Below are 72,089 nucleotides of genomic sequence, written 5' to 3'. Positions count from 1 at the left end.
ATAGAGTTGACATATCCTTGTATAATTAGGAGAATCTCCTAATTGTTTACTATATCTATTTCCTTATAAAGCACTCATGTAAACTCCTATATATACTTCCTTATGGAGAAGAATACAATTAATCTAAAGTATTCAAACCATATTTATATTTTAGCATGATATCAAAGCAATCGATCCTAGGTTACACTAAACCCTCAAATCTTACACATCTCAAATCAAATACTCTTATCAAACTCCTTAAACACATACCTTTCAAAATAAATTCCTAAATTAAATTCATACATCGAAGTCCTCAAATCAAATTCCTCAAATTACTCAAATTCTCAAATCAACTCCTTAACTACAGACACACACTCATACCAAATCTTACTTCCGCTGCAATGACAGAACCCCCTACGATTTACTCCCTCCTTGCAGACTCACAGAAGCATGTGGTCACTCCTGCTGAACTAGCTACCCGAGCTCGTGCTTCTATCACCACCACCAAAGGTTCTGCTTTTCATACGTTCTCTCCAAAGCCCGCATGGATTATTGATTGGGGTGCTATGGATCACATGACATTTGATCTTGGTGAACTTATTAGTCGCAGATCAATCACTCGGTCGGTGGTGTCTAATGCTAATGGTACCCCCTCCCCTGTGGTTGGGGAGGGCTCTCTATCTCTCCCTAACTCCATACATCTGGATTCTGTATTGTTTGTTTCCTCTTTGGACCACAACTTGTAGTCTATTGCACAACTTACTACTACTTTGTAGTGTACGGTAACCTTTTGACTGAATCATTATGTTTTTCAGGACATCCTCATGGGAAAGACGATTGGTTGTGGGACTAGGCGGGGGAAACTCTACTACTTGGACTGGGCACCGGATAGTGAGACCAAGGTTGGTCTAGCTTTCATAACTAGTGGAGCTAGTTCTGAGAGACAGAGAGACAAAGTTTGGTTATGGCACAAACGTTTTGGGCATGCCTCGTTCAGTTATTTGAAGAAGTTGTTTCCATCATTATTTTCCAGTTTTAATGTTTCCAGCTTCCAGTGTGATACGTGTGAATTGGCTAAGAGTCATCATGTTCCGTTCCCCTTAAGTACAAATAAAAGTTTGGTTTCCTTCTCCCTTATTTATTTTGATGTTTGGGGGCCTGCTCAAATCGCTACTCCGGCTAGAGCTCGATGGTTTGTCAATTTCATTGATTACTGCACCCGAATGACCTGGGTTTCCCTTACCGAAAGGGAAGTTCGTTTAACGTTTCATCAGTTCCATAAAATGGTGGCGACTTAGTTTCATGCTCAAATACAGGTTCTCTATTCTGACAATGGCGGAGAATTTCTTAATCATGATCTCAAACAATACTTACAAGATCATGGCATCGTCACTCTGATACCATGCTAAAATATCACTACTAAAAAAAGGCTCAAAATCAGTCCATTTTGCTTCCTTTAGGTACTTAAAACAGTCCCTATTGTGGTATTAGGGACTTCCATATCAGTGTCTTTTAAAGGGGGCCTCTATTGTTAATATCACACGGATTGTAAATCTCTGTGACTTTTATTTGGAACGGGTCCCACATTCCTAACAACCAAATACGCGTACATCTATTCTAGTACATCCACGCCTAATATACTAACCTAGGTACTAATGCTTATCAGTCCCTTCAAAAATAGAAATATATTATATTATTTTCATACATTTATATTTATTTGATGTTTTATTATATTATATCTAATCTATCCGTGCCTATAAAACATATATATTTTTTAAAAGTTTTAACATTAATAACCCATCACTACTACAAAAAATGAAATAGACGACGGGGATCCACCGTCGTTGTAATGCTTTGAAAACCGTCGTTAAATCGACCGCCATCTTTTTGGGTGTCAAACTACGACGGCTTTTCACCGTCGTTGTTTATCTGTAAAGACGACGGTTTTTAAAGAAAATCGTCGTTGTTTAGAGGTAAAGATCGTTAATTATAGGAGGAAATACGACGGTTTTATTAAAACCGTCGTGGATTGTAGGTTAAGATGACGGTTTTTTATGAAAACCGTCATGGATTGTAGGTTAAGACGACAGTTGTTTTATAAAAACCGTCGTTAATTATCTATAAAGCCAATGGTTGGTTTATAAAAACCGTCGTTAATTATCTGTAAAGACCATGATTTATTATGAAAACCGTCGTCTAATAAGTTTCCAAACTGCTACATTTTAGTTCTTTTTTATTTCATATGATGCTATACAATGATTTTAACTGGAAAACCAACCATAATGATTTATTAATGAATATATACACTCAAAAATAGTTTCTTTCATAAAACAATAGTTATTACATAGTTAACCAATCTTTATTCTACAACAAACATAATTCCTACCAATTAAGTGGTACAATCTTTTCCTAACAAGACCTACGTACTCCTAATCCAAGCCTTCCTCATCCAAACATACAAATGATGCACAACTGAAGTCTCCTCCATCATCCCTGTAAATAAATCAAAATGACAGAGAGAGAAAAAAAAAGCTAAGATTATAAATATATAAAATTAGGTGGAAGAGAAATTTTACCATTGGACCATATTTCCATAGAAAATTTGTAAAATGAGCATAAAAAAGATCATCGAGAACCTGCAAAAGGAAAAATATATAAGTAAAATGATGGTGAAAAGAGAAGGTAACAAATTTTCAACAACAAAAAAACATACGACTCACAATAGAAAACCTGCAAAAGAAAAAGTTATAAATCTGCAAGCTTCTTTCTCATCTCCTGAGAACCAAATCAGAAAATCTAAAAAGAAACCAGAAATAAAAAAAATATATGTAAACAAACCAAACAAATCAAGAGAGACAGAAAATCTGAAATCAGGGAGACAAAGAACATACCAGAAACGCAAAGAGACTAATCCAGAATTCACTAGCAAGATATAGAAGGGTATTGAGAGATTAGGTAACTTTCAAATCGAACCTTTCATGAGGGTGTTTTAGAGAGCTCAGGAGAGTTTCAAGGAGGAAGAGATAAGGTTTTCAGAGACGGGGGAAAATCTGAAAATTTGTCGAGCGCGAATTCACTTAAGCGGCCTTTTTTTAGCGTGTTTTAAAAGACGACGCTTGTTAATGAGAGATAAGGTTTTCAAAGACGGGGTAAAATTTGAAAATTTGTCGAGCGCGAATTCACTTAAGCGGCCTTTTTTTAGCGTGTTTTAAAAGACGACGCTTTTTTTAAAAAAAAACTGTCGTCTTTACATATAATAGACGACCCTTTTAAAAAAATAACCGTCGTCTTTTACATATAATAGACGACCCTTTTTTAAAAAAAAAACCGTCATCTTTACATATAATAGACAACCCTTTTTTTTAAAAACCGTCATCTTTACTTATAATAGACGACAGTTCTTTCAAAAAAACCGTGTCTTTACAAAAAAAAGGCCACTTGATTTTTAAAAGACGACGCTTGTCACTAACAAGCGTTGTCTTTTAAAAATCAAGCAGCCTTTTTATTGTTTAGCGTGTTTTAAAAGACGACGCTTATTAGTGACAAACGTCGTCTTTTAAAAATAAATCTAACGCTAGTAGTGTATAAGATGATATATCATGACGGTTTTAAAAACACCGTCATCTTTTAAAACATAACGACAGTTTTAAGATGCACCGTCGTCTATTTTGTGTCGTGGTTTAACTATTTTGTAGTAGTATGTTCAATCCGTGCCTCAAGTATTCTTTTTTTTTTTTTTTGTGACAAAAATGTATTCATTGTTTTTTTTCATTTTCAATTAATTTAATTGGGTTTTCCATATTGCAAAGTAGTCAAATGACCCTTCAATTGGAGTGATACCGAGGACAACTAAGTGGAGGAGAATAAGGGTTGTCGAAAAGAGAGAATGAGGATTGAATTATACATACTTTTCTCTATTCAAATATCTTTCAATTCATCTTGACATTCCAAATGATATAAACTATGCATAAGTCATAACAATTTCTAAATTCACTACTCATATAAAGCAAAAGTTAATTGAGATACAGCTTTATGATAGTTACAAAATGATACAAAAGTCAGCCCATACATACAGACTCCCTAATTTCAACAAACATATGTGCATATCCTACTTCAACCATGCCCAATGCTAGCAAGTTGCAAAAGATAAATACCCATGAGCAACATATATACACAAAAATACATCTAAATCTATGCCATATGTACCAACCAAGTTCCATCAAAACTATTAATCCTAGTATTTTAAACGTCCCCACCTATTTCCATCCAAACCAAAAAATTCAGCAATTGTCAAACAAATATTTCTGACCATTAGTGTTAAGTCATGGGCTGGGTAACTGAAAATCTCATGTACCTGGTACTAGCACCTGATTTTGAGCCACATAAGTCTCCTCTGTCAACATTGCATTTGAGGTAACAATTGGTGGGGTGGTTTGAGGTTGCTTATAGCCTGCTTGTCTTGACAAAAGCTGCATCAAAGACTCTATAGTCAATGATGCCATCTCTACTCCTGTACCTTCGACAATACCCGCAAAGGGATTGGCGTTTCTCTCATTCAACAGAGCCTCAAATTCTTTGAATTTTTCCTCAACCCTTTTCTCCCTATGTTGCATTTATTGCTCCTTCATAGTTGTTTCCTCTTTCATTCGTTCCACCTTAGCACGTGCGTGTTCAACAATGATCCTTGCTTGTTCGGCAGCAACACGTTGTTCCTCGCATTGAGTTCTCAATGATTGAACTTCACTAGAAATCCCTTGCTTCTTATTAAGTATCCTCGGAACATGTCTCCATCTCATCCTATGCCAAAAACCCTAGCATCAAACATAAAGCTTGCATTGGATGCTAATGAGTAGTCACAAGAATTATTTGCTGATGTCCATTTACTTTTGCCTAATTTTTATAATAAGCATTACTATTAAACAATTACTTCCCAAATATTAATCTTGGAAACTAAATTTACAAATTCTTTTGCCGCTTCATAATTAATTGGATTTGGAATAGGATCCTTCTTAGTGTAAATAAGCCTGAAAAATGTGCACAGGTCCAGTACTTCACAAGGGTGACTAAGTTGTTGCATTACATACAATCCATACATTATACACAACATGCATAAGTTGATATAATACTTTATTGGGGTTCATATTTCAACTAATGTTCTTGTAGATTTTGTAGTACTATATTTTTAACTTTACCATAGAGGACATGTTGCTTGTGTCCTAAATCCTAATGATATCCATGAAAAAATTAAATATTGATCACTGTAAACTATTGACCAACACTATTTCATAACATCTGCATCCCTATAAAGTTTCATGATAAACATATATTCAAAGTGCATATTAGTTAGTTTGGCTATAAAATATGAGCATTGAGAATAATAGAATCAAAATGTTTTGTGACCTGAAATTTCAATTCTACATGTGCAAATACAGAGCTGGGTGACATTCAATCAACTTGACTCAATTAAATTTTAAATAAAACAATTTGTAATGTCAAGTTCCAGCCATGGCCTCTAGTAGAGAGAAAATTGAGATATAATAGAGACAGAACATTTGAATTATATTTGTGAAAAATTTAGAGAGAGAAACACAAGTGAAAAGAAAAAAAAAAGGCAAAACTGAACAAGAATTTGACAAACTTCTTAAATTTGAGCTATTATTTCTTAAATACACGCATTTCATTAACATGTACTGTATTGCACACTTCTCGACTGCAGTTATGTCAATTCGAACCCTGGCATAGCAGACAAGCTCTACTAGAAAACACTAAATCCTTCTTTTAGTCAATCACTCACTGTATGCATAATGCAAATGATCACTACACAGAAGAACATCATATATAGGCTACGTGAATTAAGATAGTTGATTAGAGCAATGTGTTCATTCTCTTGTGACTAGATTTGAATCCCCTGTCCCTAATTAATTAGAGTAGTTTAGAACACGACATTATAAAAAAGTAAAAACAAAAATAGAACAAATGCATTTAATTCATTGGAACAGTATAGTTGGCATAACAGTAGCATTCGATTCCATTTAACACAGATTAAAGCACTTTGCTAGCATCATATTAGAACCTAAATTCTTTTTACATATACTACTCTTTTTTCTTTCTTTTTTTTTGGTCAAGTACATATTCTACTCCTATTATATCATATTTTGGGTTTTTTGACCCTGAAGGTATAACTTATATCCAACCAAATTGAAATAGGAAATTATTCTCAGTTTATACAGAAAAATTATAAACTTTTCATGGGATTGAAACATTTTTTTTCTTTATATGTTATATCTAACATCCGTATGACTCCAAGCTAACCTAATAACACCCTAAATGCATGTACTCAATTCATTATATACCGCTTCCCTTTCCAATCTTTAGGATCTCTTCAAATATCATAGATTGTCACTCTTTCCCTCAATCAATTGTCTCACTCTTTCACTCAGTCTCCAAGATAAAAAAAAAAAAAAAAGAACACTTACTTTGGGTGCCTGAGAGAAGCATCAAGATGACCCACCCAGAACTACGACTGCATTTCAAGTTTTCCGATGTTGATGTGGGAGTCTGATGCAGCAGTTCAAATCACCATTACAATCAGCGGAAATTTTGATTTATTACCAAGGAATATTATAACTCAAATATGGAAATAACCATGTGTAGAAGATCAATCGAGGGATACTGTAACTCAAATCTGGAAACAAAACAATAAATCAATCAATTTTTCTAAATAATTATAACAATATGAAAAATAGAGCCCCCAAAAGCAGAACACAAAAAAAAAAACAGAAAACCTAAAATCAATCTCGTTTGATTTACCAAATTTAATTGAACAAACCACACATATTCAAAACCCAATATCCCAATGCTTGAATTCAACTATTATTTTCATTGACACTAATAAATCAAACCATAATATGCCATCATACCTATAATTTCCACAAATGCAAAAATTAAAAAGAAGCTACACACACAAATGAAAAGTAACGATGAAATTGAGCATTGAAATTACATACTGATTCTATATTCTATAGTGGTATGTATAACGTGATTTCAATCCTCTCTTCAAGCAGCGAGAAGTCGATGGGTCTTCAAGTAGGAACAAGTCAGTGGGTCTTCAAAGACTGAGAAGAGGATGGGTTGGTGAAGATGAGCGAGGAAGGTTGAGACAGTCTCTAATACATTGAGGGATTTTGTCTTTGTTTTTTATATCCGTGCCTAATGGAAAATTAAGTACATTTGTTTTCCCAATATACGGCGGTATTGACGTCCATTCATTTAAATATATGGATGCTAATAACAATAGGGATTGTTTTGTGTCACTAGTATTGCAATAGGGACGTTTTTGTGTCCCTTGATGTTTATAGGGACGGTTTAATAAAAATCTGTGCCAAAAACTAGTTTTTACGGACTGTTTGTCTATTAGTCTCTAACAAAAGGGTTCTTATTGCCCAAATTTCTAGTAGTGTATGAAACTTATGAGAGAATATTGGTAGTGATAATTTTCTATGTATTATTCTCCTAGTAAGAGGTTGTATTTATAATACAATAAAGCCTTGTAAGTTAAGGAAAGTAATAACTCCTAATTCTATTTAGAGTAGGAAATCAGGAATTAAAGTAAATCAATTACATTTAATATAGGAATCATTGGCGTGTAAGGAAATTAAATGCTAGTCCACAAGTCACGCCAAGAATAGATAGCTCTGAGATTCGATGACCCAACAATAGGGTTGGTTAGCTGGAGGAGATAGATGAGGTTGAAAGAGAGGGAAAGGCACTGAGTCGAATGAAAGGGCCATATCAGTGGCCATGTACGACCATTGGGAGGGCCCAAAACGACCAGACAAATCTCAGAGGGGAAGCTTTGTAGTGGGAATGAAAGGTTCATATCAATGGGCCATCTATGACAACTGGAATGCCTAAAACGATTAGACAAAAGCATCGAATAGGTGAAGCTGTGTAGTGGGAGAAGAAGTGGTTGATCGTGGTCTAGAATCATCTTGAGTTTCTAAACAGAAAGTACATGGCTCCTTACATATAAATTAAAGCCGTCAGTCTGATATGTGTGCAGAAACTATGATTAGTTTTAATAAGAAGTTTTTTCATATGTGTGTCATTGCGATTTGTCTGTAAGGGGAAAGGACTCCTTAATTACGTGTGGGGAGCAAGCTGTTTGTGCAAAAATCCTCGTGGGAGAATATTCGCTTCTAGATCCTTCGCCCTTTGATCTTCCTTCTCTCTCTTCCTTGATTCCTATAAAAAGGTCCGGAGTAAATAGTGTTGTGAATTAATACTAACTCACTTCCCCTTAGGACCTTGTTGTTGATGAACTTTGTGACAAACTCAATGATGGATGAGTCTTACACACACACAGAAATTTAACCAAATAGAAATGACACAAGTGTTTATAGAGGTTCAGCAAAGTGCCTACTTCCTCTTTGGTGATCTCCTTGAGAACTTTTACTAATGAAGATAGGTTACAACTTTGGTTTACAAAGAAGGAAACCCCCTTAGAAATCTACCCTCACAATCTGTTTCTCTCTCACCCTTGCTCAACAACTTGATACACTTAGAGAACTCTCTTGCTCTCCCCTTGGTATTTTCTGAACTTACAAGTTTCCAGCTTCTATACAACTCTCTATAGTTTGCACAGACTTATGCACTTAACAACTTAATGTTCTCTTGCTTCCTCTTCCCTCTTATATAGGCCTTTGGACTCCAAGATAAGGTATCATTAAGTTCCGCACGTTCTTGCTTTAGTTACACAACTTTAGACACCTGTTCTTGGCAGCTCACAAAGCAAGTGAACAATGGATGATAGCTGCCATATATCTCTTGAACCAAGAGAGTATTCACTCATTGAAGCAAGTCATCAATTTGCCAAAGTGTTCTCCCCATCTTTCCAGCTGCTTGCCACCTTCTAATATCTCAGAATTGATCAGAAATACCCTTGCAAGTCGATAGAAAGTGATAGCACACAAAGGAAGACTTGAAAACGAGTAGAAACTGAAACAGCAACGTCGGGGCAACCGGTCGCCAGGAATATGCGACCGGTCGCTTTACATCAGAGTCTCCAGACTTCGATTTTCTTCTCTGAACCGACCGGTCGCTCATAACATGCGACCGGTCGCTTTGGCACAGAGTCAAACTTTGCAACCTGCTGGAAACCGACCGGTCGCTCATAACCTGCGACCGGTCGCTAGTCTTTATTTTTGTATCTTTTAATTGAGCCATTTTTCTCAACAATCTCCACCATGGCGAGCTTAAAAACTCCTTGTGGACATCATTGCTTTTCCAGGACATCTTTAATTTCTTGAGAACCGTCCGGATAACTCTCAAGAACTCCACCTCAATCTTTAGCATGGAACAAGATTGAGCAAGCCCAAACAATGCTTGAACTTTGCTGCTGTGACTGGCTTTGTTAGACAATCTGAAGGGTTCTCCGTTGTATGAACCTTCTTTATCATGACGTCTCCATCTTTCACCCAATCCCTTATCCGGTGGTATCGGACATCAATGTGCTTAGATCTTCCATGAAATACTTGATTCTTCACTAGGTAGATTGCACTTTGACTATCACTTTGTATCTCCACCAACTCTTGGGCTATCCCGAATTCCTTAGCCAATCTTTTCAGCCACACCGCTTCCTTCGAAGCTTCCGTGAGCGCCATATACTCCGCCTCTGTAGTAGACAAGGCACTAACCGATTGCAACACCGCTCTCCAGCTAATCGGTCCTCCACCACAAATGAAGACATATCCCGTGGTGGATCTCCTCTTGTCTAAATCCCCTGCATAGTCAGAATCAACATACCCTGACACACATGCATTACCTTGTTGTTTTTCAAACAATATTCCAAGCCTCCTAGAGCCCTTCAAGTACTTGAGAATCCACTTCGCTGCTGTCCAATGAAGTCTAACCGGATTCGCCATGTATCTTGACACCACACTTACGGCTTGAGCTAAGTCGGGGCGTGTGCAAACCATTGCATACATGAGACACCCTACCAAGCTTGCATATGGAACTTTGCTCATTTCTTCCTTCTCATCATCCGTAGAAGGACATTCCTGTGCACTTAATTTGAAATGCTCCGCCAAAGGAGTAGACACAGGCTTGCAATCCATCATATTGAATTTTTCAAGTACTTTGGAAATGTACTTACTTTGTGACAGCCATAGCTTGCCTGCGTTTCTGTCTCTCCTTATTTCCATTCCTAGGATCTTTTGTGCAGAGCCTAGATCCTTCATGTCAAACTCCTTTCCAAGCAATGTCTTTAATTCCTGGATTTTTGACATATCTCTACATGCAATTAGCATGTCATCAACATAAAGAAGTAAAAGGATGAAGTTACCATCCTTAAATGCATGACTATATACACAGCAATTTGATTCACATCTTCTATATCCAATCTTCATCATGAAAGTATCGAAGCACTTATTCCACTGCCTTGGAGATTGCTTCAGCCCGTATAAAGACTTCTTCAACCTACAAACCAGATTTTCCTTGCTTGCTTCAATGAACCCTTGAGGTTGGCTCATGTAGATGTCTTCCTCCAAGTCTCCATGGAGGAATGCAGTCTTCACATCCATTTGCTCCACCTCTATGTTCTCTTGAGCTACTATGGAGAGTAGCAGCCGTATAGAAGTATGTTTCACCACCGGTGAGAAGATTTCATCATAATCAACTCCCTCCTTTTGCAAGTATCCTTTGGCCACCAATCTAGCTTTGAACATGGTGGCTACCTTCTCATGCTTTTCTTCTTTCTTCCTAAACACCCATTTGCAGCCAATAACCTTGCGATTTTTGGGTTTAGGAACTAACTCCCAAACTGAGTTTCGGTGTAGAGATTCCATCTCTTGCATCATAGCTTCCATCCAACCTTCCCGCTCTTCATTCTCAACAGCTTCTTGGAACGTGGTTGGTTCTTCTTCACTTGCATTTAGGGCATAGTGAACTGAGTCCGTGTCCCATCCAAACCTTTGAGGTGGTTTGATGGTTCTCCTGGGCCTGGACCGAGCTATAGATAACGGCTCCACCTGATCTTGAGCCTATTCTTCTTCTTGAGTTTGTTGTTGATATTGCCCAGCTTCTTCCTCCTCTATGTCAGACTCCTCCTCCTACTGAACGTCTTCAGTTGGCTGTTTTTGTGAAGTCTTCCTTGACATCTTTTTGAGTGGAACTTCAATGGTTGTTTCTCTCCCAACAACATCCTCCTTTGCTTCTGAATTCTTGACTTTGTTCATAGGCATGGTCTTTTCATCAAACACAACATCTCTGCTGAGTATCTTTTTGTGGTTCACTGGATCCCATAGCTTGTAGCCCTTCACACCGCTCTCGAAGCCGATGAAAATACACTCAAGTGACTTAGGCTTCAACTTGGATCTTTCATCACTAGGAATAAGTGCAAATGCACTGCATCCAAACACTTTAAGATTAGTAAAATCTATTGACTTATTTGACCATACCTCCTCTGCACATTTGAACTCAAGATTTCTTGAAGGTGATCGGTTAACCAAATAGGCAGCGTGGTTAACTGACTCCGCCCAAAATGATTCGGGCAATCCTGCATGAATCCTCATACATCTCTCATGCTCCATGAGAGTTCTATTCATCCTTTCCGCAGCTCCATTTTGTTGGGGCGTCTTCTTCACGGTAAAGTGCCTCTTAATGCCTTCGTTTCTGCAAAACTCAAGGAATTCATTGCCATTATATTCACCACCATTGTCACTCCTTAGGATCTTGATCTTTCTTCCGGTTAGATTCTCCACTTCCGCCTTCCACACTTTGAATTTGGTGAAGACCTCAGATTTCTCCTTCATGAAGTAGACCCAAACCTTCCTGGAAAAATCATCCAAGAAAGTCACGAAATAGCGAGCTCCACCCTTTGATTTAACCGGTGATGGCCCCCATACATCCGAGTGAATATAATCTAGCACCCCTGTGCTTCCTTCTTCTTTGTCTCGCAGCTTGAAAGCTATCTTTGATTGCTTTCCCATGGTACAAAATTTGCAGAACTCCAGCTTGCAGCTTTGAACACCTTTCAACAACTTTCTGTTGTGTAGTTCCTGCATGCCCCTCTCACTCATGTGCCCTAGCCTCAAATGCCAAAGCTGAGTTTCATCCTCCGAGTCCTTGCTTGTGGACACAGCTGCTCCACCTGTTATTGTTGTACCACACAATCTATATAGACAATTAGGTTGAACTTCTCCCTTCATAACCACAAGTGAACCTTTTGAGATTATGATTTTCCCTCCATTAGCCTTAACAGAATAACCATTCTTATCAAGAGTTCCAAGGGAAATAAGATTCTTACGCAACTTTGGAATATGCCTTACCATTCCAAGCGTCCTAACCATCCCATCATGCATCTTTATCTTGATTGTACCGGTGCCTATGACTCTACAAACCGAGCCATTCCCCATCACAACTTCGCCACCTTCTTCTTTCTCATATGTGTCAAACCACTCCTTGTTTGAGCACATATGGTATGAGCACCCGGAATCCAAAATCCAATCGGAAGAGAAACACCTTGAAGAATTAGCATATGTATTAGTTTTAACATGGCCATTAACACATAAAAGCTCACCATCACTTTCCGTGACTTCTTCAGCTGTGTTTGCTGCATTCTTCCCTTTGTTCTTCTTTTCCTTCCATATGGGGCAATTTCTTTTCCAGTGCTCCTTTGACCCACACTCGAAACAACCTTCTTTCGCCTTGGATTTTGATCTTCCTTTGTTGCCTTTCTTGCCTTCACGCCTCTTTGAACGACCCCTCTCTTCGGTCTTAGCAAATAGACCTTCACCTTGAGAGTTTTCTCCAGAACGTTGAGCCATCCTATGGTGCGTCATGATGTCTTGCAGCACCGGCTCAAAATCCAGAGTGACCTTCCCGAACATAAGAGTGGTTCGGAAGTGTTTATAGGACGGAGGTAAGGATGTTAGCAACATAAGAGCCTTATCCTCCGTACTATAAATAACTTCCATTCTTTGCAAATCAGCAACACATCTATTGAAACTACTTAAATGTTCCATTAGATTACCTCCTTCTTCCATCATCAGATTTAGGAGTTCTTCCTTTAGGAAGAGCTTGTTGGACAACGACTTCCCTGCAAACATCTCTTCGAGCTTCTCCCATGTTTGCTTCGCTGTATCCTTCAACACTTTGATGAGCACATCATCGGAGAGGTAGTTTTCGATGGCTCCTCTGGCTAACTCGTCAAGTACACTCCACTCCTCATCTTTCATGTCTGCTGGCTTCTTTTCCTTGCCAACTAACACAACATGGAGATGTTGTTGTGTAAGAGCTGACCTCATCCTTCGTTGCCAAAGAGTGAAGTTCTCCTTGCCTGTGAAAGGCTTTAGCTCCACCTTCATGCTTGCTGCCTGTGGTTGCTTCACATGCTGTGAACTACTACCACTCTCAGCTTCTTGTTCACTTGTCATCTTCAACACACTAGCACTCCAAAAGAAGAACTAGCCCAGCTGCCAAAACACAGCTCTGATACCACTTGTTGTGAATTAATACTAACTCACTTCCCCTTAGGACCTTGTTGTTGATGAACTTTGTGACAAACTCAATGATGGATGAGTCTTACACACACACAGAAATTTAACCAAATAGAAATGACACAAGTGTTTATAGAGGTTCAGCAAAGTGCCTACTTCCTCTTTGGTGATCTCCTTGAGAACTTTTACTAATGAAGATAGGTTACAACTTTGGTTTACAAAGAAGGAAACCCCCTTAGAAATCTACCCTCACAATCTGTTTCTCTCTCACCCTTACTCAACAACTTGATACACTTAGAGAACTCTCTTGCTCTCCCCTTGGTATTTTCTGAACTTACAAGTTTCCAGCTTCTATACAACTCTCTATAGTTTGCACAGACTTATGCACTTAACAACTTAATGTTCTCTTGCTTCCTCTTCCCTCTTATATAGGCCTTTGGACTCCAAGATAAGGTATCATTAAGTTCCGCACGTTCTTTCTTTAGTTACACAACTTTAGACACCTGTTCTTGGCAGCTCACAAAGCAAGTGAACAATGGATGATAGCTGCCATATATCTCTTGAACCAAGAGAGTATTCACTCATTGAAGCAAGTCATCAATTTGCCAAAGTGTTCTCCCCATCTTTCCAGCTGCTTGCCACCTTCTAATATCTCAAAATTGATCAGAAATATCCTTGCAAGTCGATAGAAAGTGATAGCACACAAAAGAAGACTTGAAAACGCGTAGAAACTGAAACAGCAACGTCGGGGCGACCGGTCGCCAAGAATATGCGACCGGTCGCTTTACATCAGAGTCTCCAGACTTCGATTTTCTTCTCTGAACCGACCGGTCGCTCATAACATGCGACCGGTCGCTTTGGCACAGAGTCAAACTTTGCAACCTGCTGGAAACCGACCGGTCGCTCTTTTAATTGAGCCATTTTTCTCAACAAATAGACCACACCCGGGGGAGAGTGTTGGCCAAAGGCCCTCCGATGCCTAAGTTAGTTCGAGTGTTTGTAGGAAAACAATAGCTAACAAAAGGGTACGGAGATGTATGTATGGTGTGAACTGGGTGGCCAGAGCCGTGTGGAGAAAATATGGAGAGTGGAGAGTGGAGAGGGAGAGAGCTTCAGATATTTTTCTTGGGTTTTAGGAGTAGGTTTAGATGTACCTTTTATGATGAATGCAGTCATCTATTTATAGGAGCCTCGGGGGCTAGGGTTTCGTAGGGAATAAACTCTTATTAAGAGGAGTTTATTCTTTACCCAAATTGTAGAGATTGAGCCCATTAGGGATTTGATTGGGATCCAAATCTCCTAATTTGATGATGACTTTATCCCCTTATTAGGATAATATCCAAATTAATGATATTATCTTATTAAATAAAGATAATATCTTATAATTAAGATATTATCCCTATTAATTATTTGGCCAAATAAATTGGTTCAATTAATTAATTTAAGGGATAATCTTCTTTTCCACGTGGCGTGCTGTGATTGAAGACGAAAATATTTGCTCCCACAAAAGCAATATCCTTTCAACCGGGTGCAAACATTTATGTTTTCTGTTTTTTTCAGTCGAGTTTGAACATGGGCTCTGGGTATTCGTTTGGGTTGGTTTTAGTTTTACATCTCAACCACCAAATTCATATCACAGCTAATATTAGAACTCATTAATGAATCCGCACCATACTATTCCCCTAATAGAGAAGTGCGCCTCTATCAATAATTGACCTAAGTCATACCGAAACGTGATATCTCAGTATGTTGTGTTAGGATCGTTTTAGCAGTGCCAGAATGGGAAAACGCAAACTCAACCAACAATATGAACATAAAAATAAAGAACATTAGAAACCAAGGAATTTAATGTGGCCATGCCTACATCCACGGGGAACAATATAAAATTTTCTTCCACTATAACAATAATGGGTACACCAAGAACAATCCTACCAAGACAATGCCCAAGGCTTGATGTAAACAAACAGGGGGAGTACAAAACAAACACCACTATACTGTCACACACTCTTAACCTTACTCACACACACAAGGAGTGGTATACAATATCTCACCCTCACCCTCAACATGGAGTGGAACACCCTCACTCTCTACATGGAGTGGAAAGCCCTCACCCACCCTCTACTATCACTACTACAAAAAACGAAATAGACGACGGGGATTCACTGTCGTTGTGATGCTTTGAAAACCGTCGTCAAATCGACTACCATCTTTTGGAGTATCAAACTACAACGGCTTTCCACCGTCGTTGTTTATGTGTAAAGACGACGGTTTTTACTAAAACCGTCGTTGTTATTACTAAAGACGACCATTTTTTGTTAAAAACAGTCGTTATTTATGGGTAAAGACGACGGTTTATAAAAAAGGTCGTCATTTATGGGTAAAGACGACGGTTTTGTTTAAAACCGTCGTAATTTATGGGTAAATATGTCGATATTTTGTTACAAACCATCGTTGATTGTATATAAAGACAACGGTATTTTGTTGAAAACGGTTATTAATTATATGCATAGACGACAGTTTTTCCAATAAAACCATCGTTTTATTATCTTTAAATATGTCGTCTAATAAGTTCTCAACCTTTTACATTTTAGTTTTTTGTTTCCTATGATTCTATACAATGATTGTAACTAGAAAACCAATTATAATGCTTTATTAACGAATATATACACTCAAAAATTATTTCTTTCATAAAACTTGAAGATTGAAAAGTTATTACATAATCAACCAATCTTTATTCTATTACACACATACTTCCTACCAATAAATTAAAATAAAGGAGCTCACAAATTCTACTAATTTGATCTGAACTTTATCAATTTGTTCTTGGGTTGACATAGCTCTGCCTTCTTGCACATTTTCCAAGTTGTTGTATTCCCCTCCCCTGTAACAATATCAGCAACAGCAAGCCCTTCTACAAGACTTGCAAAATTAACATCAAACTCCACAAACACAATTCTTACTTCAGCAGTCATGTGTTGTTTTTGTCCATGCACATTGCGTCTTGTGTGAGCTGCTTTGAGAAAAGATAACTATAAACAAAGTATTCTTGAAAATAACAATAGGGATAAAAAGCAGAGCCAAAGTGAAGGGGTTTAACTGAACTACTTCAATTATCTATAATCAATACCTAAATCCAAACCTATAACCCATACCAACAGCAGCAATACTGAACTCAAAAACAAAGATTCCTTTAATTCTTTTAAAGAAACATACATGTATATGGTAACAGCCATTCTCTGTGGCCATTTCAGCCACTTCTTCTTTCTCCAATCTGCCAAACTAAAATGTATTAGAATTGCTTTGAGTATTTTAAATAACCCTTTTCTTGATGATCTGATAATTGCTTTTAGTTCGAGCTTTACCAGTGAGATGGTCCACCAAAGAGCCATTTGAGATGTTCTCAAGAACAATAAATACAGTGCTAGCTGTAGTTAGATGGTCCTGATAAGTGACAGTGCAGTGTCCAAGAAGGCTAACCAAATGCCTATGCCTCAGCTTTGACAAGGCTTCCATGCTCTAGTTCAAGTTTTGAGGCAACTGCTTCTACTTTAATTTCACACATTTCACTTGTACCGGTAAACCATCTCTGAGCCAGCCTTTGTAGACCTGTAATATAAATATTGCACATAAATAATGCTATCAAGTTGATGAACAATAATGTTGGCTCAATCAAATAATGCATTCAAAGCCAACAAACAGCACAAATTCAATGTTAATACCAGTCCTTGAGATCCTTCTCCCATCAAATTCGGGCATCAAAATTGTTTGTTGCATCATCAATTTCTTCCAATGTAAAGACGCGATATGGTGGGAGCCCAAGTGTTGGTAACCTCATCATCTGGGGCACACGCCCTGAAAAATCCAAATCAATATAATCAGCTTCAATGCTTCACGAACTAAAAACCATAAAGCATGCATCTATGTTTTCTGGTTTTTTTTTTTAGTCATTAAAATTACAGACTTTCAAAGGAATTAAGGAAACAAAGAGGGTCTTACTTGCATCGATGTTCGGCTTTGGGGAGCTTCGAACGGAAATTTTCTCAACCATGGATCTGTTAAATTTATCTTCTCTGTTCCTCTGCCCTGCCCTTTTGATAATGACCAAAATCAGCAACCCAATGACTACAGCCGCACACACAACACGAAGAGAATACATAGAGCCCAATGACTGCAGCCGCACACACAACACGAAGAGAATACATAGAGAGAGAGAGAGAGAGAGAGAGAGAGAGAGAGATAGAGAGAGAGAGAGAGAGAGAGAGAGAGAGAGAGAGAGAGAGAGAGAGTTTGGCTACCCATGAGAATCCCGGAGAGTCTGAGATCCATGGGAACTGAAGGATTCAAAATATCCACGCTACAAACAAAAAATCAAGAAAATTTGCATCGGATTTTTAGACAACAAATCAGAAGAAGCCTAAGCTAACTCCTAGAAAAGTAGCTTCGTACCTTTCTGGCCCACGAGGAAGAAGATCTAATCTAAAGCTTATGAAATGGAAGATGGGAATCTAGATGGGGGCTTAAAAATGGTCGCGATGAGGAAGGGTAGCTTCCATGGGCAGTGCGAGGGAGATGGCGAACGCGGCAAGCTCGGTGACCTGAACGGCTCGACGGAGATGGCGATCAAGGCAAGTTCGGTGGACGGCGCGAGGGAGATGTGCTTCATAGATGTGAGAAAGGGTTTTCTGAAAGGTCGTGATGTAGCATAGTGTTTGAGAGATCGTGGGTTTTCTGAAAAGCTCCGCGCTCGCGAACTTAAAAGTTAAATTTTGTTTAGCGCCTCCTAAAAACACGACGGTTCTAATAAGGTGTCATCGTAATTTTATAAATTAACCCAACGCATCAGCGTATTAGGTACCTTATCACGATCGACGGTATTATAACACTCGTCGTCTTTTAAAACACCACGGCAGTTTTTATATAAATAGTCGTCTATTGGGTGTCATATAGTTTAAACATAATTGTAGTAGTGTATGGAGTGGAAAACCTCCCACTCTCTCTCCTGGAGTGGTATGGCTCTGACGCGGCTAAGGTCCTCACTGGTGCACAACCCAGCACTCCAACACTCCTTTATATAGGAAAAAGGGAATGCTGATTTTATCTCCAAAAAATCAGCCAATACATATGCCGCTGACCATGCAGTGATGGCACCCAATAAAGACTGAAATATCATCCTCCACCAACCTGTTTCGGACAATAAACAACCATCAATAATTAACCATGATGTCCTTCTTTTTCCTTCTCCAATGCACCGACCTTTCCAAATTATCTACCTAGGCCTGGGCGCGGATCGGTTTGGAACGGTAGAAGGCTCTTCCATTAACCAAATCAAAGACTTCGGTAGACCACTTTCTCTTCCGTTAACCAAACTAAAGACTTCGGTAGACTTCGGATCTGTTAACCTAACATTCGGTTCGAAACAGATCGGTAGGCCGGTAGTACCGTAATAAAAATATACTAATAAAAATACAATTTATAATATTTTCACATGACATAAGTTCTTGAACAAATACCCAAATTATCAAATAACTTAGTTTTAAAGTTACAAACGAACATTAAAACTACATAATAAAATAGCAAATAACGTTACAAAACAATAAGAAATTAGTTTAAATGCTTAAAAGAACCAAAAATTGCAGCATAGAGGCCTAGTAATCTTCAATCCAAATCTGATTTGTGTACTGCACCCAAAGAACAACAAAGTTAAGAATAAATATCACGTACATGGTGATGAGCACATAATTATCACATTTTCTATCCTTAAATTATATTTGTTAGTAATTGTTTTTCTTACAATGTTAGTTAATTACGTGTGTTTTCACTTATATGCTTGCTTACTATTTTCTGCACCACTTTTTGATTTGTAATATTGCACTTTAATGTTTGTAGTGGGGAGCCAACCATGCATTGCAAGTGATGATAATTGAAGCAATCCAATTAATTGTGGCAGTCGACACTAGAGAAGAATTAAGGTGCAGCTTCCACAAGCCAAGAAGAATTATAAAATGAAGAATGTGGTTACAGCACAATAAAAGCCAATTGAATTGATTACATATGTTGATGTGTATTCCAATAAAAGAGATGAAATTGCATAAACAAAAGAAATTGGATGGGCTTGGCGGCAAGGTGGATGAACAAAATAAATGAAGAAATATTTGATTGGCTTTGTGGCAAGGTGGAGAAATTATTTATTCAAATGAAGTTAGAATTGTCCAGGAGGTGTTGCTCTCATTTTCCTATAAATAGGAAGCTCTACAAGCCTTCAAAGAACACACCAAGCTCACAATCTTCTCTTGAGCTCTCTCTCCTTCCTCCAATTCTTCTAGTTCTAAATTTCTGTTTTAGTTTTATTTTATGGGGAACTAACTCCCTAGCTAAGGCTAGGGGGAAAGCTTTTAATATGAGTGTGTAATTGTTATTAGTTTGATCCAAACTTAAGCTTTAATGTGAATTTGTAGTTTTTGTTCAAATGGAATTTGTAGTTTTCTTTTTAATTAATTGATGAATGTTTGATAATCTATTTCATGGGTTCAATCATGTTTTTCCCATTGTGTAGTAAAAACTTTCATGCTTTTAAAAGAGAAGAGAATTACTTAGATTAATAGAATTTTGATGAAGATTATTTTTTGATAGTTTGTTGCCAATGGTACAAGTTATGCTTAGAATACTTCTAAAGGAAATTAAAAAGAGCTTTAATTATTTTGAACAACTACAATGGAAAATATTTTGTGGATCAAATTATTAAGAGTTGCATGCTTATGTTAAAAGTGGAAACCCAATGCCTTAGTGTTTTAATCAATTGAATTTTCTTGAAAACAATTCTTGCATACATCTACTTGTCAATCATAATTGTTCTTTTTCAGCTCTGTTATCTTTACACCGCTCTCTGTGGATACGACACTCGGACTTCCGAGCTACACTACTATACGATACCTTCCCTTGGGTTTTGCAAAGTGGTGCGAACACATGGGCATTTATTTGAGATAAAGGAATGGCATATGTTGAAATATCCACAGCTTGTGCAGAGGTTGGTGTAGGAGTTGAACTTGCGTTTGACATAGGACTAGTAGATGAACTGAAGGTTTTTGCAATTTAAACACAAATTAATTAAATTAAATAAAAAGACATGAGTGATATTACATATAGCTCTCTGCAATTGAAACTAAAGATTAAAGCTATAAATGATTCATTCATTACAATATTTAAATACTAAGATTCCTTGTGCACATTTGAAAAGTCAACATATTTTCCAATTCATGTAGCTTTAATCATGCTGTACCAAAAAAGAAAGACGAGAAGTTGCAGGTCTCTGCAACTTTCATCTCCTTTTAGTTTTTCTCATTTTTTTTCTGCTGGGCTAAGAAAAAATAATACAAAAAATAAAAAGCAAAATACCTTGTGGAGAGATTGCTGAAGATCAGTGTGAAATGAGGCTGGGTCTTACAAAATGCTGAATTAACATACCTGCTTAGAGAGATGAGAGTGATGGTTGTGCGACTAAGCTAACAGAGAGAAGAGAAAGTTAAGATGTTTGGGGGTTAGAGGGCGGCTGGATGAAACAAAAAGATGGAAAGTTAATTTTAGGGTTAATGTAGGTAGTGTTTCAGTGTTTTGCAGTCTACAATAACTTAATATCCAGCCACTAATAAACAAAAATATATATATTAGTATTTAAATAATAAAATAATTATAAATATCGGATCGATACGGGTTTCCATCGGATTGGGGTTATTGTTCACCGTTAACCAAACCAAATGTTTCGATACGGATCGGATCGGAATAATTAAAATTAAAAAATAATTATTTAACCAAACCAAACCAAACTGTCACGACCCGACTCCCCTAGCACAATATTGTCCGCTTTGGGCCCCCCTCTCTGCCCTCACGGTTTTGTTTCTGGGAACTCACGAGCAACTTCCCAGTGGGTCACCCATCTTGGGATTGCTCTAGCCCCCAACTCGCTTAACTTCGGAGTTCCCATGACTCCGAAGCCAGTGAGCTCCCAAAAGGCCTCGTGCTAGGAAGAGAAGTGCACACACATTTAAAGCACTTCACCTTTCCCTCCCCGAGCGATGTGGGATTGCTCACCGTTCTTGTTTTCCCAAGACACGGGTCTTACAATCCACCCCCCTTTGGGCCCAGCGTCCTCACTGGCACCCTTCCGGTCGGGGTCCAGCTCTGATACCATTTGTCACGACCCGACTCCTCTAGCACGATATTGTCCGCTTTGGGCCCCCCTCTCTGCCCTCACGGTTTTGTTTTTGGGAGCTCACGACAACTTCCCAGTGGGTCACCCATCCTGGGATTGCTCTGGCCCCCAACTCGCTTAACTTCGTAGTTCCCATGACTCCGAAGCCAGTGAGCTCCCAAAAGGCCTCGTGCTGGATGGAGGTGGGCGTGTACATATAAGGCACATCACCCCCTCTCCGTTGGTCAATGTGAGATCTCACAATGGGTCTTACACAAACCGTCGGTACGCAGATAATTCGGATGAGATGCCCACCCCTATATCTACCACCATTACTTTATGTCTGTTTGTACCAAAAATCGTATTTTTGCCTAAAATGGAAGATAATGTTCCATGAACATCAAAATGGCCAAAATATGGCTAGATATGCATTGCTGTAGTCAGTTGGAGTGGGCCCAAACTTCAACTTCCAGCTCTCAAATCAAGTTTCATCCTTCATGCAAGTTGTTGTTCATCTCTATGTCTACTGCAACATATTCAAATTTGGGATCATTTGGATAAATGTGGGATCCTCGCGACATCAAACATCAGAAGCATACCAGCAACACCGAAAGCAAAAAATAGTGGCAATTCGGGCCTAATTATGGCCTAATTCGGGCCAGCTTCCAGTCCTCAAATGAACATTCGTTCTTCATGAAAGTTGTTCCTTTGGATGTCTACTACGACATATCCGAATTTGACATCATTTTCATAAGTATTGAATCTTCAGGGCATTAATCATGATTTCAGTTCGTGACAGCAGTCTGTGACGACCAGTCAGTTACAACCATGCTAAATCAGATTTTCTATTGCTCAAATGGAATTAAGTTCTTCATGAATGTTATTCCTACTTATGTGGAGAACAACATATCTGAAATTGGCAGCAACTGGATCAATCTAGCATTCCCAGTTTATTTTGAATCAAGGCATGTTCGAAGAAGAAATTTAGTAGCTGCTAATCAAGTTTCACTTCATCAATGGAGGGACTTCATCACAGGTGAGTTGATTCAAAGAAGAATAAAATAGTGATGGGGTGGATGGAAACATTTTAATATTCTTTGTGATGAAGAATATTAAAATAAAGCCAAAGCTTAACATACACGTGAAAAGGATGAAAGAAGAGAAGAAATAGTGCAAGTGGACTTAAAGAATAAATAAAGAAAGAAGTAGAGATGGTGATCATTATCTCTACATTTCTTTTTTCTTTTAGTCAGCTACTTTTGGCTGTCACTCACTAATCAATGGCAAGTGGACTAATACTTTGAATTTCTTTAAGTCTAATAGTGGCAACTTTTGTCATTTCTCATCAAAGCCTCTTAGCAACTTTTTTGGGTTTGCTTGTATTTTCAGCAACCCACTCACCAAAATCAATGGTAAGTGGGCACTCTAAATTGGATGCTTGTCCCAACACTCAACCGACCTCATTCTCTGTAAATTGAAGGAGAAATCATCATAAAAAAGAAAATGACTCTCTCTCCAAAAACCAAACGCAACGCCTCGAAAATATTCGAAAAAACTCAAGATCTTTTCAAACATGCTTACTTGATATTCAGATAACCAGTTGACAACTCATGCATTTATCTTTTGTTTCTCTGCCATCTTCACAGTATGATTTCTTTTGAATGATCAATTTGAATTTATGTATTACTCAAACTGTATAGAGAAATCTCCAGTCTTTCCTGTATTGTAATTGGTGTTTTGACTTAGTTAAATGGAGAAATCTATAACTCTTGTCTTTCTTTGCTATCAATCCAAATTAGATAAAGAGATCTTGAAGTTTGTCTTAGTTATTTTATCAAATATTAGCTATTTAACTGTTCTTATATATTCCTGTATAATAGTTTGCTTTCCCGCCTTTATATTATTCAAGCCTATTATTCGCACCCAAAACAGAGGTCTAGGCCCAAATAGGGCTCTATTAGTTCGAAAATAAGGGCTAGTTCAGGCCCGAATTATATCATTGGGCCCGAATTGATTAGAACCTTGACCCAATCTAGGGTCATTTCGGATTTAAGATAGGTTTTTGAACTCAAATAGGGCAACATTAACCACGACGCTGGTTTCCCTCTTGTTTGATCAGGTACTATTCGTATCTATCGAACTGACAACGCACAAATGAAAAAATATTGAAGTCCTCTTGATTGAGGCATAGAAAAGAACTTATCCAGGCCAGTACTCCCCTTGAAGCACAATGGCTTAAGCAGAAGTCCAAAACAAGCGCAAATATGACAAGTCAATATCCTACACTACATATACAAGATCAATTGGGCTGGTCTCATACCCAATAATGGCACGCTTACGCAATTCATGATCAGGACAAAAGGAACAAGTAGTTAGGGTCCAGCCTGAGCTCGCCTGTTCTTTTTTAACCTGGTCCAACTTTCAGTTTTGTTCTTTTAACTAACCTGGTCCAACTTTCAATTTTGTTCAGAAGTCTCCTTGCAGGCCAGACATCCAATCGGGGCATTTGTGTTGACCCGACGACCTTCCCACTCTCCAGAGCAGCTCGATCGAGAGTACAACAAAAAGAGTGTAGGCGTGAAAAGGGTCGACCAACAATGTCTTGCACCAGCCATCATTATGTTCGAACCCATTCCAACATTATTATTAACATTAAATAATTATATTTGACTCCATCATGGGATGGAATCCTATCCCAACATGTTGTCTTTGATTCTCTTCGAATTCCCAAAGTGGGTAATTCAGGTGGGGAGCTGCTGTGTGGGTCAGCTGTGGTGGTGGTGGAGGCGGAAACGATTCGTGATGCTTTGCAGGTGTGTGTAGTGTAGAGCAGTGTTTCAAACGTACTGAACTGGAATCCGATTCAAAAGGATAACTTGATTAAGCAAGGCATCTGATGCTATAAATCAAATAAAAAATAAAAAAGCAATAGCTGATTGCTATATATGGAATGGCAGAGCAAAGAAGCAATGATTGAGTTGAAAAATATAGAGATGGAGGAGATGGAGGAGGTTGAAAGAGTGGGAAAGGCACTGAAACGCACGCAAGGGCCATGTACGATAACTGGGAACGCCTAAAACGACACTACAGCGATAATCCGAGAGAAGTGCTTGTTCCATTAACGACGAACAACGACACTGTACTTCACGTCGTAGCCTTCACCGGACGCAAGGACGTGCTGGAGTTTTTGATTTCACTGATAAAAGAAGCTCGGCAGTGTTGTGTAGATTTAGCTCCACCAAAATGGATTAAGCTGCATCCTCAACTTGTGATACTCGCAAGTGCACGAACCGTTGGTAGTATAGCATATTTAAGTGCGAGGTCGATTCCACAGGGATTGGTGATTGAAGTATCCAATTTAGTTTCCCTACACAAAATAGAAACAAAAACAAAGAACATAAAACAAGGAAGAAAGAAATAAGTAACTCAAGCAAATAAGTTCCCAAGTTCAATTTAGATTAATGGATTGATTCTAGCTAAAGTATGATTAAGCCATGGTGTGTGGTCATAACCTTGTGTTCCTAATTCCCTAATTTGATCATTTGTTGTCTAACCTAAAATTAAGCATTAGGAACCCATTAAGCATAGAAGAACATTTTAAACAACCAAGTATGTATCTAATCCCTGTTGTCGAATGTCCATACATACTCTTCCTATTCATAGTTCAATTCGAATTAAAGCATGGTGTATACTCTTAATTCAAACCAAGATAGCTAACATGCAAGCCTAAATGGTGATCAATCATTCAAACTAGCATATTAACTTATAAGCATAATGAATAAGAACAAAAACCATAATTGAAACTTGGAAACTAATTCAACTTGAAAACTTAAGAAAAGAATTTACATAACAAAGAAAAATAAATTACAACTAAGAAGCAAAAGGAAAGTTAGAATTGAGAACTAGAAAGCAAAATTAAGAGAATTTGAGGGAGAGAAGGGAAGGGAGCTCTAGAGAAGTGTTTGAGAGCTCCCCCCCTTGGGGTGTGTTTACAAGCTTAGAGAACTTCCCTATTTATAGGCCTAGGGGAAGTGAAAATCTGAATTCAATATGGCTAATGCATACAAAACTTGTTTTATAAAATCTGAAATGGTTGATGCACTTGTATTAGAAAATCTAAATTGGGTGATGCACTTGTATTAGAAAATCTTGAATTGGTTGATGCACTTCACCAATAGATCCCACCAGCAGCCCTAGCTCATCTTCATGTCACCATGACCAAGCTTCCAACCAGAAATGATAGCTCATACCTAGCTCACCATGACCAAGCATCCAACCAGCACATGCTGAGGTCAGCATGACCAGCAACTTCAAGGGCTTACAACTTGGGCTTCTCTTAATTAAATTAGGACTTTAAGCACTCGATATTGAAGTTCAGAATGTCTTCTTTCCAGCCATATGTTATTTGGGCCAATCCAAGGTCGGAGGAAGAAGTTAAGGCCGAAACAAATTGCTAACTCATTTTTCGCGCTGATAAGATCCATCCTGAGCATGGTTCTGTGTTTGCTAGGTAACGGACTCCAGATTTATCCAATGGGGCTGAATTTTGGATATGTTATAGTACACACCAATTGGAACAACTTTCATGAAGAATGTGGCCTCATTCGAGCTATGTAGGTTGCTGAAACAAAGCTTGCAATATGACCTACGGAACTGGACTGGCAGGGGGCTGTAGCCAAAATGAGTTTGTCTTTTAAGCTCTTCATCCATTCATCCAAATTAGGCCTTAACATGCTTGAATTGCATGAATTATGCTCTCTTGCTCTATTTGCCTACAAAACACACAAAGGGAGGCAAATAACTTAGAAATCTAAGAAACTAAGCAAAAGAAGTAAGTAAATAGGGCATGTATATGCATGAAATTATGAGCTTAACAGGCAGCTACACCATGCGTTGACAGTGGAGAATGGTCAAGGCAACACCGCTCTGCATGAGGTGGCTGCGACCGGAAACCTGGAAGCAGGAATGCTATGGGTGGGGCTGGATAATAGAGTTAGGATCGAGCTTGCTAGACTAGATCTTCACCAAAACGGTGCGCGTGGTTCTGCTAGCTATAAACGTGTGGTAGAGATTCGGAACCAGTTAGGAGAAACCCCACTCTACAGGGCTGCTGGTTTCGGTCACACAAAGTTGGCCAAATATTTGGCTACCCAAGTGGGAGTGGACGATATAGAGTTGCACTTCCAAAGACATGTAGATCAAGTATCCATTCTTCATATCGCAGTCATTGGCCAACATTTTGGTCTCTCTCTTCAAAATGACAAATGCATTACTTTTTACTTTCATTATATATATATATGTATGTTATTCATGAAAAAAATGCATTACTCTCTATTTGTACTATATTTACTGATCATATTGTTATCACCCTTCTAATACTGATGGCAGCGGCGGAGCCACATAAGGACCAGAGGGGTCCTAGGCCCCTACTCAACTCTCTCTCTCTCTCTCTCTCTCTCTCTTCCAAGCCATTTTTACTCTCCTTTTCTTTCTCTCTCTCCCTCTCCCTCTCAGTGTAAATAATTTAATGTTGTGTGTGTACGAATTGAATAGATTATTGAAAGATGATAAAAGGGTTATATATACAATAATCAGAACTTGATGTGTAAAAGCTGTAATTTAAAGCTTATTTAATGTATTCTATAACAGGAATACACAAACTCACTACAGTAGCAGCAAAAGTTCCTAAGTCCACCATTTAAAGTCATATAAAGTGGATATTATACAAGTCACGATTCAACAAGCACCCCACAGCAGTTCGACATGCAATGCTCTTGGCAGTTTTTTAATGAATATAAAGAAATACCTACGGAAACTTAATAACCAAACAGGCACTTAATGAACGTAAAAATATCGTAAGCAATTGACAAGTAATGTCCTTGCCTCAGTGCTATAACATTACCTGTTCTTTCTCTTCAAAATGACAATTGCATTACTTTTTACTTTCATTATATATATATATATATGTATGTTATTCATGAAAAAAATGCATTACTCTCTATTTGTACTATATTTACTGATCATATTGTTATCACCCTTCTAATACTGATGGCAGCGGCGGAGCCACATAAGGACCAGAGGGGTCCTAGGCCCCTACTCAACTCTCTCTCTCTCTCTCTCTCTCTCTCTCTAACATTAATTTCTGACTCCGCCATTAACTGATGGGTCAGCAATATGGTCAGTAAAGTGGTACAAATATGTCCTCTTATATCATACATCAGTTAGTAAGATAAGATACTTAATAATGCTGTCAAACTATAAAAATGGATTATTTGAGTCTTGCTATAAGTTTGGCAAGTAAACATTTAGTCTATTATATTTGATTTTATTATTATTATTATTAACATGATTTTCCTTCAATGCAGAGACTGCTGTTTGGTTACAAAAAGAGTACCAAAATCTTGCAGAAAGAAGGGAAAGTAATGGATTCACAAGTCTTCAATTGCTAGCCCGAATGCCATCTGCCTTCCAAGGAAAATTTCGCAAAAGCAAATGGAAGATGCTCATTTATAAGTGTACGATCTACTCTATGCCATAATACGTATTAAAATATAACACATATGCTATGCTGCATTTGAATTTTTCGCACTCCAAAAGTGGGGACTGTATTTACCAATAACGTAGTCAGAAAATTTATTTGGGACGACTAGCTAAAGTTTTTTTTTCTAGTGATGAGATTCGACTTAGGCTTTCTTTTATCTGCAATCATGTTTCCTATTTTGTTAATTAGAATTTAGTTCAAAATACTATAAAATAATTTTAAGAGATCTTTATAAAATTTCAACTTCAACCATATACTCCCTAACTTAAGGAGACATAAATACTTTAATTATTATTTTTATTCAATTCTTGATTTCATCTCACCACTGCGGTGGCACTTGTTTTGTTAATAATATAAAGGGTTGTTCCAATATAGGCCCATACAAATACTATATCTTAGACTTATACCCACCTACTTTTAAATCTTTACTTAAAACTCAAATTTAAAATAGGTTGCCATGTAAGATAGATTTGTCCTAGTATTATTAACTAAATTACAATACATGTCATTTACCTTCATATTTATTTTCAAACATGTCATTAACTGTCTTAATTATAATTTATTCTTCCTATTAATAGCATATCAAACCCCTCATTTCTTTTGGTTGGCATTCCCTCTAACCCATCGACAATTTATAAAATATTTTGAACCCAAAAAAAAATCCCTAAATTATATATCCAATAAATAATGTACCTATAAAAATAATACATATATATATATATATATATATAGGTACATTTTTTACAAACAAAAGTAGGTAAATTACTTTTACAATATACCTACAAATGTGTATAGGCAAACTATTTACAGTAAGGCAAATTATTTTTACAATATACCTATCAATGTACCTATATTTTGCACGTTCAACAATTTACCTAGAGATATATGTAACTAAGAAAAATGTAGGTAAATTAATGTGCCTAAAACATAGGGATCAAGACCTATAAAGAGCAAGAACAAGTGTCTTTCTTAAATTTGAAATTAATTTCAAACCATAACAATTATTAAATTTGAAATTTTGATATAAATAAAAGGAAATAACTAACCAATCAATATGAAAATTAAAACAAAATATGAACAGGTAGTCGGACTTGGAAAAACATACCAAGTTTTAATTATATATTTCGTTTACAAAATATAACCAATCATAGTAAAAAAACATAATAGGTACATTGGAACAAAATCAATTTAAAAAACATACGACACTAATTACACACCAAGTTTTAATTATATGTAAAATAAATAGATAAAACTGACCCACAAAACGTTTGCAAAATTGAAACACCATTATGGCATTAAATAGCAAACAATTTGTTTAAAAAAAAAAAAAAAAGGTCAAAATGCAATTAGGGGTGTTTTAGGAATTCAAAAAATGTGACATTTAATAAGTTAAGCTTGAGTAGGTAATTTGCTTAGGTGAATCTTAGTCATCGAGTTTTACTTATAAAAATTGGGTTTAATTTATAGAAAAATAAAAGAATGGCTTGTAGGTAAGAAAAAATGAATTTGAAGGGACACCCCAAATTTAATTTATCCTAGTCACAACCACCTCTCTCTCTCTCTCTCTCTCTCTCTCTCTCTCCTGCTCCAACTCCATATTGGGTTGGATTAACTTCACCGATCCAATGCAAACCGTCAAAGTCGCTGCTAAGTTTGGGATTTAGGACAACCGAGTTGGTCAGTTCGGTTGGTGGCACCGTGCTGCATATATATTTTCGAAACTATAAATTTAGGACAAAATGTATCTACATATATATTCACAATATAAAAATAACGTAACGACAAATATATGTTAGAGTTAGAAAGTTAAATATAAAATAAAAATTCATTCCAATTTTCTGCAGCTGTTGTTTAATAGATTTGGATTATATTTGGAGGCATGCTGAAAAACTAATTACTATATATCTATCTTTCCCATTCAATATCTCTCTCATGAATATGCATGCATGATCATAATAACTAGAAGGATGGCCACGAATCCGTATGATGTACAAGGAAATGCAGAAGCAAAAATCACTATTGGAACTCACTCATTTGCTGGTCGAGAAGGACCATTCATGGGTGGAAAGTAAAAAAAAGATGGATGGGACAATTTCCCTGGTGCCGTCACAGGAAAAACATGATGCTATTCGCTTCGGCGGCTGCGACAGAGGAGAAGAAGAAGAGACCAGATCTATTCATAAGTATACCCCATTGCTTATGGCCACCAGCACCGGAATAGCACAAATTGTGGAAAAAGTGCTTCAGTTGCACCCTCAAGCGGCTGAGGCACACGACATTGATAATCAACAAAACATTCTGCACATCGCCATCAAGCACCGCCGGCTGGAGATCTTTAAGCTTGTATAAAAGAGTAAATCAATAACGTTAAGGATGGCTATGAAGAATGACCGTGATGGCAACACCATATTGCACCAAGCTGCATATATGAGATATTATTCTGCAAACACTCAACGAGTAGGTGGTCCTGCATTACAGTTGCAAGAAGAACTGCGTTGGATGGTGGTGAGTGAGTTACATACACTTTAATATAATTTTCAATTTATTTCATTAATTAATTGAATTCATCTACTAGGACATGCATGCATGCGTTTTCTTGATTCTATTACTATACTCTCATGCATGCGTGTCACTACACCAAAATTGACATACATGCATTTAAAATACAAATTTTATTAGTTCCCCATCCCCCAAATAAGAATAGGTAATGAAATTAATTATTAAATTCACTATGTAACTATTTTTTTTCTAGAAAAAACATCTATAAAATGTTTTAAATTACTGAAAATATATATATATATTAACAAGGTAACATCTTCCAACAGTGCAAAAAAGAAATTCCATTTTATATGGTATACTAGTGATTTACCCCTTGAACTTGTACCTAACTTTCGATTTGCCCTCTATCCTATTTTTTTAAGAAAATTAAGGATATGAACTTTTTATTTTGCCAATTTTTCCCCTACCATCTAAATCCTCGACATTTCATCCAATTTTCAGTTAAATCATTTAAAAAAATTATTTTTTTGAAAAAAATTGAAGAAAAAGAGTACCATCCTCCACCTCCATAGACCTTTCCCCCCACCTCCCCCTTATGTATTTTTCATCCCCCGAACCTAGCCCACCCTGCCTCTCCTCCAGATTTTTCTTCTCCTCTCATTCCCCATGACCACCACCCTCCACTCCCAGACGAACCCCCCACCCCACAGACCCCTCCTTTCACCTCCCCCTTTCTGTTTTTTAACCCCTGAGCCCAGCCCCCCTTGGGTTTTCTTCTCTTCCCATTCCCTGGAGAATCCCACCTCAGGAAATTGCACATCGGAGCAAGATTTGGAGCTTCTGGGCAACTACACCCTCTGCGACAAATTACCACAGAGAGAGAGAGAGAGAGAGAGAGAGAGTTTATTTCAATTTTCTGTTTTTTATTTTATATTTCAGTTTTTATTTATTTTTAACGTACAAAATGACCACTTTGCCCTCATATTTAACGGTAAATTGAATAAAATGTTGCAGATTTAGACAGTAGGGGGGAAATTGGCCCAAAAAAAGAAGTTCATATCCTTAATATATTTTCTAAAAAAAAAGGATATGGGCAAATATAAAGTTATGTACAAGTTCAAAGGGTAAATCACTAATATACCCCATTTTATATTGTTAATTAATGTATTAATCCTCAACAATTTTCCATTTGCGGCCAGCGTGTGGAAAAGATAATGCCACCTCACTACACCATGCACCACAACCATAAGGGTCTGACAGCGGAGGAGCTCTTCAATAGTGAGCATGCAAAGCTTCTTCAGTCGGCACAAGAATGGATGAAAGGGACTGCTCAGTCATGCTCGACCGTGGCGGCTCTGGTGGCCACCGTGGTCTATGCAGCCGCGTACACGGCTCCCGGGGGTTATGATTCGAACGGGCTTCCTCTTCTCCGGGATTCTGCTTTCTTTGTCACATTCGCCATTACCGACACTGTCTCGCTCATCAGCTCATTAGCTTCTTTGGTAACGTTTCTCTTTATCCTCACATCGCCATTTGAGTACCAAGACTTTTACCGTTCTCTTCCGTTCCGGCTACATTTAGGGTTCACCCTTCTGTTCTTCTCACTGGTAACCACCATACTCACCTTCACTGCTACTATTGTGCTATTGATTCATCTCCGAAAGAAATGGACAACGTCCCTCATTTACGTGGTTGCATTTATTCCTGTCCCTGTGCTTGGGCTCATGCAGCTTCCTTTGTATAAAGGATTTTATTCCCAAGGTTTGAAATACATTTTTAAGAAAATTAGAAAGATTAAATTTTCAATTTGCCCTGCAAGAGGAAGCTGATATGTATTCTTGGTTTGAGTTAGGCCTATTATTGAGTGATTATGTGTGAGCTACAGGTTGTAGCTTAAAAGGTCAATATATATAGCTCTGAGTTGGAGTTCTCTCTTCTTCTTCCTCTGCGTTTTTCCCTCCTTTTATGTATTGTTCAGAAGAACTTTACAGGCTTAAATAAAGTGTATGCCAAACAGTTTGTATGATGTTTTTATATGCAAAAAAATAAAATATTATTTTAGATATAAGATGTTAATTGTTTTTGCCTTCTGTGAAGAGAGCTAGCTACAAAGGAGGGAGAGCTGGGAGCTGTCCTGGAAACTACCTTGCTGTCACCAGCTAGTTCTTCTATTCTCTTTATTCTATCTATGTATTTCTTATTTTCTGTATTCATAGTTATGTCTAGCTAATCCATTTAGTTAGGGCTTAGGATGAAGCCCTAGTCATGAATATTCAATGTTATGGATGATTTCATAGTTAATTGATTTCCTTGCTTTCATTGCCAAGTTGTTAATCTCCAGCTTATTATGTGCTTGATGTATGTTTTCTTGGAGTAGCTAACTAGGATTTTATGCATCTAGCACAGGTTGGGAAGGGGTTTAGATTCACCAATTCTACTCTCCTTTCACAAGCAACACATGAATGGCCTAAGAATCTCTTTGTGGTGAATTTGAATGTGTGTATGGGAGTAATGGATGAAGTGAATGTGTCTGTCTTTGAATGTGGAATGGAAGTGGTATTTATAGGGAGAGGGGAGTGATAATTCTGAATTCAATATGGCTAATGCATACAACACTTGTATTTAGATAATCAGAATTGGTTGCTGCACTTCACCAATAAATCCCACCAGCAGCCATAGCTCATCTTCATGTCAGCATGACCAAGCATCCATCAGCTCATCCTCATGTCAGCATGATGTGTATTTTCATGGGCTCACGAATTGGGTTTTGCTGAATCAAATGATGACTTTAAGATGTCCATTTTGAAGTTCAGAATGTCACTGATCCAACCACACAAGTATTGGCCCAATCCAAGATCGGATGAAGAAGATAAGGCCGAAATGAACTTCTAACTCAGTCTCCAGTTTTTGCACGTTTGTTTGCACCATTTTGCTTCAAATGCCTCAAGTGGTATTCCTCTCATGCCAATCAGCCCTTAATATGCATGGATTGTATCAAATGTGATGTCTTGCTCCCTTAACCTACAGAACACACAAACATAGGTAAGTGACTCGAAATAAAGAGAAACTAAACAAAATTACTAAGTAACGAAGGCATGCAAATGTGTGAAATTATGTACTTATCACATATATATATATATATATACACATCTAGTTGTATCGGGGAAACAATCCAATAGGGAATTGTTGACTAACCACATGTAAACCGTCCTCCAAAAGACCATGTGGCTAGGGACGTATGGTCCAACTGGGGGACTTGTAGGAATTTCAAAACATTTTTCCAAAGTTTATTTGAATATTAAACATGCATTTAATCAAATTAATCGCAGCGGAAGTCTAAGGTGGTTGTTTAAATCCAAAAACAAAACTTCTTCCAAGTATCTTAAGTCATGAACATTGATATGTTTTTCATAAATGAAAATTCAAGAGAAAGGATAAGATCTAATTACCCTTGAAGCAATTATATGAACCAATTTGTGTTTGGTCTTCTCTTGATGATTTCCTCTTTGTTGATCTCCTCTTTGATCTTTGATCTTTGCTCCTTGATCTTTCTCCTCCATGTGAGCCACAAAAGTATATGGCCTCTAAGTCTCCACACCAATGGAACCTTGAGATGAGAAGAAGTATCTTGAGAATACTTGGATGCTAGTGCAAGATTCTCAAGATTGGTTTCAATCTAAACCACTTTGAAAGATGAAAGTGTTTCACTCTTGAAAACTCTCTTTTGTCTCTCTTTGATCTCCCAAACCCATTTGGTTGATGTTGGATTGTGTTTGTGTGTTAATGAGCTTATGGAAACAATTCCCATACACATTCACTTAAGCATTTTCGGCCAAACCCCATTGGGCTTCCAAACTTGGGCCTTATGACACTTAAACCATAATATTTAGGTGTCTTAAGCCCTTGGGCTTGATACCCAACCATTTGGACTTTCCTTAACTATTACCGAGGCCCAAATACGTTTTTACACGTAGTAAATCATCCACATCAAATCAATCAAATTGATTTCCTCATTCTCATTTGTATTACTCAAAGTTAACCATTTAAGGTGTGCGATCCATTAGGTTCTAATTAGCAAGGCAGTGGGAAAATATTAGAACTCTTTCTAACCAACTGGAATTAAAACCCCTTTTTAATTCTTCCTTTATTTGGATCGATCACAATCAATCCTAGGACTTCCACAAGCCAAGAGTGACATCTAGCAATATATCAAGGCTACCCAAGCTAACCAGAATAGATGAAGAACCTATTCAGTTGGAATTGCAATGCAATACGGTCATTCTCTTATACAATGTTTCAAATCATATTATTAGGGTACGGATTGTTTATGTCAAACCCCTAATATGATTTATAACCTCATGTGATTCAAAAGAACATGATTAAGAACAACTTTCTAAATCAAGCTCAAAATACTTTGGCCAAAGATTTACTGAATCACATCTTGAAACATTCTCCTTCTTTATCGAAAGTAGAGATTCCTTATTGTACATTCACATGCCCCTATGATGAATTAAGAGATCCCAACAACACTTAAGACAAATCTTTTACGGCTTGCCTTTAAGAGCTATCAAAGATCAATAACGCATCATAGGACAACCATGATGCCTCAAGTCTAAGGACTAATTTGCATTATTGCAACTATGAGTTCTCATTTGACATGTAGATAAATACTCCATACGAGAACTACGGTTGATCGCGTTCAGTGTACTCATTCACTAATGAGCACCCACATACTTGTATTAGTGTCAACTACACAAATGGTTTGAGACTAACCATCCTCCCAATTGAGCATACATAATATGCGCTAATCTTGACGGTTTATCAATGCCCATTTGATAACCTATGATTAGGAACATTTTGGGATGCTACAGTTTGAGATTAAAGGTCTCCCGAATCTAATCTTCTTTAGATTACTTTATCTCTTATTTAGCATACCCTGGACATTTGTTTCTTTACACGATGTAAAAGATAACAAATTAAGTTTGCCCTTTATATATCATATACGAAATGTATTCTAAGGAGATTACATCAAATGTATTGGCTCTTAGGGCACATTTCTAACAGGACTAACTCTCAGCCAGCACGTACGGACGAAGAATCAAGACCCGTACGCCTGAAAACAGTCATACTCGCGCAGACTACCCAATTAAGGGTCTACAGCGACACCCCGTTAAGGTATGCCCTGGGTTCCGACATTTCCAAGTATCTCACAAATCCAATATCAGGTGCCAAACCAGGGGAGGTACACGGGGTCATGCTTATAGCACTTCAAACCGACAATCTAAACTCACATCTTTCCACATCTCATAACAACAACCCCGTACTTCCCAGACATAACCCACTAAGATAGGTAATAATTTCTCAAATATCATTTGTATATACTCAAGATACTTAAAATGTCAAAACCCAGGTATAACACAATTACTTTACAAAAGTAATAGTTTTAGCCATAAGGTATAATGTGAATTTCAATAAACCCTTTTAATTTCTTATGAATAGAAATCCCATCATGAAATCATGCAATTTATTTGAAAACAAAGTCCCAAGCTGCGTGACCCTGAGAGGGTCCTGCCTGCTGTGTATGTGGTGTCGAATTACCTATTTCAGAATACGAACACGATATTAAAATCCAATGCTTCAAAAGAAGACTTTAAATTAAAATCCTAATTCCCGGGTTTCTCTTAAGTACATGGAACGAGACGTTTCTATGGTCCAACTAAGAGTTTCGAACGATGGAATAGTCTTAGAAGACGCTTGGTCAATCCGGCAATCAAACTTTAAGTTAATGAATCGGAACATCCGGGGCTCCGATTCAAGATCCGCGAATTCCTATACTATCCTTGGAATACAGGGAACAACATACATGAAATTGGGTTTGATCCAACGGTCCAAACACATCAAACCCAAAACTCACACAATCTGGAAAATTTGTTTGAGGTGCAAACGATATCCAAATTGAGATCCTTAAACTCCTACGCGCTCGTGGCAACGAGGAGATCGCATTGGGACAAAATGCCCCTCTGCTACAGTGCCCACACGCCGCCACACGCGCCGGCAGCGCGTGGGTGTCCAAAGCAATATCGTATCGCTAGAAAATCTTAGAATCTCGGGCCAAGATTCCTACCCTAAGTAATACCCCTAATTTGGAGTCACTTTTGTTCTTGGACATACCCCAAATTATCGACGGAAGTGGCCGGAAACTCAAATTCAAAACCGGCCGACTTTGAATTCGAAAATCGAACTACAAACTCTCAAAATTTCTGGAATCCTATCCAACAGGCAGCTAGAGCACAAAGAGTAGATAGATTTCCATACCTCACTCGTCGGAAAAGGTGGCCGGACGGCGGAGATCGAGCGGCTGGAAAAATCGCGACAATCCGGCTTGTTTTTGACGGATTCCGGCGAGCACAGTGGACGGCGATGACTGATGCTATTCGGGAATTGACGGGGGAGGGAAGATGCGTCAAACCGGTCGAATCTCGTGGCCGGTGGTGCGGCATGCGGCGGCGGCAGCTCAAGGAAGGCGACGGCTGGAGGGAAATTCGAAGGGAGGGGGGAGTTAGGTCGTGGAGAGAGAGAGAGAGAGAGAGAGAGAGAGAGAGAGAGAGAGAGAAATTCTAAGTTTTATTAAAATTCGTTTTCCACTTATTTACAGTTTTGCCACTAAGGGTTTTTACCTCATAACTTCTTCGTTACTATCCCGATTCAATCCTATCGCACGTCTACGAATTTTTCTCGGTACGACCTTCCTAAAAATACCACTTGTTGCCCCAAAATCTTCTCGTAACAAAGAGTGACCATTTTACCCCTGCCCTTGAGGGTAAAATTGGAAATTCAGATTTTAATTTAATTAAATCAAATTAATTAGTGAATAGTCTTAATTTTTGGGTCGGGATGTTACAAACTCTGTTCTAAATTTGAAAAACAAAGTGTTTTATTTTGGTATAGACGTCGCACGTTTAAATAACCGACGTTATAAAATAAACACCATGACGATTTTTGAATAAATCAGACGTCTAGATAGAATTAATACGACGGCTTAAATTCCGGAGACGGCCGTTTTGTTTTAAGTTTACTCACGCATACACTCTCCCTCTCTCTGTCTATTTCACTGAACTTTGTGGTGCACAATTTCTGGAAAAGAATGCATATTTCAATCGAGTTTTTTCACTTATTCATTAAAATTTACGACGGTTTTATCTCATCTAGATGTTAGAATATTTATACAACGACGGTACTTTTATGCAGTTGTATGAAATTAAGTCCTACGTCTGTTTGTTCAATAGTCCGTTGTCTTACTTTAAATACTACAACGGTCTTTGATTTATGTTTTAATCTGTTTCATTTTGAATATACGACGGGTTTTTTTTCTCCCGACATTGTAAATTATAAACAACGACGGTATTTAAATACCGACGTGTTAAATTAATACTACGCCAGTTATTTCATAAAACCGTCGTTGTTTATAATTTACAACGTCGGTTTATATATCTGTTTTACACTCTGCTCAATGTCTAACAATCTCTCTTTCTCTCTTTTAGGATGATTTGCAAAAGCAAGTCTCCGAAGGCACTCTGACTGTCTCTAGGAGCAATGATGTCTTGACTCTTGCTTTGGGAACCCTCGAGCATGGTGGGAGAGTCAGAGGAGTTGGTGCTGGCGTTTCCCCAACTCAGTTCTTCAATTTGCCGAGACAGCAGAGAGTGAAATTTGGTAACAAATTGAAGGAAAGTCTGATAGAGGCAGTCAGAGAAGAGACCTTGAGGATTGAGGCGAGGTCAAGGGAATGTATAATGGAAGTAGTCAGAGCAGAGAGGGAGGTTATATTGGCACAATTCCGTCAACTAGTTCCTAATTTTGATCCCAACATGCTCAAAACCCCAATTTCTCCAATTCCTTTACCCCCTCAAGATCAAAGCCCAAAAAATCCAATGTCTGATAAGGCAAGCTGCTCTGGGGCCACTAATATCAGCCATTAGCTTTGGGGGTAGAAGATCCAAAGCCTGATGCTGATACTGCTGGAAAACAGCAAGATGACACGGTAAAATCTATGATATTTTCTTTTTCTGCCTTTTAAATTTTAAAAGACATCGCTCTTTTAATATCCGATGTTAACATTTCAAACAACGACGGTATATATTTACCGACGTTGGAAAATAATAATACGTCTGTTTCTTCCAAGAACCGTCGTGTTAAGTTAAATACCACGACTCTTTTACTTGTTTTGCAAATTATTGGGCATTAAAAATGTAGAAAATTAGTTAAATACCCATTTCTAGACATAAAACTATAAAAATACCCTATACTATTTAATGTATATAAACACACCCAAAATAAACCCAAAAATCAACAGTTGTATATTTTTTAATTTAATTATGAAGATGAAATACCTTTATTACCCTTTTAACATAAAATTGAAATTCCTAATAAACACCATATCAAAACCCACGTCCTCCAGTCTCTCATCTTCATCTTCAACCCCAATTTTCAGTTTTTGTTCTTCCACCTTAGTTTTGACGATGAAATCCTAAGCTCTGTTCTCAAGTAACTCTCTCTCTCTCTCTCTCTCTCTCTCTCTCTCTCTCTCTCTCTCTCTCTCTCTCCAACCTTGCCGATCAAATTCATGAATTTTCCCCTTCTCAAGAGCAAGAGAAGAGAGAGAGAGAGAGAGAGAGAGAGAGAGAGAGAGAGAGAGAGAGAGCAAGAGATCAACAGTTGGAGAGAGATTGAGCAACGCAAATGGCAACAGTTCAAATGCAGAGAGTTGCAGTATCGCCACAGGAGCAAGCTACTATTGACGCAGCGAAGAAGAACATAATTTAGGTTTCCAATACCAAGAAACCACTCTTCTTTTACGTCAATCTTGCAAAGGTATGTTTCTGTAGTAAAATAATTTATTTATTTATTTATTTGACAAATGAAGGAAAGAAAAGGAAAAGGAAAAGGCAAAGGAAAATTAAATTTAGTATGCTGTGAGTATGCTGGATCTGTGAAAAATTTGGAGGATTTGCAACATGAGCAAATGGACAATGACTTGGCGGATTCATGGGATGAAATGGCTCAGTATAAAATCCTATTCGATTTGCGATCTTCAATTTTGAGGTATTTGATTTTTTTAATGTGAATTCATATTCGATTTTATTGTAGTCTGATTTGGGTGATTTCATGTTCGATTAATTAAGTTGCTGGTTAAGTTTTCATAATTTTTGCAGTTTTGAAGTTTAAATTTGAAATGTAGATCCAATTCTTCTTTATTTTATATGTTTATTTTTGTTATTGCCGATTTGGAGATAAGCTATTGGATTTTCTGATTTCGTTCTAATTTGTATTTAGATATTCGTTTGAGTTTTAAATTGTGATTTTAATTTCTTTTTGTTTATAATTTGGATTGATTTCATATTCGGTTTGGTTATGGATTTGCTTTTGTGTTTTGGTTTGAGCTGTGGTTACAAATTTGTGATATTTGATTCAGTTATCATATTAATTGAGGTATGTTTTTTCAATTGAATCTGAGTATATTCGTGTTTTTTCTGTTTATGCACTATTGGTTTTTGAGTCGACTATAATTTGCTATTAGGTAGCAGTGTTATTACCTTATATTGGAACTTTACAGACATGCATTAGAAATAGGATTTTATATGAAACTAGCAGTGTTATTACCTTATACTGGAACTTTACAAGGGGTAGACATGCATTAGAAATAGGATTTCAAAGGAATCTAGCAGTGTTATTACCCTATACTGGAACTTTACAAGGGTTAGACATGCATTAGAAATAGGATTTCAGAGGAATCTAGCAGTGTTATTACCCTATACTGGAACTTTACAATGGTAGACATGCATTAGAAATAGGATTTCATAGGAAACAAGCAGTGTTATTACCCTGTACTGGAACTTTATAGTGGTAGACATGCATTCAAAATAGGATTTCATTGGAAACAAGCAGTGTTATTAACCTATATTGGAACTTTACGGTGGTAGACATGCATTCGAAATAGGATATCAGAGGAAACAAGCAGTGTTATTACCCCATACTGGAACTTTACAGTCATTAATCAACATGAAAGTAAACTAGCAGTGTTAAGAATGAGTATATGACTAAATATCTCTTTCTTTTTTGAGTTGCTGGAAATCGACTATTTTATAGTCATATGCAATCAGTTCAATAATGAAAATCCAATATAGTTTCAAGATTTTGTCCCAGATTCAAATCTAAAATACTGTTATTACCCTATACTAGAACTTTACAGCAATTAATCAACATTACAGTAAAGGTTTGGTTTTTAAATGTCTTACTTTTGAAGCCTTTTCTTGTTGAAATTGTTCTCTGAAATTTTTTCTTTGTTTTGTAGGTGGAGGTTAGTGTGTGGTGTTGGTTTTTGAAAGTAGATAAAGCTTCATGCTCGGTTTGCATAAATGATGAAGATGATGAAATGAACAGACGTTTTGCAGAGATTGTTTAATGAAGATGTATGCTTGTAGTTACAGTTTTCAAGACATTTTTGTGTTGTAATAAAATATTTGGGCTTTTTTATAAAATTGGGTTGGGCTTGTTTTGGGTGTTTTTTGAGTTTTTTTTTTTTTTTTTCTGTTGGGCATCAGTGGTAGTCTTGTAATTTATAGGAACTTTAACACTAATTTCTTATATAATAAATGAATTTTGGGTGTGTTTCTAAAGTGCATTCTATGTGGGGTTTTTTTTATAATTTCAGCCTTTATTTTGGGTATATTATTGAAGCTCCCTGAAAAATAACGACTGTGTTTTTTGCCGTTGTCTAATTCTTTTATAAACCATCGTCTATTTCATGATAGCATTAACTGCATTTTAATTAGACGACTTTTCTTTAGTGTAGCGACGTTATAAAGTTTACACAACGACAGTTATGTATTTACCGACGTCTATAACCTTTTCTCCATCAGTATTTACTAGAAACTGTCGTTTATATTATATACCACGTCTGTTTTTTAGGTTTAGTTAGAGTCGTTTATTTTAGTTCACACACAAACTAACTTATATTTCTTTATTTATTTCATGTAACAGGATCTCTCAAAGCTAGACATGTCACCTCCTCTGTTAGCCTTATGCCAACTTGTCCAGACCAAGTTGTTGCCTACTAACGAGACTCTGACAATTCACATGCCCAAGGAAGTGTTTGGCTTTGAGCATGATACCTTCCTCTTCACTGAAGATATTTTGCAGTTTGGTTCCATGGTTGAGATTGGAACCATAGTGATATCAGTATACATGAGGTAATTCTAGAAATCCCATTTTGTTTTACATTTCCCTTTCTTTTAAATTAAAATCTCATTTAATTGAATTTCATATATTTAGGCACCTATTTGACTATTTAAAAATGGCAAATATGGTAAACCTTGTTGGCCTCGTGGACCCTGGGCTAGTCAGCTCTCAATCTGGATCTCTATCAGACCGAACAAAACAACTGTCAAACCGCCTGAAAACAGCAGATGGGGATCAATTTTTCTTGGTCCCTTATAATCCAGGGTTAGTCCCCTTAACTATTTAAAGTATTTTCCTTGTAATATTTTTCTTTGTAGTACTATTAACCTATATGGATCATTATGTGTAGGGGTCATTGGGTGTTGGTAATTGTGAGACCAGCTAAGGAGACTGCTTATTACATGAATTCACTGCCAAACTGCTCCGTTGACGACGACATGAAAAGTATAGTGAATACGTAAGTTGATTTATTTTGATCTAAGATTTTTTTCCCTTTAAAGCATTTGAAGTATACGAACGGTAAGTTATTACCGACGTTTTAAATAATTTATTACGTCAGTATTGTCTTTAAAACGTCGTGTTAATTTAACTACCACGTCGTTTGGGTTTTATTTAAGAACGTTTTAATTTTTTCTGTTCAATTTTTTGTTATACGACGTTTTCCTCTTACCGACGTTATAATGTTACACAACGACGGTAGTTTTTTACCGCCATTTGAAACAAAATACCACATCATTTGTTTTAAAACTCCGTCGTTTTGACTGATTTACCACGACGGTTACTATTTGTATTTAAATTTTTCGTTTTGTCATTAACACTCTTTGTTTTCTTGTAACAGGTCAATTAAAATGTTGAACATTCATATAAACAAAATATCATCACGTAAACAGGACATTTGAAAAAATCTACACGGCACTCCTGAACAACCAACAAGTGTAGAGTGTGGCTATTACGTGATGCGATTCATGAGAGATATAATTCGTCGGTTTTTTTACTACGTCAAATTTTTCTTTAAAACCATCGTTTGTATCTTTATAACACGTCGGTTTTTTGGTTTATTTTGCAGTTTGAAAAGAAAAAAGATCGAGTTCAGTATACACAAGAACATATTGACGAACTTAGGCATGAATGGGCAGAATTCGTTAACATGCAAATACAGAATGATAATTGATGTACATAAAGATTTAGTTTATTTAAAATGTAAATAAATATTTTTGTTGTAATCAATCGAACAACCATCAAAAAAATTATTGTTTAGTTCCCAAAAACCGACGTCTGATTCTAATTTACACGTCTCATATGTGTACACAATGGTCGTATTGCTATAACTGAAAATATAACATCGACGGCAATTCTTAAAAACGACATGTAACAGTCATAAACACGACGATTTATAATTAATTCATCTTGTACAAATGAATTTTGTACCGATATACTACGTCTGTTAGTACAACCACATCGACGTCTTAATAATATACAAAGGCGGTTATTATAAAAATTTGACGTCGTATAGATAAACAACGTCGATGATCCAAAATAAGATGACGTGGTAATACAATAACCCACGTCGGTTATCCAAACAATTGACATCGTTTTATGTTCGTTTCGACGTCTAAAAAAATATATGACGTCAGTTTGTGATGTTTAACGTCATTGTAAAATGATACAATGTCGGCTAGGTCATTTGGCATTTAATTTTAAATGACTTTTATATTTTGTTTAATTCCATATTAAATTCAAAACTAATTCCAAAAATTAAACTGACAACTACCAAGCACTCATTGAAATATTTTTTATTGTATTTAATTACTAATATTAATAATATATTCAAAACAAAATCCGAAAAATATACCGACAAATTCTATGCACTCATTGAGACAATATCTTGCCCGTTAAGGCCTGAAAAATGTAATTTTAGTTTTCAAAGTTCAAATGATAACAAAATTCAAACAAATTTAGAGACAAAGCACGGTACTCCTTATACTTTACATAACATAACCCTAAAGTTTATGTGATCCATTGGTGTCCCATAAATTCAAAATGATGAAATCCATATTTTAGTCTACTATTATAGAAGGCATTGTTGTAAGGAGTCCGTAGCAATTTTCGGTTCATTTTTCTCATACTTGTGTATTTATTTAAAATTATTGTAAAATTTAGGGTTTAGGGTTTAAGGTTTATTGAAACGACACCGGTTTTCCCCCGCGTTTTTAGTCAACTACGTAAACCCAGACTAATTGTATCATATTTACGACGTCGGTTATGAAGTGGCGACGTATGTTCTGTTTACAACGTCGGTCTTGTGTGGAAACCGCCGTCATAAGTACATATTAGACGTCCATATATAATTATTTACCGTCGTCGTTGAAAAACGCGGTACTTTAAATTTTTTGACCGCGATCTAAAATTTTCAGAATTTCCCTTTAACCCTAAAATAGTTCATTCTCTCTCTTCAACATAAATTTGTCTTAAAGTTTTCGCTCTCTCTCAAAGCATTGGGTATATTCTCTCAGCTCTCTCTCAAGCTTTTGTTATATTCTCTCAGCTCTCTCTGAAGCATTGGTTATCTTATCCATGTAAGTGCAAACCCTAATCTCTTTATTTAATGATATTGCACGGCTTCTTAAATCCATAAGTGTTTTCGTTCATAGCTATATTTGGGTTATTTTATGTTTTAGTGTTTGCATTCTTGTAATAAGTACTCTCTGTTTGGGTTCTTTTATGTTTGTTTGGCCATGGGTTCTTGGAAAAGGGATGGGGATGGGAGATTTAAGCTGTTTTTTTTAAACCATGACGACGGTTGATGGATCAAACCATCGTCTAAATGTTTATTATACGTCGGTTGTTCATTTACTCCCGTCGTCTGAGTTTTAAGCCGCAACTGTCAGCCTAAAGACAACTGTTTCTCCATTAAACGTCGTCTTTAGGTTACCAGAACCCCATACAAATTTCTGGGTTTGGGTATCTTAATGACGATGGTAACTATAGATGCCGTCGTCTGAATTTATATTAAACGACGATTATGTTGTAAAAACCGTCGTCTTGTTCATGTTTTATTTTTTATTTTCAATTTGTCTCTGCTATTTGAATGAGGTAGTGTTTCATTGCTGGCCTTTATATATATATATATATGATTTTATAAAGTGTGAGACGAATAAGTCATGGATACATGTGGATAGAAGATCGAAGGCATATCAGTTAGGGGTGGAAGGATTTTTTAATTTTGCTGTAGAAAATCTTGGAAATACAACTCATATTCGTTGTCCATGTGTTAAATGTGGGAATATTCGATTGTTTGGGGTTTGAATTATACTTTAATGGAATTGACCAAAGCTATAAGATTTGGACATGGCACAGAGAACCTTGGGAATGGACTACCAATGCTAGTAGAAATGTGGAAGAAGATGAGCAAAGTAGGTTCAATTATATTTCTGAAGAATTAGGGATGGATGATAATGGTTTTGCCAATATTGGATCTAATCCTTATGAGTTTGCCAATGTGATTGGGGATGGCGATGAACCCTTGTACCCTATTTGCAGTCATGGTATTAAATGTCGATATTATCTCCGATATTATCCCAATAATATCGGATTTTTGGGGGGCCGATATTTTCGCAACAAACCATGGTGTTATCGTCAATATATCGATATTTTTATCGATATTATCCCGATAATATCGGGGATGATAATATCAACATTTTTATGATTGATTTGGGCAATATATGGCGATATTATCAATAATATCCTGATAATATCGCGATACGAAACCCAAAAATATTTATATACATGGTTTTTGTGAAAACCATTTTACTCCTTCAACACCTTAACCACCATATCACTTATGTTTTTGCGAAAATATGCTAAAATATTTATATATATACATGGTTTTGTTTTGAATTCTTTTTGCAATAAACAAATTTTCACATGAGATGAGTAGTGTAGCATCCCGACCCAAAAATAAGACTATTCACTAATTAATTTAAATTAAAAATGGAAATTCCAATTTTGCCCTTGAAGTGGGGGCAAAAAGGTCAATTTTTATCCGAAGAGATTTTGGAGCAACGGGTGACACTTTTAGGAAGGTTGTACTGAGCCGAGTCCGTAGACACGCGGTAGGCTCGTTTCGGACTTGAAACGAAGAAGTTACGATCGAAAAATCGTTGAGGACCTAATTGAAAATTTTCAGAAATTATTTGATTAAAAATCAGATTTCTTTTTCATTTTCTATTTTCCTCTCTCTCTCCTCCCTCGTGCGTTCTCTTCTCTCTCTCTCCCCGATTCTGTCACTCTCTCTCTCTCTCTTCGAAACTCCGGCCACCGTCCACGGCAAGCCACAAGACCGGTGGCAAAAGGACCGGGCCAACCTCCCCGACGCAACCCAGCAAATCTCCACCGCCAGCAGCTCAGATTTTTGCCGGAAAAAGCCTCTGAAGTCGCCGGAACTGTCGCGATTTTTCAACCGCTCGTTCTTCGCCATCCGGCCACCGATTCCGACGAGTGAGGTATGGTTTCTCATCTACTTTTCGTGTTCTCGCTGGCTGTTGGGTAGGTTTCCAGGAATTTTGAGAGTTTACAGATCAATTTTCGAAGTTAGGTTTCAGCCGGTTTTCAAGTGGAATTTCCGGCCACTTCCGGCCACTTTTTGGCCATTGTCCAAGAACAAAAGTGACTCCAAATTAGGTGTATTACCTAAATTAGGAGTTTGGAGCCAAAATTCTAAGTTTTTCCAGCCGCAGCGCGTGGTGTTGTGTAGATACAGCTGCACCAAAATGGATTCAGTTGCATCCTCAACTTGTGATACTCGCAAGTGCACGAGCCGTTGGTAGTTTAGCGTATGTAAGTGCGAGGTCGATTCCACAGGGATTGGTGATTGAATGATCCAACTCAGTTTTCCTACACAAATAATAAATGAAAACAAAAGGAAATAAATAAAACAAGGAAGAAAGAAAATAACTAACTCAAGCAGATAAGTTCCCAAGTTCAATTAGATTAATGGATTGATTCTAGCTAAAGTATGATTAAGCCAGGGTGTGTGGTCATAACCTTGTGTTCCTAATTCCCTAATTTGATCATTTGTTGTCTAACCTAAAATTAAGCATTAGGAACCCATTAAGCATAGAAGAACAATTTAAACAACCAAGCATGTATCTAATCCCTGTTGTCGAATGTCCATACATACTCTTCCTATTCATAGTTCAATTCGAATTAAAGCATGGTGTATACTCTTAATTCAAACCAAGATAGCTAACATGCAAGCCTAAATGGTGATCAATCATTCAAACTAGCATATTAACTTATAAGCATAATGAATAAGAACATGAACCATAATTGAAACTTGGAAACTAATCAAACTTGAAAAACTAAAGAAAAGAATTTACATAATGAAAAGTAAAGTGGAACTAAGAAAAACTAAAGGAAAATTTCAGCACAAAAGATTTCATTACAACAATTGAAAACTAGAAAATGAAACTAAGAGAATTTGAGGGAGAGAAGGGAAGGGAGCTCTAGAGAAGTGTTTGAGAGCTCCCCCCCTTGGGGTGTGTTTACAAGCTTAGAGAACATCCCTATTTATAGGCCTAGGGGAAGTGAAAATTTGAATTCAATATGGCTAATGCATACAACACTTGTATTATAAAATCTTGAATTGGTTGATGCACTTGTATTAGAAAATTAGAATTGGTTGATGAACTTCACCAATAAATCCCACCAGCAGCCCTAGCTCATCTTCATGTCACCATGACCAAGCTTCCAACCAGAAACAATAGCTCATCCTGAGGTCAGCATGACCAGCAACTTCAAGGGCTTACAAATTGGGCTTCTCTTAAGCAAATGACGACTTTAAGTACTCCAAATTGAAGTTCTGAATGTGTCTGATCCAACCACACAAGTATTGGCCCAATCCAAGCTCGGATGAAGAAGTTAAGGCCAAAACAAATTGTTAACTCGTTTTGCTCGCTGACAAAAATCCATCCTCAGCATGGGTCTGTGTTTGCTAGGTAACGGACTCCAGATTTATCCAATGAGGCTGAAATTTGGATATGTAATAGTACACACCCATTGGAACAACTTTCATGAAGGATGCTGCCTCATCCGAGCTGTGTAGGTTGCTGAAACAAAGCTTGCAATATGACCTACGGAACTGGACTGGCAAGGGGCTGTAGCCAAAAATGAGTTTATCTTTAAGCTCTTCTTCCCTTCATCCAAATTAGGCCTTAACATGCTTGAATTGCATGAATTATGCTCTCATGCTCCTTTGGCCTACAAAACACACAAAGGGAGGCAAATAACTCAAAATTATAGGAAACTAAGCAAAAGAAGTAAGTAAATTTGGGCATGTATATGTATGAATTATGAGCTTAACACGTGGGGCGGCACGTGGGCAGTCCGGCACAGGTCACATTTTGTCCTAGAATGATCCTTACGTTGTCACGAGCGTGTAGGAGTTTACGGATCTCAATTTGGATATCGTTTGGGCCTCGAACGAATTTGACATAATATGTGATTTTTGGGTTTGATGTGTTTGGACCGTTGGATCAAACCCAATTTCACATATGTTGTTCCTGGCATTACTAGGATCGTATAGGAATTTGCGGATCGTGAATCGGAGCCCCGGATGTTCCAATTCTCCAACTTAAAGTTTTAACTGTCCGGTTGACCGAGTGTCTTCCGAGACTTTTCTAGCGCTTGGAACCTGTATTTGGCCATTAGAGACGTCTCGTTCCTCATAATTAAGAGAAACCCGAGAAATTAGGATTTTTACTTTAAAGTCTCATTTTTGAAGAGTTGGATTTTAATATCATGTTCGTATTTTGAAATAGGTAATCCGACTCCGCCTTCAGAGCAGGCAGGACCCTCTCGGGGTCACGCAGCTTGGGATTACTTGTGAGTGGACTTTGTTTTCAAATAAATTGCATGAATTTTATGATGAAGTTTCTATGCATAAGAATTTAAGGGTTTATGGAAATTCATTTTATACTTATTATTCGAAACTAATATTTTTATAAGGTATGGGTGTTATGTTTGGGTTTTAGACATATTCAAGTATCTTGAATTATTTATGCATACTATTTGGGAAAGTACTTTATGTTGAGTTTATGTGGGGGTACTTGGAATTGGTTGTAAGGCATGGTAAGATGCGAGAGTAGAAAGTCAATTGGGAGTGCTGTAAGCACTACCCTGTGTACCTCCCTTGATATGGATTGTGGAAATGGAAATCTGGGATACTTGTAAATGTCGGAACCCGGGGCATACCTTAACGGGGTGTCGCTGTAGACCCTTAATTGGGTAGTCTGCGCGAGTAGGACGGTTCCAGGCATACGGGTCTTGATTCTTCGTCCGTACGTGCTGGGTTAGAGTATCAGTCCCCCAGTTGGACGACTCATCCCTAGCCACATGGATGTTTGAGGCCAGATAAGTGTGAGCTAGTCAACAATTCCCTGTTGGATTGTTTCCCTGGTACAATTAGATGTGTCATATACTTATGTTATATCTCTTATGTTATATATATAGCTATGCATTTATTCTTGTTTTTGAGCGAGGATACTTCCCCGCTCGTCGTGCCGGTGGGCACGTGTTTCGAGAGTTTGATTTGAGATTTGTAAGGAAAAGTTTGGTTGAGTTTATAGTTTTAATGGATTTCGGATTTAGCTCGGGTTGAGCAAACTGTATATATATATATATATATATATATATATATATGACTATGATGGATTTAATACATTGGTTTCATGCATAGTTTTCTAATGGTGGGGTTATATTACTTTGGTTTAAATTGAACTAAACTTGTTTTGTCCACTCACAATTTTCTGTTTTGCGCCCCACAGCCAGTAGTTGACTAGAACGAGCTGCAGTGCCGTGTTTTGTGCCCCTGCTATCACGAGCCGCTGTACTTGAGCTTTCTCGGAGCCTCAGTGCTATGTAAATTCATAATACTTCATTTTTGCTGGTTTATTAATTTCTGTTAGATGCTCTGTTATTGCCCTGTATAGGATTTGGTATTTTGAGGCCGGAGGCCATGGTCTGTAACACTATACTTTGTGTAATGCATGCTGGTTGTTGGGTTGTAAATATCTGTGTTTTTGACAGGTTTGAAATTTGGGTTTTGTCCTGTTTACAGGGGAGACTCTGCCAAAATTTTGGTAGAAAGTCTCGGGTTTTAGTAAGTGGGCCCGGCATTTGTAGGATGTCGGATATTAGACGGGATCCGTCTCGGTTTCCGAGGAAATTTGGGGCGGGTCCTGTCAAGTAGTAACTATGGTTATACTCATAACCAACCATTTCCCTACCCTTCATATCCCATTCCTGTTGGGATGGAATCAAGCGACTCATGGAAAGAATCCGAGACTCAATCTTCAAATGATTTTGCTTATGGACAACGTCAACCAATCTCGGATCCATATGGGTGGCATGTTAACAATGCAAAACTATTTTGGGGATTTATCATTTGATGACTACTCTTCACAATATACTTACTCTACACATAGAGATTATGAAGATAGTGAAAATTTTGAACCTCATAGGAACTCTATGTGGTACTAAGTCACTCATGTATCTTACCATGCAATGTATAAAGTGTAAAATATTGTAGTAATTCATTAGATACAAATGATTATAGTGTGTTTAATCTTCTTTCACTAATTACTACATATTTTCTACACTTACAGTGTTTGCCAGCTCGTTATACAATCAACTTAAATCAGTTAAATCCATCATGCAATGCATTTTCTTCCAATTTTTTGTTATAAACTAATAGATAATTGACTAAATAAGCATCCTGCAAAGTTTCAATAAAAATTTCCAAGTTTTTCTTACAATTTTCGTGGTTTTTATTCACTTTTTACCGATACCGATAATATCCCGATATTTCCATCGACATTTTCGTGTTTTTGGATTTCCGATATTTCCGATACCATCGATATTTTAGACCTTGGTTGTAGCCTTTCTACAATGTGTGATTATTTTTGTGGATCATTTTGTAGCTTTGTGCAAGTCAAGTCAAGTCAGCTAGTACAATTGCTAAACTAAAATCTGATCTAGCTTAATTACTCTCTGCAGGCAACTGCTTCTCTTTCTTGGTCCATGTAAATATATGTAATGCTTTAGTGTGCTAAGCCTAACTTACGTGATATTATGTTAGTATTTCAGAAGTTGTTTGAAAGTTTTTTTAGATCAGAAACACTACAGAACAATCCATTATTCTAGGGGTGGGCATTATTATCGAAAACCCAACCGAACCGGCCGAATCGGACCGTTTTAGGTGGTTTGGTTCGGTTTTTATACTAAAAAATCAATGAACCGGCAGAAAAACCGGCTGAACTGGCTCTGAACCGGGTTGGACCCCTTTTTTTTACTCCAAACCGTCGAAAACCAGACCGAACCGAGTATTTTAATTATATTATTAATTAAACAAAATAATACACGTGTCAGCGGATGATTAATGGCTTCATTGGCGTATCGTACTCCTACCTACACCAAATTATGCGAAACCCTAACATCTGAAGGGCTTCGAAATGTTTTCTCATTGTGCCTCTTTCTTCTTCCTCTGTCACCTGACTCTCTCGCCTCTACCGCTCTCAATCACTCTCGCATGAGTCGCCTCTGCCTATTTTTTTTCCAAATTTTCTCAGCCGATCTCTCACTTTCCCTCTCACCCGCTCTCTCTCATCACTCGACTCTCTCACCTCTGCCTCTCTCAGTGACTCAAGTTCCTCTTTTTTTCCAGATTTTCTCACCCGATCTCTCAGTCACTCAGTCTCTCAGTCACTCACTCTCTCTCTCTCTCTCTCTCTCTCTCTCTCTCTCTCTCTCTCTCTCTCTCTCTCTCTCTCTCTCTCTCTCTCTCTCACTTGCTCTGACTGTCATCTCCCTCAGCCAATTTCTACATGGTTCTCTCTCAGCCACTCTCGCTCTCTATCAGCCGCTCTCTCTTAGTCTCTCTCGCTCTCTCTCAGTCATTCTGAGTCTCCCTCTCTCGATTATTGTCGGTTCGAGGTATGAATATGTGTAAACCCTAATTAAAAAATTTAGGGATTTGACAATTTTTGTTAATTCTATTTATCTGATCTGACTCTGTTGTGATTTGTTGTGGACAGAATTGATTTTGGGATCATAGGAAACGATTGGCTTGCTCTAGGTAATTTCTGGTAATTTTTGTTGTTGTTGCTGTTTGATTTATCATTTATTTCTGGTGTTGTTGTTGTTATTGTTCTTCAAATTCAATGAAAGCTTGAATTTTTTTGAAAGTTTATGGGTATTTTTCTTTCTAGTTGAGATTTTCTGGAAAAATTCTGGGCACCTGATTTGTCTGTTGCTTATTTTGTTGGTTTTCTGCCGATTTGCTTGTATTTTGTGACTGGTAGCTCCTCAGTGATCATCCAATTGTAATTTGTGGGTTTTCATTTATTATATGTTGTGAAATCTTGGGTTTTATGGATCTGGGCTTGCTATTTTTGTGAAGTTGATGGGGTGCTGATTAAGGGATATTTTGTCAGTTTTTTAAAGGAGCAGAATGCATATGGGATTCGTATCTTGATTCTGTTGAGTTGAAATTTTGCAGCATAGTTGATTCAATTGGTAGAGAATATATGTAGTGGCCAAGTTGGAATTAAGTGATGTGATTCAAATTGCTGCTCATGGCATGGATTTCTATGAGGATATGTTCTCTCTCATTTGTTATTAATTCATATATTTATTAATTGTTTTTTTTTGTTTGTGTGCAGAGGTGCAAATTTGATTTGAGGAGTGTAGAACTCATGGAATTGTTTGTGCATATGTAATGGAAATTTATTTGTTTTCATTTGGATTTTCATTTGAACTTTGCAAATATGCAGATTGTGATTGAGATTACTCTCACAATCTGAATTGGTCTGTAATAATTATTGGATTATTCGGACATGTGTGGTGGATGATGATTTTTTTAGGTTATAAGGGTTTTTTTAAGTATTTGAATGATGATAAACTTTAGATATGCAAAGCTGGAGAAACTGGAAAAACAGAATGGGCCTGGAAAACTTTAAAAGAAAAAAAGGGCCTGGAAAACTTTAAAAAAAGGGATGGGACTGGAAAACTTAAAAAAAAAACACTTTCAATTCTTGCTGTTACTGGACTTCGGCATACATCCGAATCGAACCAACCTGACCCGCCAAATTCGGGTTTCGATTTCAGGCGAAAATGGGCCTAATACATAGGTGCACGGTTTACCATTTGGGCCTACCGACTTGGCCAGTTCGGCGTACGGTTTGGGCCCATAACCGGCCCGACCTGACCCATGTGCAGCCCTACATTATTCAGTAATATGACACTGGATATATATAATAAAAAAGTTAATACAATGCTAACAAAGTGTTGGGGTCCATTTAACAATATTATTAAAATGATTCGACTAGTTATTTTTTAGGTTGTGAATCAAATATCATCTTTACAAGAAGTTAGTCAAGTTTGAAAACATTCATCAGTCATCTAATTGTACAAAAATAAATTAGACGAACACAATACTTCTATAAACAATAAAAAAATTCAAGATAATAATTAAATGAAGAAACGATTTTTGATGTGGCTAATATTTTTCTTATTAGCCTACAAACCGAGTTAAGCATAGAGCCATTGAAATTTATATCTCCAAATAAATGATTCTGGTCCACTCCCATCAACTTGGCAATAAATTAGTCTATATATTATTTTCAAGCAAATACACTATTCTCTCCGCTAAAGTCAAAGGAAATTTCCTTTCAGGTGATGACTAATGAAATTTTCAAAAGGAAGACTTTTAAGTCTAGTGAAGCAAGAATCCAAGTCTAAGCAGTCAATGTAGAGGAAGACTTTGAAAATACACTTACACAATAGGCCAAAAGAATCCACGCGCATGGAAAGAAAATTATGTCTGATTGTTCTCATCCTATTCCCAAAGAAAAGAAGGACAAAAGAAAAAACAAACAAAGAAAGTGCAATGAGAATAATACAGTTGTTCCACAATAGTCAACTTACGCTTCTCTCCAACCCACTCCTCAAGTCGGGAAATATTTTCAGCAGTAATGATTATTTGGACTTCATGGAAGCAATTTGAGTCCCACATATATATTTAATGATAAAACATGTTACCTTTTATCTTTATTTAAATTATTTGAAAAAATAACAGAATTGTAAGAAAAGACTGATGAGGTTTCAATCATGGTATTAAATGTCGATATTATCCCGATAATATCGGATTTTTGGGGGATTAATATCAGATTTTTGGGAGGCCGATATTTTCGCAACAAACCATAGTGTTATCGTCAATATATCGATATTTTTATCGATATTATCCCCGATATTATTATCCCGATAATATCGGGACGATAATATCAACATTTTTATGAATGATTTGGGCAATATATGGCGATATTATCGATAATATCCCAATAATATCGCGATACGAAACCCAAAAATATTTATATACATGGTTTTTGTGAAAACCATTTTACTCCTTCAACATTAATTACTACAATTTTTAACGATACCGATAATATCCCGATATTTCCATCGACATTTCCGTGTTTTTGGACTTCCGATATTTCCGATACCATCGACATTTCCGTGTTTTTGGACTTCCGATATTTCCGATACCATCGATATTTTAGACCTTGGTGAAAAGTAGTCATCAAATGATAAATCCCCAAAATAGTTTTGCATGTAATTGTTAACATGCCACCCATATGGATCCGAGATTGGTTGACGTTGTCCATAAGCAAAATCATTTAAAGATTGAGTCTCGGATTCTTTCCATGAGTCGCTTGATTCCATCCCAACAGGAATGGGATATGAAGGGTAGGGAAATGGTTGGTTATGAGTATAACCATAGTTACTACTCATCTCATGTGAAAATTTGTTTATTGCAAAAAGAATTCAAAACAAAACTATGTATATATATATATAAATATTTTAGCATATTTTCACAAAAACATAAGTGATATGGTGGTTAAGGTGTTGAAGGAGTAAAATGGTTTACACAAAAATCATGTATATAAATATTTTTGGGTTTCGTATCGCGATATTATCGGGATATTATCGATAATATCGCCATATATTGCCCAAATCATTCATAAAAATGTTGATATTATCATCCCCGATATTATCGGGATAATATCGATAAAAATATCGATATATTGACGATAACACCATGGTTTGTTACGAAAATATCGGCCCCCCAAAAATCCGATATTATCGGGATAATATCGACATTTAATACCATGCTCTTCACAATATACTTACTCTACACATAGAGATGATGAAGATAGTGAAAATTTTGAACTTCATAGGAACTCTATGTGGTACTAAGTCACTCATGTATCTTACTATGTAATGTATAAAGTGTAAAATATTGTAGTAATTCATTATATATAAATGATTATGGTGTGTTTAATCTTCTTTCATTAATTACTACATATTTTCTACACTTACAGTGTTTGCCAGCTCGTTATATAATCAACTTAAATCAATTAAATCCATCATGCAATGCATTTCCTTCCAATTTTTTGTGATAAACTAATAGATAATTGACTAAATAAACATCCTGCAAAGTTTCAATAAAAATTTCCAAGTTTTTCTTACAATTTCCGTAGTTTTTATTCAATTTTTACCGATACCGATAATATCCCAATATTTCCATTGACATTTCCGTGTTTTTGGACTTTCGATATTTCCGATACCATCAATATTTTAGACCTTGGTTGCAGTAAGTACACGAAGTTGTCGGCTTTGGTGAAGTTATATAATTTGAAAGCAAAACATGGGATGAGTGATGTTTGTTTTACAGAATTATTGATACTTCAAGGAGAATTGCTTTTAGTAGGAAATACACTACCTTCCTCTATGTACGAGGAAAAAAGGACTTTGTCTGCTTTAGGGATGAGTTATTAGAAAATCCACGCATGTCCCAATGACTACATTTTGTATCAGAAGGAGTATGAGGATTCAACTAATTGTCCTAATTGTGGTATCTCAAGGTGGAAGGAAACCAAAGATGGGTTCTTGAAAAAGGGTGTGGCAACGAAGGTGGCGTGGTATTTTCCTCCAATTCCAAGGTTTAAAGGGATGTTTTAATCACATAAGACAGCTAAGAGTTTGACTTGGCATGCTGCAAGAAAATCAGTTGACGGTCATATGTCTCATCCAGCGGATTCCCCGTCTTGGAAACTTGTTGATGATAAATGGCCCGACTTTGGTAATGAGCCAAGAAACTTGAGATTAGCTCTCTCATCTGATGGATTCAATCCCCATAGTTCTTTAAGTAGCAGATACAGTTGTTGGCCAGTTATCTTAGTTACATACAATCTCCCATCATGGCTATGCATGAAGCGGAAGTTCATGATGTTGACCTTATTGATTTCCAGTCCTAAATAGCCCGGAAATGATATAGACGTCTACTTAGAGCCTTCGATTGATGATTTAAAATCTCGGTGGGATGGGATTAGAGGAGTGTATGATGCCCACATAGGAGAATACTTTACACTCAGAGTTGTATTACTGTGGACAATTAATGAATTTCCTGCCTATGGAAACTTATCTAGTTGTGTCGTTAAAGGTTATAAAGCTTATCCAATATGCGGCAATGATACACCTAGTCACAGGTTAAAAAATTGCCACAAAATTTGTTACATTGGGCATAGAAAATGGTTACCAATCAATCATCCATAAAGGAGGCAACGTGTAGCTTTTAATGGGAAACTTGAATATGGCATGCCTACCGAGCCATTAACTGGAGAAGAAGTGCTGCATATGGTTGAAGATATTAATTACATACGGGGCTCGAAAAATGGGGGAAGTGTTGGTGAGAATGATGGGGGCTATCATATAAGAGCTATCTTATTAATGGTGTCAAATTTAACACCAAGGCACAAGATGATGTGCGAACTGTCCAAAATAGTGGAGTTTATTTACTTGCACATACTATGCAAGTTGCTAGTGCCAAGGATAAAAACCCTATTGTCTCCAATATGGGTTTTTATGAGGTTATTCAAGAAATTTGGGACCTTGACTACCAAAAGTTTAGAATCTCAGTCTTGAGGTGTGATTGGATAGATAACACTTCGGGCCTTGTAGTCGACGAACTTGGATTTACCCTTGTAGATCTGAGTAAAATTGGACATAGGAATGACCAATTTGTTATGGCTTCTCAAGTCAAACAAGTATTTTATGTTGACGACTCAATGCATCGTGGTTGGTCGGTAGTGTTATCAATGCCTAATAGAGAATATAATGATGTTATTGGTGATGATGTGCTAGGTGATATTAGAATTGAGTGTGAGCCATTTACCAGAGGGATATCAAATGTTGACACATTTGATGACCTAGTGGGTGAGTTTGGGAGTGACAATATTGGAGATGGGTGTGAAGATATATGGATTGATTGATTGTTGTAATGTATGACATTAGTTATACAGTTAATTGTATGACATTAATTAATAGGTCTGTATATCATTTTAATTCCGATCACATTTTCATTCTGCAGGCTTTGGGCACGACAAATCAAAAATTAAAAATAATGGGTTAAAGCTGAAAATACGACGGTCAAGTTACAAAAATCGCAAAAAGAGACGTCTAAAAAATAACCAACGTCCGGTTTTCACAAACGACGTGGAATGCCAACGCAAAAATGAAATAAAAACCGCCATTTGAAAAAGAAAACACGTCGGTTAATTAAAATTAATTTAAACACGGTTAATAAATATTAACAACAACGACGGTAAAGAAAATAATCAACGACGTACACTAAAGAATAACACGACGGAAGAGAGCTCAAACCGACGAATTTAAGGATACCATCGATTGATGATTACCGTCGTAAAAACAATGTTGCACGTCAGTTATAATAAAACAATTGACGTCTCGGAGAATACACACGTCAAAAAAGGTTATAAAAGGGACTTAACAAAGACTATCCACGTCATGCAATAAAAAAACCACCGACGTAGTAAGTTTTATAGCAACGTCGGATAATTAGATTCTTGGGACATAGTAAAGTCCTAACCACGACCTTCATTTTACAATAACCGACGTCAAATCCATAATTCAAGGCGTTTCCTTACTTCTTAACGACGGTTAGGCTAAACGCAATGACGTCTCAGAGATTACACACATCTAAGTGGCTCACAAAAGAGACTTTTAAAATGCCAACCACGTCAAAGCCTATAAAAACCGACGTTGTAAACAATTAACCACGTCCCAAAATGTGACTCCTAGGCCATAGTAAATGGATTAAACATGACAGATATTTTAATTAACCGATATGCAATTAAATCCATGTCGTTTATTTCTCTGTTCAAGCCGTCAAAATCATTTTCAACATCTATGGTGACCTAAAAGGTCGTGGTTATTTGTTTGTTACGTCAGTCCAAGTAAATATGTGCCATGTTAAAGCTTTCAAACGTCACTTTTTTTGGACAAAAGTGACGTCTAATTTACCATGTTATATGTTTTAGACGTCAGTTTTTTTATTTAGTGAACGTAGTATATATTAACCACGACGGTTTCTACGTTTTACACTTCGGTTTTATTTCAATTAGAGACGTTGATAATCATATTTTAAGTCAGGTTTGTAGTTTTTCTTGACATTTAACATTATTTAAACGTCTGTGTTTTACTAAAACTGTTGTCTAATATAGTCGAAGTTGTCTTTTTAAGCTATTTATGTATGAATTAAACGTCAGTTTTAGTGTTTTTTGTGACTTGTAATATATTAACGACGTCGGTTATTTTCTGTCGTTATTTTATGTATTAAAAGATGGCGGTCGATTTCACGTCGGTTTTAAAACATGCTACACGACGGTGGATTTCCGTCGTCTATTTCAATTTCTGTAGTAGTGATAAAACTAATTGATATTGTCAATCACAACAGCAAACTCCTTTTTTCTCCACTAATGGGGTATTTCCAATAGGACCTGGCAGCTCTAAAAGTGGATCTCGATAATCAGATAAGGAAGGTGTGAGGAAATTTCATTCCAACATGTGGTCTCCACTCCCATCATTTTACAACAACTTTATATTTTTCTGTTTCCCATTTTTTATTTTTCTGCTTTTTGTTAAATGAAATTTCTAACTTAACATAGGGGCTAGACTTTATGTTATGTCCGGACAAATGGCGGGGGCCAAGGGAAAACTAGACCACGCCAGTTTAGTCGAGGAAACACACGCTTTTGGGTTGAGTTATAATTGTATTAATATCTCAATTATGGAATGGGAAAGCAAAGAAAGCAATGACTGAGTTGAAAAATATAGAGATGGAGGAGATGGAGGAGGTTGAAAGAGTGGGAAAGGCATTGAAACGCACGCAAGGGCCATATCAATGGGCCATGTACGATAACTGGGAACGCCTAAAACGACACTACAGCGATAATCCGAGAGAAGTGCTTGTTCCATTGACGACGAACAACGACACTATACTTCACATCGTTGCCTTCGCCGGACGCAAGGACGTGCTGGAGTTTTTGATTTCACTGATAAAAGAAGCTCGGCAGCTACACCATGCGTTGACAATGGAGAATGGTCAAGGCAACACCGCTCTGCATGAGGTGGCTGCGACCGGAAACCTGGAGGCAGGAATGCTATGGGTGGGGCTGGATAATAGAGTTAAGATCGAGCTTGCTAGACTAGATCTTTCCCAAAACGGTGCGCATGGTTGTGCTAGCTATAAACGTGTGGTAGAGATTCGGAACCAGTTAGGAGAAACCCCACTCTATAGGGCTGCTGCTTTCGGTCACACAAAGTTGGCCAAATATTTGGCTACCCAAGTGGGGGTGGATGATATAGAGTTGCATTTCCAAAGACATGTAGATCAAGTATCCATTCTTCATATCGCAGTCATTGGACAACATTTTGGTCTCTCTCTTCAAACTGACAATTGCATTACTCTTCACTTTCATTATATATATGTATGTTATTTATGAAAAAAAAAAAAATGCATTACTCTCTATTTGTACTACATACATTTATTGCCGGTGGAGCCACATAAGGACCAGAGGGGTCCTAGGCCCCTACTCAACTCTCTCTCTCTCTCTCTCTTCCAAGCTATTTTACTCTCCTTTTCTTTCTTTCTCTCCCTCTCCCTCTCCCTCTTAGTGTAAATAATTTAATGTTGTGTGTGTACGAATTGAATAGATTATTGAAAGATGATAAAAGGGTTATATATACAAGAATCAAAACTTGACGTGTAAAAGCTGTAATTTAAAGTTTTTTTCTTGATTTTTACTTTAGGGGATATTGGCCCAAGGGTATGAAAATTAATGATAGTGTTTATGCTCTCATTCTCTTTATTTTTTATATTTTGCAAGAGGGATCCCTCTAACATTAATTTCTGACTCCATCATTAACTGATGAGTCAGCAATATGGTTAGTAAAGTGGTACAAATATGTCCTCCTATATCATAATAATGCTGTCAAACTATAAAAATGGATTATTTGAGTCTTGCTATAAGTTTGGCAAGTAAACATTTAGTCTATTATATTTGATTTTTTTTTTATTATTATTAATAACATGGTTTTCCTTCAATGCAGAGACTGCTCTTTGGTTACAAAAAGAGTACCAAAATCTCGCAGAAAGAAAGGAAAGTAATGGATTCACAAGTCTTCAATTGCTAGCCCGAATGCCATCTGCCTTCCAAGGAAAATTTCGCATAAGCAAATGGAAGATGCTCATTTATAAGTGTAAGATCTACTCTATGCCATACTACGTATTAAAATATAACATATATGCTATGCTGCATTTGAATTTTTCGCACTCCAAAAGTGGGGATTGTATTTACCAATAAAGTAGTCAGAAAATTTATATGGGACGGTTAGCTAAAGTTGGTTTTTTTTTTTTTTTTTCTAGTGAGATTCGACTTAGGCTTTCTTCCATCTGCAATCAGGTTTCCTATTTTGTTAATTATAATTTAGTTCAAAATACTATAAAACAATTTTAGGAGATCTTTATAAAATTTTAACTTTAACCATATACTCCCTAACTTAGGGAGACATAAATACTTAATTATCTTTTTATTCAATTCTTGCAATGATTTCACCTCACCACCACGGTGGCACTTGTTTTGTTAATAATACTAGCCCCTTGGCACATGCGTGGCCAATTGGTTTTCTTTTTTCCTTTTTATTTTATTTTTAGAATTAAGAAAAGATAATATGGGTAGTTATGTTCCATAAAAGTAGGACCTTTTATCTGATTTTGTTTTTATTTTTATTCTTCTAATATATAAAAAATGTGAATTTACCATATTATCCTCATTTACTTAATAATTTCAATTGTTAATGTTTTAATTAACCAAGGGCATTTTTTGGTATTTTGAATGTTTCACCATTCTATGCCTTTTGCTTTATATATAGACTAACCTCTCTACACGCGAGAGGCTTTTTTTAATCACGCACCAATAAAAGAACCACCTTTATCCCTTTTGGGGATTTTTTTAGGAAAACCCTCTCTCACAGCTTATGCCCCTCTCTGGAATCAGACCCAGAGCTCTGATACCATGTTGAATCCGTATCAAACTTTATATTTTAGGTTTAAAAACAAAAGCTGAAACCTTTAGGAGAAATATACGCAGAGAAAGAAGGATAGGAAACAGAGGATTTTGAATGTTCAGTATATTTCACTATAAAAAAATACAGAGGAATTACATGACTATATTCCTCTTCTTAGTCAAAAATTCAGATCCTATTTTTTAGGGAGCAAGGACTCATCTCCAGCCATACAGACCATAGGAGGCTACGATCTTTCCACTTGGAGAAAGATCGGATGACACAGTACAATCTAAATGGGATAAGAATGACAGCTGTATAAGTTTCTTAAAAAAGGAAACAAAACTAGTCGTTGCTAGCTAAAGAGCTAACAGCTATTCCAAAAAAAAGGCAAATTCTTCATCTCTTCAATTTCTTCGTTCTCTTCACTTCCAATCTGTAGGATTGTCATCTGCAGGTTGATTTAAGCTAAGTATGCAGCTTAATTCTCAACATTAACAAGGTTCTCTTCACTTTTGCTCCTCGTCTTTGTAATAAGGCTGCACATGTTGTTGCCAGTTCCGTAACTAAGCAGGGGTTAGTCATGTTTGGGACCATGTTGGTACGGAATGGTTGTTTGATATACTTGCAGAGGATGTAAACCTTGATATTCGTTTTTGATTTAGGACAATTGAGTTGGTCAGTTCGGTTGGTGGCGCCGTGCTGCAATCTTCGAAACTGTAAATTTAGGAGAAATTCTATGGTTTGACTGTCACACATACGATAACATTTAGGTTATATTGACACCACGAGAAACTGTATCTGCATATATGTGCATAATATATTAATAACGTAACGACAAATATATGTTAGAGTTAGAAAGTTAAATATAAAATAAAAATTCAATCCAATTTTCTGCCGCTGTTGTTTAATTAAGATTTGGATTATATGTGGAAGCATGCTGAAAAACTAATTACTATTTATCTATCTTTCCCAATCAATATCTCTCTGATGAATATGCATGCATGATCATAATAACTAGTAAGATGGCCACGAATCCGTATGATGTACAAGGAAACGCAGAAGCAAAAATCACTATTGGAACTCACTCATTTGCTGGTCGAGAAGGACCATTCATGGGTGGAAAGTAAAAAAAAGATGGATGGGACAATTTCCCTGGTGCCGTCACACGACAGAGGAGAAGAAGAAGAGACCAGATCTATTCATAAGTATACCCCATTGCTAATGGCAACCAGCACCGGAATAGCAAAAATTGTGGAAAAAGTGCTTCAGTTGCACCCTCAAGCGGCAGAGGCACACGACACTGATAATCAACAAAACATTCTGCACATAGCCATCAAGCACCGCCGGCTTCAGATCTTTAAGCTTGTAAAAAAGAGTAAATCAATAACGTTAAGGTTGGCTATGAAGACTGACCGTGATGGCAACACCATATTGCACCAAGCTGCATATATGAGATATTACTCTGCAAACACTCAACAAGGAGGCGGCCCTGCATTACAGTTGCAAGAAGAACTGCGTTGGATGGTGGTGAGTGAGTTACATACACCTTTATATAATTTTATTTTATTTCATTAATTGAAGTTCATCTACTAGAACATGCTTGCATGCGTTTTCTTGATTCATTACTGTGCTCTCGTAGATGAGTTTTGAACTCAGGACCTCCTCCAACTAGGTACATAAACTCCGTGGCACTACACCAAATTGACATACATGCATTTAAAATACAAATTTTATTAGTTCCCTATCCCCCAAATAAGAATAGGTAATGAAATTAATTATTAAATTCACTATGTAACTATTTTTTTTTCTAGAAAAAAACATGTATAAAATGTTTTAAATTATTGAAAAAATATGTATATATATATTTTTTAACAAGGGTTACATTGCAAAAAAGAAATACCAATTTATATTGTTAATTAATGTATTAATCCTTAACAATTTTTCCATTTGCGGCTAGCGTGTGGAAAAGATAATGCCACCTCACTTCATCATGCACCACAACCATAAGGGTCTGACAGCGGAGGAGCTCTTCAATAGTGAGCATGCAAAGCTTCTTCAGTCGGCACAAGAATGGATGAAAGGGACTGCTCAGTCATGCTCGACCGTGGCGGCTCTGGTGGCTACTGTTGCCTATGCAGCTGCGTACACGGCTCCCGGGGGTTATGATTCGAACGGGATTCCTCTTCTCCGGGATTCTGCTTACTTTGTCACATTCGCCATTACCGACACTGTGTCGCTTATCAGCTCATTGGCTTCTTTGGTCACGTTTCTCTCTATCCTCACGTCGCCGTTTGAGTACCAAGACTTTTACCGTCCTCTTCCGTTCCGGCTACATTTAGGGTTCACCCTTCTGTTCTTCTCACTGGTAACCACCATACTCACCTTCACTGACTCTGTTGTGCTATTGATTCATCTCAAGAAATGGACGATGTCCCTCATTTACGTGGTTGCATGTCTTCCTGTCCCTGTGGTTGGGCTCATGCAGTTTCCTTTGTATAAAGGATTTTCCCAAGGTTTGAAATACACTTTTAAGAAAATTAGAAAGATTAAATTTTCAATTTGCCCTGCATGAGGAAGCTGATATACATATGTAGTCTTGGTTTGAGTACGGCCTATTATTGAGTGGTTATTTGTGAACTATAGGTTGTAGCTTAAAAGGTCTATAAGAATGCAGCTATAGCTCTGAGTTGGAGTTCTCTCTTCTTCTTCCTCCGCGTTTTCCCCTCCTTTTTTGTATTGTTGAGAAGAATAGGCTTAAATAAAGTGTATGCCAAACAGTCTGTATGGCAGACCTATTAAGACGCATGGAGGCGCAAGTAAATGCCTTTGTCCTTTTATTTTTATTTATTTTTATATTAGTCCATTTACATAAGTTTACAATGTAAATAAACAAGTACCCCTTGTCACATCCCGGATCGGCTCCGCCGTAGCACGATATTGTCCGTTTTGGGCCCCCCCCTGCGCAAGTAAATGCCTTTGTCCTTTTATTTTTATTTATTTTTATATTAGTCCATTTACATAAGTTTACAATGTAAATAAACAAGTACCCCTTGTCACATCCCGGATCGGCTCCGCCGTAGCACGATATTGTCCGTTTTGGGCCCCCCCCTCTCTAGCCCTCACGGTTTTGTTTCTGGGAGCTCACGACCAACTTCCCAGTGGGTCACCCATCCTGGGATTGCTCTCGCCCCCAACTCGCTTAACTTCGGAGTTCCTACAACTCCGAAGCCAGTGAGTTCCCAAAATGCCTGGTGTTAGATGGATGCGGGTGTGTACATATAAGGCACATCAACCCCCTCTCCGTTGGTCGATGTGGGATCTTACAATCCACCCCCCTTAAGGGCCCAACGTCCACGTCGGCACATTCGTACCACACGGCAGAGTGGCTCTGATACCAAATTGTCACATCCCGGATCGGCTCCGCCGTAGCACGATATTGTCCGTTTTGGGCCCCCCCTCTCTGGCCCTCACGGTTTTGTTTCTAGGAGCTCACGACCAACTTCTCAGTGGGTCATCCATCCTGGGATTGCTCTCGCCCCCAACTCGCTTAACTTCGGAGTTCCTACAACTCCAAAGCCAGTGAGCTCCCAAAAGGCCTCGTGTTAGATGGATGCGGGTGTGTACATATACGGCACATCAACCCCCTCTCCGTTAGTCGATGTGGGATCTTACACCCCCCTTTTGGATTCAAATATAAATAATAGAAAATCAAATTCCCACCAAATCAAAATATGAAAAATCGGTTTTAGTGCAAAATACGATTTAGGCTAAAAATGATGGCTCATTAAGTCAATATATACTTCATAATAAAATCCCATAAAATCAAGTTTTCTTATTTGATGTGTAAGGAATAAAAGCAGCTAAAAATTATCTTGAGAAAATAATTATTCCGAGAAACCATTTTTCATACTTAGTCAATATTTTTACGTAAAACAATTTTTCATGTATGATATGAATGCATGAAGGGATAATATGAATGCACGAAGGGACCTAAAGTCAATATAGGTAAAAGGCCTTAAATGTTCAATCCACAAAGAGATTTTAGCTTTTTAAAATCGCACCTCCGCTAAAAAATTCCCGGGTTCGTCAATGTGTATGATGTTTTCATATGCAAAAAATATATTTTTATTTTAGATAAGATGTCAATCTACATTATATACTTGTAGTTACATAAAAAAAAAATTATGTATATTTAAGATTATCATTGTAAAATGAATTTTTATCTTCGGAAACTTAGGAAAAAAACACACCCAAAAAAAAAAGGCATTAAATTCTTTAAAATTTTAAAAATTCAAAGCTTGAAAAGAAAATCAACCAAAGGGAGGCCACCGATGGCAGGCCAAGGGATATAAACATTATGTATTTAAGATACAGTTTATATCAATATTGATACATCAAGTCAATGTATACTTTATACTAAAATCGTGTTTGATTATTTAAGTTGTAAGGAATATAAACCACCAAAAATATCATTGAAAACATTAGTATTTCAATAGTCCATTTTTCATACTTAGTCATATTTTTATAGAAAATAATTTTTCAAGTATGATATGTGGTAATATAGGTTGGCACAACTAAATATATGCATATCCCAACTAGATTGGCACTTACACACTTATCAATCACTTTCACTTTACAACCTTAAGGTACAAAAATAATGTTAGCATTATGTTAGCCTTACATAACTTTTAAACAATAATATAGATTACCACATATATCATACTTCAAAAATCGTTTTCTCTCAAAATTTGACTAACCTTAGCCTATGGGCCGTTCCCTTTCAAACCTTAGCCTAGCTCGGCCCAGCTCGAAAAAAGAAAAAGCTCAGCCCGAGCCCAAAAATTTGAGGCTGAATCAGCCTGACTCGATGACGAACCCTAGAAAAGACTAAGCATTATTACAGAAAACAAGAGTGAACTGACCAAATCAAACTAGTTTTGGCGGTTTGGTTCGGATTTTTAATTAAAAAATACAATTGAAAGAAAAATTGGTGAAACCGGCCCTAAACCAATGTCAAGTCAGTTTGATTTATCTGAAAGAACCTAACTGACAAAACACAGGAAAGAACCAGACCAGCAAAACACCGGAAAGAACTGAACCAAACCGGCCTCCTTTATTTCTAATTTTTTTTATTTAGAAAAAAAACCTTTTCCGCATGGCAATTTTAACTGGCCACACTTCAAAGTTACAATGGGCCTTCCCACACCAGATTCGATCTAATCCTGACCTCTCTTTCTTTCTTCTTCTTCTCTCTTATCTTCGCTTGTCGTCTCCTTCTTCTTTTTCTTCTCTCTGATTGCCGCTCTTTCTTCTCTCTTCTAGCGGCCTCTCTCTTCTCTTTCTTCTCCCTCTAGTAGCGAAGTCGTCATCTCCGTTCTTCTCTTTCTCCGTCGTCATCTTCTTCTATCTTCTCCTCAATCATTTTTGTTGCGAAATCATGGTCTTCTCTGCCGAAACTGCACCAATTTCTTCGCAAATTGACTGTAGGCGGTCTCTTGTCCCATCGGAGCGGCATTGGTCTCCGTAAAAGCGATACTGACGACATTTGGGCCAATGGTGGGTAACTCCCCGATGGCACAGTTATCAAACCGTGCTTCTCTTAACTCGGGCCTGCATATGAAGCTCGATAGAGGTAATTGAATATTTTTTTGTTACTACAAAGCTTAAGAAATTTTCCTACTTATATATTGTCAAGAAGAAGAAGCACGTGGAGCTATCTTGGTCGTGTGCCACTACCAAAGGTTGCCTTCAAATTTTAATTTTTTTTAAAAGTAAAGATATATCTCATTGTTGATTTTTAGCCCAAATTGAGTATGAGCATTTAACTTGTAGATTTGGTCAAAAACTTGGGCCGTCACATTTTGCAGATTTTGTCTCATGACAACACTGGCAGAAATTTGAGCCATGAAGAAAGTTGAGGTTCCACCCCAAAATCAATTAGCAATGGGGGGAGTAGCCCAACTCCTTATAAACCCAGGCTTGGTCCCTTAACTTTTCAATGTGGGACAAATACTCTCAAAACGCCCCCGCACGTATGGCGAACTTTCAAGCCTAACACGTGGACAACACATATTGGGTGACGTGGGAGCACGTGTGGCCTTTGGGCCCAACACGTGAAGCCTTGCTCTGATACCATGAAGAAAGTTGAGGTTCCACCCCAAAACCAATTGGCAATGGGGGGAGTAACCTAACTCCTTATAAACCCAGGCTTGGTCCCTTAACTTTTCAATGTGGGACAAATACTCTCAACAAACAAGCCAAAAACACAAATGGCTTCTTCAATAAGACTCCTAGGAATGGCTGTTAATAACCCAAAACACAAAGTGACGTGGCCAACTAAAGAGCTCTACAAGCTGGCTTGTTGAGAGTATTTGTCCCACATTGAAAAGTTAAGGGACCAAGCCTGGGTTTATAAGGAGTTGGGCTACTCCCCCCATTGCCAATTGGTTTTGGGGTGGAACCTTAACTTCCTTCATGGTATCAGAGCGGGTTAGCCCACGTGTGAAAGACCAACGGCCACACGTGCTCCACGTCACCCAATATGTGTTGTCCACGTGCTAGGCTTGAAAATTCGCCACACGTGTGAGGGCGTGTGAGAATGTGAAGGTAAAAAGTCCCACATTGGAAAGTTGAGAAATTGGCAATGGGGGGAGTAGCCCAACTCCTTATAAACCCAGGCTTGGTCCCTTAACTTTTCAATGTGGGACAAATACTCTCAACACGCCCTCGCATGTGTGGCAAACTTTCAAGCCTAATACGTGGACAACACATATTGGGTGACGTGGGAGCACGTGTGACCGTTGGGCCCAACACGTGAAGCCTTGCTCTGATACCATGAAGAAAGTTGAGGTTCCACCCCAAAACCAATTGGTAATGGGAGGAGTAGCTCAACTCCTTATAAGCCTTGCTAGGTTTCTCAACTTTCCAATGTGGGACTTTTTACCTTCACATTCTCACATTGTTGGAGAAGCCATTTTGGCTAGTCGGATGGACCAGAGTTTGTAGTGTGTACCAACCCATGTGGATATAGAAGTCTGACTAGGGATCCAAGAGCTTTGTGAGAGAAACATTAGAGAGCATCTCCGAGCCTCCTTGAGAGCACTCCTAGCATCCTATTTGTTCTTGAGAGAGAAATTCTTTCTTGAGCTGGAAAGGAAGAGAATAAGCATCTTGCCTTCATTGTTCGTGTTGTGGTGCTTGGATTGTTAAGTTGGAGGACAAAGGAAACCACCTTGGTGCTGGTGTGGGTTGGCTTCTTTCTTTGATGATGTGAGGTAAACTTCTCTTCCACTACACAAGATTGTTATAGTAGAATACCTACGTGTACGTGCTCTAATTTTTTGGAGGAATCGTTCCTCGTAGTTATTGGGATGATGTAGGTTATGCAGTTGTCTATCTCTTGAACCATATGCCTTCTCGTGTTCTTGAGTTTCGGACATCGTTTGATGAGTTGGAAAAACATATTTTGTGGCCCTCAGTTTTGACATTGATGACAATGATCTTTGGTTGTGTGGCATTTGCTCATCTTTACAAAAATAAAATAGATAAGCTTATTCCGTTTGCATTGCTACGCTTCCATTGGCTACTCTCCTCATCAGAAAGGATATCGTTGCTACATGCTCCCACTTTTTTTTTTTTTTTTTGGTTACTATGGATGTTGTTGAAGTGAGTCTCCTAATTAATCAAGGAGATTTATTTCCTTGATTAATTAAGGGATTTACTTTCCTATTTTATAGAGTTGTCAAATCATTGTATAATTAGGAGATTTTTTCCTAATCCTTTACTAGATCTAATTCCTTGTAAAGCACTCATGTGAACTCTTATATATACCTCCTTATGGAGAAGAATAAAATAAGAACCTAACATATTAAAACCCCATATTCATATTTTAGCATGGTATCAGAGCAATCGATCCTCGGTTGTCTCTAAATTCTCATATCAAAATTTCTCCTCCCCCTCCTCTTCAAGGAGGGGAGGGGGAGTGAAAAAGGATATGTTTCTCTTTCTCATGGAGATTTTGCCTCTTTCTTGACTCCGACATACCCTTCTCTTCAGGGGGAGAAGAGGATTGAAGAGAAGTTTCTATGTTCTTAAGCCGTGTTCACAGGGTTTTTGTGTCCTTAGCCGTGTTCACAGGGTTTCTGTGTTCTTAGCCGTGTTCATAGGGTTTCTGTGTTCTTTACATTCCTCATATCGTATTCCTCGTACCCAAAATCACATTCCTCATATCGTATTCCTCGTATCATATCGAATTTTCTTGAACCACAAACCCAAAATCACATTCCTCATATCGTATTCCTCGTATCGTATCGAATTTTCTTGAACCACAAACCCTGAATCAAATTCCTCATCTCGTATTCCTCATATTTCCATATCTAAATCCTCGTATCGAATTTCTCGTATTGTATTCCTCATATTCTCGTATCCTAAATCAAATTCCTCGTATCCTCGTATCGTATTCCTCATACCGCCTTGTTCAAATTTAGATCTTCATACCCACATCCTCATATACTCTTATCCCGAAACCCTAGACACATCTTTTTTATCTTATTCTTAAATCCTTCCGCTACCATGGATATCGTTTCCAAAACCACCAAATCCACTTTCTCATACTCAAATCAAATCCCTCCAATCTAAAGTCCTCAAATGCCTTATCTCAAATTTCTCATACTCAAATCAAATCCCTCAAATCTTATACACATACCTCTCAAATCCAATTCCTACATCAAATTCATACATCAAATTCCTCAAATCAAATTCCTCCAATCAAAATCCCTCACATTCTCATATCACTTTTTACTTCCCTTATTGCAGACTTACAGAAGCATGCAGACTTGTGCTTCTATCAACACCACCAAAGGTTCTATTTTTCATACGTCCTCTCAAAAATCCGCATGGATTATTGACTCAGGTGCTACGAATTTCATGACTCACTTACCAAGTTGGGCATTTGTGACGTATATGCACCAACTTGAGGAGGAGTGTTGAAGAGAGTCTCCTAATTAATTAAGGAGATTTATTTCCTTGATTAATTAAGGGATTTACTTTCCTATTTTATAGAGTTGTCAAATCATTGTATAATTAGGAGATTTTTTCCTAATCCTTTACTAGATCTAATTCCTTGTAAAGCACTCATGTGAACTCTTATATATACCTCCTTATGGAGAAGAATAAAATAAGAACCTAACATATTAAAACCCCATATTCATATTTTAGCAGATGTGAACTTGGTGGTGATGGAAATGTATTTCCATGAACCCGTGCCAAGTCGTCGGGTTCCACTGTACCAGACCATGATATTGAGGATATTCGTGAGTTAAGTACAGATTTAATTAGTACCTCTATTGGTTCTACCATACCATTACATGCTAACCGTGGAAAACCATGTGAAGGATTTTGTCCATATATCATTAAGAAGTTCCCGATTGCTAATCATTTCTCCACACACAGACTTTGTCCGTCCTATGAGGCCTTTGCGCATATGATGGCTATAGTATCAATACCGAATAAAGCACACACTAGTAAAAAACACCCCTTGCGAGACCAAATTTTGCGCGACGAAACACAATTCGTCGCTCAAAGTGACTTTGCGGGACGAAAATTAAACTTCGTCGCTCAAAGTCTTACGCGACTAAATTTTGCGCAACGAAATACAAATCGTTGCACAAAGTCACTTTGCGCGACAAACCTTTGCGCGACGAAGTGTAGTTCGTCTCGCAAAGTCATTACAAAAATAAATAAAATAAATTTTATTTATAAAAATCTTTGCATGACTTTGCGCGACGAATTTCTAAACTTCGTCTCGCAAAGTCTTTACAAAAATAAAAATAAATAAAATAAAAAAATTATTTTGTTAGAAAAATATAATATTTTAAATGTATTATATTTTAATTTAACGATCAAATTGGTTCATTGTATTCATATAGGGTCAAGGAGTGTAGCTGTAAAAAATCATCAAAATCGAAATTGAAATAACCGTTAAATTGTGATTTTTCGTTTATAACCGTCGAAAAGTTTTGTCCTATTACTTGATCTCTGAATGTTTATTTTTTCCGATTTTTGGCGTATATGATCTCGAAGTATAAACAAACAAGTTTGATGGTTGGATCTTTGAAACTAGTTTCGTAGAATGCGTATGCCATCAAAACAATATATTCACTAACAATTAAGAGTTTATTTATACTTTCATTAAATACAACATAAGATTTTGTGGTATCCACTAGTGTAAATATTTTAAATTGAAGATCAAATTGAGTCACTGTATTCATATAGGTTCAAGGAGTGTAGCTGTAAAAAATCATCAAAATCGGAGTTAAAATTACCGTTAAATCGTGATTTTTGTTTATAACCATCGAAAAGTTTTGTCCCATTACGTGATCTCTGAATGTTTATTTTTTCCGATTTTTAGGGTATACGATCTCGAAGTATAAAGAAACAAGTTTGACGGTTGGATCGTTGAAACTAGTTTCATAGAATACATATGCCATCAAAACAATATATTCACTAACAATTAAGAGTTTATTTATACTTTCATTTAATATAACATAAGATTTTGTGGTATCCACTAGTGTAAATATTTTAAATTGACGATCAAATGTAGTCATTGTATTCATATAGGGTCAAGGAGTGTAGCTGTAAAAAATCATCAAAATCAGAGTTGAAATAACCG

The 72,089-nt window shown here is 37.2% G+C and overlaps 1 protein-coding gene, 2 long non-coding RNA genes and 2 pseudogenes across 5 annotated transcripts; 4 read left to right on the top strand and 1 right to left on the bottom strand.

Annotated features, from left to right (window-relative positions):
* Positions 1-3,988: 3,988 nt before the first annotated feature.
* Positions 3,989-7,198, bottom strand: LOC148291144 (uncharacterized). Of its 2 annotated transcripts, none has more exons than XR_015826532.1 (3): positions 6,987-7,198; positions 6,456-6,664; positions 3,989-4,790 (listed from the first exon to the last, which is right to left on the bottom strand). It is a non-coding gene; the product is annotated as an uncharacterized LOC148291144 (long non-coding RNA). The 2 variants fall into 2 exon arrangements; XR_015826531.1 differs by having other exon boundaries at positions 3,990-4,776.
* Positions 7,199-20,463: 13,265 nt separating this feature from the next.
* On the top strand, positions 20,464-32,529 carry LOC110763852 (uncharacterized; annotated as a pseudogene). The gene is made up of 9 exons (XR_015826264.1): positions 20,464-20,553; positions 22,450-22,696; positions 24,406-24,473; positions 24,618-24,873; positions 26,538-26,902; positions 28,026-28,195; positions 30,060-30,078; positions 30,165-30,706; positions 31,900-32,529. The product of XR_015826264.1 is annotated as an uncharacterized LOC110763852 (transcript).
* Positions 32,530-51,440: 18,911 nt separating this feature from the next.
* LOC110763863 (uncharacterized) lies at positions 51,441-52,876 on the top strand. The gene is made up of 3 exons (XR_002527799.2): positions 51,441-51,928; positions 52,030-52,070; positions 52,657-52,876. It is a non-coding gene; the product is annotated as an uncharacterized LOC110763863 (long non-coding RNA).
* A 231-nt stretch (positions 52,877-53,107) lies between these two features.
* Positions 53,108-57,265, top strand: LOC148291143 (uncharacterized; annotated as a pseudogene).
* A 1,836-nt stretch (positions 57,266-59,101) lies between these two features.
* On the top strand, positions 59,102-64,342 carry LOC110763864 (uncharacterized). The gene is made up of 4 exons (XM_021966745.2): positions 59,102-59,788; positions 60,464-60,613; positions 62,439-62,947; positions 63,378-64,342. Exons 1-4 carry the CDS (start codon positions 59,167-59,169, stop codon positions 63,990-63,992), a joined length of 1,896 nt encoding a protein of 631 aa, XP_021822437.1. The 5' UTR covers positions 59,102-59,166; the 3' UTR covers positions 63,993-64,342.
* Positions 64,343-72,089: the final 7,747 nt, after the last annotated feature.

Source organism: Prunus avium, chromosome 8 (genome assembly GCF_965620075.1).
Source record: "Prunus avium chromosome 8, drPruAviu1.hap1.1, whole genome shotgun sequence".
Classification (NCBI taxonomy): Eukaryota; Viridiplantae; Streptophyta; class Magnoliopsida; order Rosales; family Rosaceae; genus Prunus; species Prunus avium.
Note: the sequence above shows the minus strand (reverse complement) of the source record. Positions and strands in the feature narration are given on the sequence as shown.

Excerpts from the sequence above, each read along its gene's own strand:
- LOC110763864 (XM_021966745.2), top strand. The coding sequence starts at position 59,167 with ATGACTGAGTTGAAAAATATAGAGATGGAGGAGATGGAGGAGGTTGAA. Across the intron at positions 59,789-60,463 it reads AGTCATTGGACAACATTTTG|AGACTGCTCTTTGGTTACAA; the intron begins GTCTCTCTCTTC and ends CCTTCAATGCAG. Across the intron at positions 60,614-62,438 it reads GAAGATGCTCATTTATAAGT|TAAGATGGCCACGAATCCGT; the intron begins GTAAGATCTACT and ends CATAATAACTAG.